The sequence below is a fragment of the Eublepharis macularius genome, chromosome 13, assembly GCF_028583425.1.
Source record: "Eublepharis macularius isolate TG4126 chromosome 13, MPM_Emac_v1.0, whole genome shotgun sequence".
Taxonomy (NCBI): domain Eukaryota; kingdom Metazoa; phylum Chordata; class Lepidosauria; order Squamata; family Eublepharidae; genus Eublepharis; species Eublepharis macularius.
Genome location: NC_072802.1, coordinates 44,787,951 through 44,848,898, shown reverse-complemented (window position 1 = coordinate 44,848,898; position 60,948 = coordinate 44,787,951). Strand labels below are relative to the sequence as shown.

At 46.2% G+C, this 60,948-nt stretch overlaps 2 protein-coding genes across 5 annotated transcripts; one reads left to right on the top strand and one right to left on the bottom strand.

Annotated features, from left to right (window-relative positions):
• Window positions 1–544: 544 nt before the first annotated feature.
• On the top strand, window positions 545–13,139 carry LOC129341088 (tumor necrosis factor ligand superfamily member 10-like). Of its 2 annotated transcripts, none has more exons than XM_054996021.1 (5): window positions 545–832; window positions 6,621–6,767; window positions 7,178–7,214; window positions 7,821–7,931; window positions 8,699–13,139. In XM_054996021.1, the coding sequence occupies exons 1-5, from the start codon at window positions 620–622 to the stop codon at window positions 9,139–9,141; spliced, it is 951 nt and encodes a 316-aa protein (XP_054851996.1). In that variant the 5' UTR covers window positions 545–619; the 3' UTR covers window positions 9,142–13,139. The 2 variants fall into 2 exon arrangements, with proteins under 2 accessions (XP_054851996.1, XP_054851995.1); XM_054996020.1 differs by having other exon boundaries at window positions 7,818–7,931.
• On the bottom strand, window positions 12,182–51,635 carry CLCN5 (chloride voltage-gated channel 5). 3 transcript variants are annotated; one of them, XM_054996018.1, is made up of 13 exons: window positions 51,538–51,635; window positions 28,585–28,738; window positions 22,839–22,990; window positions 22,297–22,396; window positions 21,864–22,054; window positions 21,533–21,655; window positions 20,544–20,750; window positions 20,079–20,159; window positions 18,462–19,004; window positions 17,012–17,198; window positions 14,637–15,035; window positions 13,599–13,815; window positions 12,182–12,582 (listed from the first exon to the last, which is right to left on the bottom strand). In XM_054996018.1, exons 2-13 carry the CDS (start codon window positions 28,718–28,720, stop codon window positions 12,492–12,494), a joined length of 2,427 nt encoding a protein of 808 aa, XP_054851993.1. In that variant the 5' UTR covers window positions 28,721–28,738; window positions 51,538–51,635; the 3' UTR covers window positions 12,182–12,491. The 3 variants fall into 3 exon arrangements, with proteins under 3 accessions (XP_054851993.1, XP_054851991.1, XP_054851994.1); XM_054996016.1 differs by lacking the exon at window positions 51,538–51,635 and adding an exon at window positions 40,446–40,513; XM_054996019.1 differs by lacking the exons at window positions 28,585–28,738; window positions 51,538–51,635 and adding an exon at window positions 23,811–23,881.
• Between the last annotated feature and the right edge of the window lie 9,313 nt (window positions 51,636–60,948).

Below are 60,948 nucleotides of genomic sequence, written 5' to 3'. Positions count from 1 at the left end.
TAATTGCTTCCTGTCTTCTTGTGATATATGTCCCGTTCTTTCCCCTCCCCTCCTCTTCTGTATTTGACCAGTTCGGATCAGGCATCTGATGAAGAGAACTTGATTCTCGAAAGCTTATGCTACAATAAAATAAAATTGGTTAGTCTTAAAGGTGCTACTGGACTCTTTTTGATTTTGCTACTACAGACTAACACGGCTAACTCCTCTGGATCTATTACAGCTGTTTTCACTGAATGTCCTAAATGTTGATCATATCATAGCTTTGCTCTGTGAATGACCTAGCAGTATGTGATCCACCCTGGATTTCAGTGAGAAAGGTGGACTATAAATAAACAACAACAACAACAATAGATGTGCCTGTGCAAAGTGGGGTCTCCACACACAGCTACTATGGGCTTAATTGCCTCACAGAAGCAGCCGGAGCGGCGCCGCCTCCTTCTCCACGTGGCTGGGCTGCCTCCTTTGTTTATCCGGCGGGCTGCTGGGTTTGAACTTCGTCCGCCCAGCCCACGGAGGCGGGTCCGAGCCACTGCCGGAGCCTCCCCCTAGCCCAGGAGAAGAGAGCCTGTGGCCAGAGGAGACGCGGAGCTGCTCTGGATCGCCTCTGGATGCCGCCAGGATGACCCAGGCAACCCCGAGCCAGCCGTACTTCCGATCCGACAGCAGCGACTCCGCTGCCCGCATGTTGGGTGACGGGCCGCCAGCCGAGAAGTACCGTCGGAAGAAGCGCTGCAGCCCGGTCTGGCTGGCCGTGGCCGCCATGGGCATCCTGGCCCTGCAAATCGCCTCTACCACCGGCCTCTTCGTCTACTTCACGATGTCCATCTCCAAGGTGAGAGGGGGCGGCTGGTTGCATCCTCGCAGGCATTTACTGGGCCGCGATCCGCAATGCGCTTAAGCCGTAGGATGCTGTGAGGAAGAAGATGCCTCGGCATCTTGTTGGAAAGTCGTTTCCCCGGGCAAACCGGGGCTCACGCAGACGCTTAATTTGCCCCGGAGTAGTCTGGCGGCCTTTCTCATCCCGTCCAGGGGGTAAGGGAACGGGGCAGCAGGAAGCGATATTCGCTGAGGTCCCTGGCCACCTCCTATGGCCCCTGGCGACCTCGCCTTGACTGGTCACTGGAGAAGGATCGTCTTCGGGTTCCCAGGTCTGGGAATTCCTCTCTGGTAAGAGGCCACGAGAGTCACACACACAACGCTTTTGTCCCATCTGGAGTTCGCTTTGCCCGTTCTAAACATCCCTCTTTTGTCGCGGGAGGAGCGCTTGATTTCTGCAGCGAGGCTCGCTTTCGAGTTAGGATTGCAATACAAGCTGAAGCATGTTTACTCGAAAGTCAGTCCCGCGGCAGTCAGTGGGACTTGCTCCTTAACAAGCGTGTTTGGGCTTCACAACGCGCACAGCCTGGCAACGGAGAGCGCCCGATCCCTGAACATTCTTGCCCGCTGGCCCCCTAATCGGTGGCTCCGAGGAACGCGTGAAGAACCGGCCCCCTGACCAGTTCCTCGGGTTGGCTGCCTAGCGGCGATTCTAGCGCCGACGAGAAGCAGCCAAGGGGGTGGGGTGGCCCGGGCCAGCAGTTGCAAACCTGTGGGGCCAGACCCGCGTCAGACTGAACTTTCAGGCGCCCTGTCGGGGCCCAGTTCGAATGGGGACAGCGGCACCGGAGAGGGGGAGTTCAAGCCTCTCCACTACTTTTTCCCCGCCTGGACTGCGAGGGTTGGAGCGGCAGCGCTGAGGAAGGGAGCGGGGGAATGTTTGGAGGCCGAGCTCCCCTCCCCCCTCCAATCGTACCCGCCAAGTATTTTGACTGGCTGGCCGGCCCAGGAGCGCCGCGCTGACCTGATCAGGAGCGGAGGGATAAACAGCCCTGCGGGAAAGTGAAAGCAAACTGCTGCCGTTCCCATAGCCCCCTCCCTCCCTCCTTCCTTGAAGGAAAAGCAACAATGAAGAGAAATGGGTTGGTTGTCCTGGCCCAGCACCAGGAATGGGTTGCAAGCCTGGCTCTCGGGAAGGTTTGTGGCTGCCCCCGCTGAGGAGCTTTCCGTTTTCAAAACCCGCCTCTTTAATTTGCAAAGATACAGCGAAGGCCGGTCGCTCTACTGCACGTTTAAGGCCTGAGTGAATAGCTAGGAGAATCTTCGGGTTTTCAGATTGCTGGAGACGCTGTGGTGGGTAATTTTCCCAAGGTCTGCAGTAGGCGGCCCTTCTGAAAACGACCAGCCCAGTTTTTGCCTAATTTACTGAGCCAGAAAGTAGGCTCAGGTCTATGCGAGATGCACACAATCTCTGCACGTGTGGAATTGGCTAATCCAACATATAGAACATACAAAAGCCACACTAAGTCAAGTACATGTGTCTGAAAGAAATTCTGTTTAGTTCTGCGTTTGCCTTAAGTTGTGCAACAGTAACTGATTTTAGTTCCACAACTCCCCTCTGGAAAAGGCAGAGGCACAGCCTGGGGTTCTTTAGCTAAGCTGCCCTTCCTAAGTCTTTGGTGGGGCTAGTTTTTTTTTTTTTTTTGCTGCTTGGTGTGAAGGCAAAGGGGATTTGTGCATCCTTCAGAAGAGCCACAAGGCCACTTTATGGCAGGTCCTCACACATCCTTTTCCCCATTCCCCACATCGCCTATTTGAAAGTAAAATCTGTATTCATATGCAACTTCAAATGAGCTGCCTTTCACATTCCATCTGGCATTAACAACATTCACACACACGTGCAAGAAATATATAAGAAACTCAAAAGTAGCTGCAGGCCTCTCCTCTCCCCCTTGGTTTGGCATTTGAGGGGTTAGGAGGAGATTGGGTTCAGCTGAATAGGATCATTTACATTTTCTTTTTGAGCAATCAGGCCTTTGGGATGGGACGGACATCAGATACATAAATACAATTTTGGTTCATATCAGAATTAAGAAGGAACAGATTTTACAGCAGGATGGAGGCATGGAAGGTGGGCTGTGTTCTGAAGCTGATCTCTTTTCCTGGGGGTGGGGAATTCTCAGGAATCTTGAACCCTTCACTGACACCATAGCATATGGGTGGGGAGAGATCAAACCTTCTTTTGGGGTGGGTGATAGGAAGAGAAGAGCTGTTTGCATCAATTGATTGTATTAAGGAGGGTTAGAGCGGGCCAGGAGGAAGCCCCTGTAGGTCAAGTGGATTAGGGATGTCTAGACAGGCTAAGAGCATAAGTAAAGTTCTGCAAACATTGAACAGAACCTTCTGGAGGCAAAGATGGGGACCAGCATCAGAAGGCTGTAATATTAAGCATTATTGATGAATGGGGATGTTACTACCAGGGGCTCCTGGAAAGGCAGTTGGGCTGAGCTGGGGGTCAAACACTACTGAGCATCCGTTTAAGTGACACAAAGCCACAGGCTTCAGTCCTGTTCTCCTTGGAAAGATGATGGCTGTCCAAATGCCTTTGAAGAAAAGGCCTTTGGCAGCACATGGGGGAGATCTGATATGAAGTAGCTACAGCAGGTGAGATGTAGGTGAAGCGAGGAAGGTGCCCAGCACCTTCCCTGGTGGCCTGTCTTGCGTGTGACCCTTTTGTACAATAATTAACCACAATGGGGAAAAGCATTTCCTTGTAGCTTCTTAGAAATGGCCCTTGCAGTTTTCGCACATGTTGGCAACCTGCCACTCCACTTTGGGACACAGAAAGCTCTGGGTTTTCTTCCTGCATGCCTGTGGGGGTGTAGTGTTGCCCTCCTTTTCTAAAGGACGGATGCTTTGTATGTTTACCACACCAGGCCAAAATCCACAGGGAAAGCTTTTGCTTGCATAGAGAAGCAGTGGAAGTAGGGCTTCCCCTGTTGACTTCTACCAGTTGCCCAGCTACTAACATAGAGATTTTCCATAAACCTCTGTTCATAAAAGGTAGCAGCCATGTTGGGCTTTTGGGTCTCAGAAAGCCTGTTGCTGGTGATGGGGAAGCCCTTTAGTGCAGAATCACTATAAACAGTTGGGATTATACTCTCATCCAGTGAAGGCTCAGAGAAGACAGGAGTTAATGAGTGGCAGTTGTTCCCAAGGAAGTCCTTGGAGGTGCTGGGTCTGCTGGCACTGAGCAGTGCACCCAACAAAACATGTGTGACACATTTAGACAAGGTTCAGGGTCCCTGTAAGTAAGCCACTTGGCCCCCCATCCCAGGAGCCTTCACCTTATCCTTATCTGGCAGTGGCATGAGTGGCAACTGCGCAGCAATCAGAGTCTAGCTCTTACAGCTCTCGAGAATATTGGTAAACAGGTGTGTCTTTTGTAGCCAGAGAAAGATGGGAGTGGCCATTCCAGTTCCCCGAACTAAACATCAAGGCTTAAGTTGGGTTTCATTTTCCCCTCAGCTGCAGTCTCAAGTCTCCAAAGTTGCATGCAGGAAAGGGAGGAAGGGAAGTCTCCATGTGGTTCAAGAACAGCCTGTTGCTGGCTGGGATGCTGCTCAGAAATTCCCCTTAAGGAGGAAAGGAGCAATACAATCTTTGCTCCCTTCCCAAAGCTGGATGAGGCTGTGCTCAGACATCTGTCTGGATCATTCCTTAGCTGCTCTTTCAGCTGTTATACCTTGCATGTGGAAATGACTACTACCAATCAGGCACTCAAGACAGAACATTATTAGCACCTCAAACACAGATCCTGCACCTGATAAACACACAAAATCCCTGCTAGGAAAAAAGTGACAACCCCATTTTGTATGTCTCTCTCTGTGGGGGAGAAAGTGCTACACTTTCATCCTTCTACACACACCCCAGTCTGACCTCTGTCCTCTGCCTTCTCTTCCTGGCTCCTTGCCCATGAACTATGAGCATGTGCCTGTCTGTGCGGAGTGCATGGGGCTGAAGGGAAAGGCAAGCAAGAATTCTCTGTAAACATCTTGCCACCTCCCAGGGAATTAGTGAAGATGAGCACTGTTCAGAGAATCTCAGGGGAGAGAACTTAGTGAGTGTGGCTGTGATGTAATGCATATAAGATCAGTAGGAAATGCCATAAAGGTTGAAATTGTGCACATAGTTCCTGATAAGTGATTTTAAAAGTAAGAAAGTGGACTGGGAGGGGGGGAGAGTGAGGGGGGGATGGATGGAGTGGCCATGTGGTAGAATGAGAGTGAGGAAGAACCAATGAGAGAGAGAGACAGGATCAAAATGTACAGATTGGATGAGAGGATGTGATTGCGGGGGTGGGGGGTGGATACAGGGAGGTTAAGAAAGAAACTTCATTTTTAGGTAGAACTAGGTTAGGTAAGTCATGTTTTTATAAAGTAAAGTGGTTAGGAAAGGAAGAAAGTAGCGACAAGATTAGGAAATGTGTATTTTGAACTCTACGTGTTTCTTGAAATAAAGTTTGTTCTTATTTTATAAACACAACATCCTCAGTTCTCCTGAAAACTGAGATTCAGGATTTCAGAGGCAATGCTCACATTCGTCAACCATAGCTAGCAAATGGGTATTTAAGTAAACGTGGAACCACTGTGATCCTGGCTAGAGTCTTAGTTTGGGGGAATTAAAAGAGGCAGCTGAACAGATGGCACTTCAGTGAGGGGAAATATCACGGCATCCTGGTAAGAAGAGTCTCCCGCTATGCCAGCTTCTGAGTTCAGAGACGAGGGAGACCTATCTTAGAAGATGGCGGGCATCTTACTGGGCCTCCTGGGCAGCATCTCGGGTGGTTGGGGAAAGCTTATCCACAGTGAGTGGCAGTCAGTCTCTCACCCTTCGGTGGGTTGTTTTGGCCTTTGTCACAACTCAGCAGTGTCTGCAGGGAAACCGTGTGCTGACTCAGCCTCTCTCATAGCCGGCAGGAATGTCTACGGCCCAGTTTTGGCATGCTCTCTCTCCCCCCCCTCTCGTGCACACTCTTGTTTTTAAACATAAGTGCGCGCACACGCACACACACAGAGTTCATTTCACAATGCCTGACCCAGTTCCTTGAGGATTACTGAAGCATCGGGCTGGATGCCCAGTTTAACCACAGTGAGTCACCACATTTCTGCTCAATGCTCAGCAGATACAGACTTGCTCCCTCTGGGTCTTTATCACCTCTATTTGCTTGGCAAAAACAACTGCCCTCTTACCATCCCCAGCTTCCTGCTGGCATGTGGAGAAAGAAGTTCATGAAAGGGGGACAAGAGAAGCTACAGCTTCATCGCTGGAATATGTTTTCTGATTTTGGAACATTTGACTATGGGCAGTGGGCCTCAATGCTGCTTTATTAAACCCCCTTGGCTGAACTCCTGTTGGTCAGGTCAGATGCTACAGCTGTTGCAGTCTGTGAGGAAGCACACTTGTTTAACTTACAGCCAACTTTAAGAAAGAGATTTGAAATGGGTTTTAGTCAGAAATACAAGAACAGATGTATATACAAATATACCAAGAGGCAGAATTCAAAAGCCTTACCAAACTCTGACAAGGTAATCACCTCCAGGCAGAAAATTGCTCAATGCTTGTCCTTCACCTGTGAGTTGTTGTATATATAAAGATGCTCACCATTTTTACCTAGCAGTGGCTTCCACTGAGGGTACATTGAGAGGCAGCAGCCGCTCCCCCATCAACAGGCAGGCATTTTATCCCCAGAGTCTCCTCTCAAATCTAACAGATCTGTTCCTCTTCCTCCTCTTCTTGCTCAGCTCAAAGCTCAGGCCCATGGCAGCTCTGAGGAGGGCCACTGCCTCCTGCTGCTCAGCCAAATGCAGGAACTCTCGGACCTGGACGAGTTGATTGGCAACCAGTCATGCCTCAAGCTGGCCAGCAATATCAAGGCCTATATCTCAATGGTAAGCCTTGGGCAGGGGAGACTGTGGCTTTATGTCTGGGAGTGTAGGGATACAGGGGTGGGTCCCAGTTAAGCTCTTTAGCCACCTCTCTAAATCCTCTCGCTCTGATAAATTAATACCAGCATTCTCAAAACGGTTGCCAGAGTTCAGAATTAGCATGTTTGGTTGTTGATCAAGGCCTATGAACAGCCCGTAATAAATTGTAAGTGGAAGGCTTCTCTGATTTGACGACTAAAAGCTTATGTTACTGGCTGAAAATAAACCCTGCCCCAGTTCAGTTTCATTTTTGTTTCAAAATCCAATTGAAATTAAGGGAACCTCCTTCTCCACAACAGTCAAATCAGTTGATTTGTGATTACCAGTACGGAAGGAATGGTCATTGTGCCTGTCTTTCCTTCCTTTTCTTCTAGGTGACAGAGAGTATTATTCGTAAGAGCGCTCAGACTGGTGAGTCAAGAGGGAAGGTTGGGCAGGAGGGCTCAGGAGGTGGGAGGAGGGTTAAAATGATCACTGCAGAAGTCAAATAATAGGGGCAGACTGGATTCAAAGGAAAATCTGGCCCAAAATGTCTATTTTCAAAATCAAGGCAGGCCAGGACAAAATTTGCAGAGACAACGCTAAGATTGGTCATGCCACAGATGGGGGAGGGGGGGGAGAAAATTCTTTTGCCATGTTCCCCCCACCCCCCGCAATCTGTACCCCTTTATCCTCTGATCTGAATTTTCAAACCCAAAAGCAGCAGTGATCAGCAAGTCTTCCCGTCCTTCCCCTAATAGAGAAGTGACCTGCCTGCCAGGGTGGTTTGAAATCCCTCCTGAAAGCAACACGTCCATTCTCCTTTAAGGAAAACCAAATTCTGATCCAAAAGCACTAAGTATCCAGTAGCAAGAGGATTACGGAAAACAGGCTTCTCTTAAGAAGGGGGATTTGGTACCAGGGACAAATCTTGATTCCTCCCACAAGACTTGAGATACCCGCCCCCCCCCCCCACACACACGAGTCCTCCTTAACTTGAGACACACACAGGTTATATCTGTCTATCTTTTGCAGCAGAGACCTCAAAAAAGTCCACCAACTCTTCAGGCGGGCAGTTGGTGATCAGGCAGCCAGGCAGCAAACCATCGGCACACCTTACGCTCAGGGGGTGGAAGCCATCCCAGACAGGTGAGTGACAATTTAAAGCAAAATTTAGGTAGTCTGAGGGGTCAAATAAAGACCACAAGCCCATGTAAGCATAGGCCTCTCTCACACAGTTCTGTTATTTTTGGAGATTTCCTCAGCACGAGTTAATTTTCAGGCTCTCACATTGGCCTAGCAACTCCTGCTTTGGTATCATAGAGGCTCCCTGGCTTCCTTTGCTCTGCCCTCTTCCACTGGCCCAAGCTAAGGCTGCCTTTCTGGGGGCATGTCAGAGGTCAGTCAAGACCAGCAACTTATTCTCCTGTAGCAGCTGACTGGATGGTTCTGGGAAGCAAACAAGCAGCACAGGAGGCAGGAAACCTTGTCCTACTGCCCGACTCCAGTATCTGGTTGTCAAAGACTCTTATATACATCCACACTTCTGCAGTGGAGTTTGTCTGCAAGCAGCAGTTACTAAAGTGAAGTGCACTGGAACCCTTGCCAGGACAGGAGGAGAGGCTGGTCCTGGTTCTCATGCAAGGTACTAGAGGACAGCCCCTTCTGTTCATCAGCAGGAGAGTACTGCCTCCCTCATCCATACAGGGAAGCTCTCCAAGCTACTCCCACATAGCTTCACTGCCCCATAAGCCTCCATGTGGGAAGCACACCCCTGCATGTAAAAGCAATGTGGACTCTGAAGCAGCAAGGTCCACCTTAAACAGGTACCGCTCTCATCCATCATGCAAAGGCAGCCCAAACCCTGCAGAGCCACCAGGCTCCCTTTGACACCTCTCCTTGTGTTTTCCTTGCAGGAAGCCGGAGCCTCTTTGGGGAGCTGCCTCAGTCCTGCCAGCTCCCAATTCCCTACTGGGGCAACAAAACCATGCATACACATCTGCAGGACCTCACCTACCGGGATGGCAAGCTGCATGTGAGCCAGGCAGGCAAATACTACATCTATGCCCAGATCTACTTCCGCTACCCCACAGAGGGTATGAATTCCCAGGCGCTGGGCCATCAACTGGTGCAGTGCATCAACCTCCAGAGCACCAGTGGACAGACCATCCCACTGCTGAAAGGCGTGGGCACTAAGTGCTGGGCGCAGGATGCTACCTATGGGCTCCATGCTCTTTACCAAGGGGGCCTCTTTGACCTCAAAGCGGGTGACAAGCTCTTTGTGTCCGTCTCCTCGCTGGACATCAACTATAACGATGCAGAAGGCAGCTACTTTGGAGCCTTCCGTCTTGATGGGTGAAGGAAGTGGAACATTTTGTAGACTGGTCTCCTCCTGCAACGTTGGGCAGGTCATTACTCTGCCAATTAGGAGTGACTATATGGGCATCTGAACCTGATGCACCCGCTTAGCTCAAAAGACAATGCCCTTCATTGGGACTCCTGTCTACTGTCACTGTAGGTGCAACATCTCAAGATTTTCTCTTTTGTTAGTGGTTCTCATCAAGGTTGTTCCCCAGAGGCAAGAGCCAGGAACTGAGGCCTCTTAAGACCCAAAATCTCCATTCCCTTCTATAATGGAAACTTGGTCTGTCTGAGAAGATGAGAGCATCTTGCATCTGTGGCTATAGCAGGAGTTTTGGAGCCCTTGTGGTGAAGAGCTCCCTCTCCCTGTAGTATGTCTTCTCACACATGCCCAAGGGGAAAAAGGGACTGCTGAAGTAGCCTAGTACACGTGTGGGGCACAGAAAGCAGGTACCCTCTGCCAAGTGTCTAGAACTGGTGAAGAGGGAACTCAAGAAGACCCATCCTTCGGACAGACACACGAAGGAATACTATACATAGTCGCATATCACTCTTTAGCTGGCAAGTTTCTAGGAAGGTCGGTGCTTGGATTGGGACACAGATAATTATTCCCCAAGAGGGCACCTACAGGGCTGTTGTGGATCAGGACATCACTGACCATCTCTCAAGTCCTGCCTACATGTGATTTCTTTTCTACTAATCCAGACCTTTCAGGACTGTTTACTAAAAAATATGAAACTCATCTTGCCATTGCACTAGTATCACTTCCTGAAGATCAGCCTGCTTTGGGTTGCTCACATAAGTCACCTTTATATCACTCTCATGGCATTCAGGCAAGCATTGTGCTGTTCTGCTTGCTTCAGTGAAGACAGAAAATTCACAGCGTCACTGCAGTAGCAGAAATGTAGGTCAGTATGTCACCCATTTTGCACAGCCTGCAGGCATCTTGGAGACAAGGATGCACATTTCACTTTCTTTTCCTGAGGCTTATGGACCCAGGTACACACAAAACAAACCCTCTCATGTGCCATCAACTGGGATTCCTAACTTGCTCATCAGGCAGTGCCAGCGACTGAGGCTGAAACTGCCATGGCTGGCTGACTGGGGTGGGAGGAGGAAGCACCAAAGCTGCCTGACACACCCTTTTGTATATGGTGGTTCAAAGCTGAAGTGGTTGCCTTTAACAGTGGAGAGGACAGAGAGACTCGGAAGGGGGCTTATCTTCTAGTGCTTCCAACTAGTCAGGGATCTTCATACCATCCACAAAAAGGGTGGAGACATCAGAGCATTTCAAGACGGCAACTGTAGGTGGGATCCAGACTAATTTCCCATTCGTGGAATGGAACTATCCTGGCTCCCCCCTCCCACTGCAGTTCATTGATCTCCATAAAATGCTGTTCCTGGGGCATAGGGATCCAATGGGAGGGAAGGGGGGACGGATTGAAATTGCCAATTTAGTCTGGATCCAACCCTGTAGTTGTCAACATAACCAGGCATTCTGATTTTATTGGGGAAGGGGAGATCACAGCAGGTAAACTAATACAAAAGAGCTAGGAGGAAGGTTAGGTTACACAAAGAATAAGGAAGGTTTGCAGGACTGTGAGAAATACCAGGTAATATTTCCTTCTTTGGGGAGCTGATCGAGACTGTGAATCATGTTGCAAAAATTGGTTGCCCTGTATCTCTGAGTTCTCTAGAGGCGCACACACGAGTGCCAGTTGTGATAGGAGAAAAATCACTGCTCTAATCCAACAACGGCCACCTCTGCACAGGCATGCTTCTGCTCTCGTGCCATCCCATCACCCCCTTTTGCTGCAGCTCCTGCCACACACAGCCTTGCCTGGCATCAACCCACTTCCCCAGCACCACAATCAGGACTCCTCACCATTCACAGCCAGGCTTCCCTATAGCTTTCCCTGCTTTCTGCTCCCAGCTGTGCTTTATCTACAGGACTCTCCTTCCTCTTTCTACAAAAATACTGGAGAGGGAAGAAACCCTAAATGACATTATCTTCCAGGTAGATTAGACCCCAGAGGTTGACCCAAAGGAAGGTAAGACTGTCCAGCAAGGAAGCAATCCCCTTCCCATCAAGCCTAGAAGCTGGCATCTTGGAGCCTTTTGAACTTGTCCTAGTTTTCAAGGCCCTGCTCCTGTGTTCTTAGCTGCTACAGAAACTAATCTTTCCCTGCTCTAGGAGAAAAAAATGTCCTGCTTGCTACATTCTGTGTTCAGATTGCCATTAAAAAGCAGAGTGGTAGGGCCCTCCCCAAATCTAAACTCATTTTGCCTCAGAACAAACCAGAGCATTTTTTGTTCTCTTAAAGGCAGTTCCCACTGCACCTGAACCCTTACACTGTATTCTCCACACTGTTAGATTTGCTAGGCTCCGGCAACAACTGAAATCTCCTCATATATGTGGCCTATTACAATCCCTGAACCAGATCCTGGGCTAGTCTTGTAAAATTAAACCCAAGATCCATTCTTGTCTCAAGGAAAGGCTCTGTTGTACCTCTGAAGTTTTTCCTTGCAGCTTGCTATAGTGCTGAACTCATTAGGAAACTTTCCAAACAATTTCAGCTTGGGCCTGCCACCTTCCTGTATCTCCAATCTCTGATTCTTTTAATATTTCACAGATGGGTTCACTTTGGTTGGTGCGCAAGCAAATTACAGCCCCTAGAAGATTGTTGATACAGTGTAGCATGGACTCACCTATTAGCCATCTTTGGCAATGAGTTGGAGTCTCTGCCTTCTACTCAGACATTTGGGCAATAGGAGGAAGTTACAATCTTAACAAAATGCGGAAACCAGGCTCCATGTCAGCTGTCTCTACAACCAGGCTATGACTCAAGCAAAGAGGGGGACAGTCAGAGCAAGAGCAGGCAGGAAGCTGCAGAATAGGCAGCCACTGCTAAACCATCCTGCTCTTTCAGTGAGATTCCAAATAGCCAATACCCCTATGGAGAGGTGATTTCTTTAGCACAATGCAAGCTTCATTCAGTCACCCCTCCCCTGAACTTACCGGAGAAGAGAGAGCAGAATTAAAAATAAAGCAACAATTTTATTCTGTTATATCATTTCTTTTACTCCTTCATGGATTTTTTCCAATGCAACTTCAAAGGATTATATAATAAAGTCTTTTTCTTCTAAAGAGAAGATTAATTTCCACAGATTATATAGTGCAATTGGTTATCTTGTAGAAAAAATAAAACATGATTATTGTTAGCTCCATACAGTGAAAATTCTGAAGATAGCTCCGGATTCTCAATAAAAAGAGAAGCAAAAAACATGGGAGTCCGTCTAGAAAGTTCCTTTGGGGAGGGACGCTACAACCCGCCTCCATACCTGGGTTCAATTGAACAATATGGAGTCCGGATCCTGGTTTGCCATTTGTGCAATATGCTTTAATACATCCTTTTTGGTAATGATTCCCAGGAGTTTCCTGAAAGAGGCCATCAACAGAGGTCGTTAGTGTAGAAATCCCTCCTTTGCCCACCCACCGTGTTCAGATGGGAACACTGGGCCATGTCAGCATATCTAAGAACTCGTTTTTTCTTTCAGTTTAGAACCCACAAAATGAGCCAAGTTAACACATCCATATTACTAAATCTCAAAGCCATTTCAAACTGGGTTGACTGGTTGGCTTTCCCCACTGGGCTATGGGAAGCAAAGTTCTATACAAAAGAGGATTCCTCCCACCGCCATACTGCAGTTTTTGATGATCCTATGGGTGTGTGTGTGTGTCACATGAATTAAAAGTGTTTCAAGTTGTTGTGTGCATGAACTCGGTCCACAATAAAGTTAATTTACTGTGAGCTGGGCTTTTGAAAGCCAGAATGGATTTCAGACACTACTTGCCATCACGAGATTTTGCAGATCTTTTCTGCCGAATTAAAAGTAGCACCTGTAGCGGACCTGTAAACTTTGTTTATAGTAGCCTTATTTCCAGCCTTTTTGTATGTATGATTTGTATATACAATATACCTGTGATTACTGCTACTTACCTCATCGTCTCCTTTTCTTGACCTATTTTTGAAATGACAAGAGACTTGGAAACTCCCCCCCCCCCCCAGCCCCATGCACCAGAACCCAGGAGGACACTGATGTGTCCCAAGTGGCTCAGACGCCAGCAAGCCCTCAGCAGAAACGCAAGCAGCACAAATTATGCTACTAACTGGGTCACTCCTACCACGTGCTCTTAGTAACACTGTTGTACCCAGTTTTAATAGGTGCCCCAGAGACTGACAGCCCTTCTTTCAGTAAGTGGCATATCGAAAGAGGGGTTACTTCCGTTTGTTTTAGCACATGCCAAATGCTTAAGACGGTAATGCAAAGCGAACCAACATGAGGACTGTCGCATTGACACCATTTGCCAGGAAGCATCCAAGTACTCAGAAAGAGCTTGAGGTGGCCAATCAGCTTCCTCCGTCTTGAACCCCAACTGCTATCTATCCTCACCCGTTGTGTGTGACCAGGCACTGGCGTAGCCCAAGTTTGCGGAAAATGTCCACCACAATTTCCATGGGTGTTTGGTCTGTCACAGTGAAAGGACTGAGGTCAAGGATGCTCCGGAGTTTGAGCATGGACGGAGAACTGGGAGGCAGCGGTGGGGAGTGGTCAGTGAAATAAATAACGGAGCTGCTCACAATTCCATCTTGCTTCTTCCGGGCATTTTCTGGGGGAAGAAAAAGGAGCTGTTAGGAACCAAACTGAACAAATTGAGTATACATTACCACCCTTCTCTCTACTTTTGGTAACTGTTATGGCTTGCAATACCCACAGATTTGGACTGGGTGGGTTACCCAAGGTTGGTCTTGAGGCACACTTGGCCCTTTAAGCTCCAGGATTCTACATCTGCAGAAGGCTTAGACCACGGCTGAGGGTATTCTACTATTTCAATGCACTAGTGTAGAAATTGGTAATGAATGCAGAATTTAACATAGGCTGTTTGTCCTGAAGGCAAAATTAAATGAAACTTCAGAAGCCAGGAGATCAAGGAAGAGGAGTATGGTGATGCTCTGCTACCCTTACTGCCAGAAGCAGAACTGAGCAAGATAAATACGGACCAGTTTGTGTAAGTCATAACAGGCTGCAGAGATAAACTTCTCTTGCTGCAGCATGTGGCCTGCCTTCACATAGATATTTATATCCTTAGTCCTGGCCTAGCTTTCTCCAAGTTCCCCTAGAGAGGGCAAGAGGGGCATCAGCAGATGGGAGGCCTCTGTGAATACTGTGGCCTCAGGGAACTAATCAAACCACCTCCTTTAGATGTGTAGGCCTTACAGATTGCAGGTGACAGTTGGTGTTCTATCAACTGCAGTGGAAGCATCTCAAAATTACATTGGGTAAAGTGCAAGATGATTTAAGGTGCAGCTTGGGGAAAAAAGAAATCCTCACCAAAGTCTTACATGGGGGAAGAAACTGTTCTGACCTCAGCAGCCCACAGCGGAGACAAGAGCATTCTCCTAATGTTCAATAACCTTTACGCTCACTCACCAATGGAGATGATGAGATCTCGCCTGAGAACAAAACCCACGAGCCGCTGGGACTCTCTTGACACCACCACAGGGTAGCCACTGTAGGTGGTTTCGTTGACAATGGCCTCCACATCCTCCACCATCATGCTATCTTGCGTGAGGACTGTCAGCGCAGGGTCACTGCGCCGTGGCCTCATGACGTCCATTGCTAGAGTCTTATGAGAGAACTCTTCTTTGGCCTCCAAGAAAGGGTAGCCATTGAGACGGATGTGGGCATCATAGATGCCCTCCCGACCGATGGCATCAGCCACCCACTTGCTAGTCATGGCAGCAGCCATCAAAGGCACAATGTACTCCAGACCCCCGGTGAGTTCGAACATTATGACCACAAGGGACACAGTCATGCGCGTCACTCCTCCTGCAATACAAAAAACAACTGTGAACAAGACAAACACTTCCAGGCCTCTGACATGCAGATTCTCCCCTCTTACATGTGATATAAACTACATGCATCATGCAGAGCTTGCTAGAACAGGGTGAGAAAAGCAACAGTAGCTTTAAGTCAATCCTCAGGATGTTAACATTGATTTAAACTAAGCAGAAAGTTGAAAGCTTGGGCGGGGGGGGGGGGAGGCAGTTACTTCTGAAGATTCCTTAGCCCGCAGAGGCTGCCTCCTGTCTGATAACCATAATGATTTGCTGTTAGCTCAAAAAACTCCATATATAAAACCAGTCAAAAGAAAGCAAGCTGATATAATACTGCACTCTTCATATAAGGAGAACAACCTTGCTGGACTAAGACCAAGTGGCTATCTAGATGACTTTACTTCCCAAACAACGGCCAACAAGATGCTTATGAGAAACCTACAAACTGGCCAGGAAGGCTAACAGCCTGTCCATGCTGTATGTCAGCAGCATCTGACACTCAAAAGTAGACTGCCCTTTAACATGGAGGTTTCATTTATTATAGCTAATAGCTACTGCAGATTTGCTCTCTGTGAACCTCTTTAAACCTTTAAAGCAATCACAGTTAAAAAAAAAACATTCCTTTCTCAGATATTTGTCTGACATTTGTAGTTTGCTTCTTTAAATCAGCTTTTATTTTAAACATTTCTGAACTTTGCTTCATGGCTCTCAGAAAGTGACTTTGGGCTATCGTTCACTGTAGTTTTATTTTGTTGTTTTGGTTTTCATTTTCATAATGTGCCTTGCAAGCTTTTTCGGTGAGCGTGCAGGATTTTTTTTAAAAGCTGTTTTAGATAAATAAAAGAACTGTGGCAGTGAATTCTGTATACAAATTGTGGGGTTGTGTGTGAAACAGTACTTACAGATGGACCGGATTCGAAGCCGATCCCAGGACACACAAAAGTGCTGAAGTGCTAGAACTTTTCAAATTGTGACAGCTCTCCAACTTTGATTTCCTCTTGGGGACAAATAGCTATTCTTAGGGCGACGCCGACACGTTACTTAAAGCAACTTCTTCAAAAGCCCTTTAAAAATGGCCACTGCTTCAAAAGAGAAGGTATCCTTATAGTGGTAAATCAAAGCTGGCGTTCTACATGGATTTGTGCTCCAGTTAACAGAGGTGAGTTTTAGCTCTAGTAAACCACCCCACAGTTTTACAGCTCAAAACATGCAATGTTCTTAATTGCACAGAAATACTTAGGAAACTATTTAGAGTGTTTATGTTGTTTCAACAGGGAACTTCATGGTTCAATTTTTAAAAATTCGTTAGAACTTTGTCTCCTCCCCCACCAGTACATAAATAAGCAAAGACAAAGGGCCAACCAATACGCTGATGCTGGCAAACTTGTGACTGGCATCCGAAGCAATTTGCTTTCTGAACAGCAGGTACTAAATTCAGATAGGGGCCATGGACCAGGGGGGATTTAACCCTTTAAGCTTCCACTGTCTTCCCAAACTTAAACACCACTATGAAGCTGCTGTTTGCCACACTAGAGCAAACACACAGAACACCTGTTATATTTACCCCAAAGCTCCAGGGCTGTTTCAGGTCAGAAAACGGCATGGAAAAAAGTTAAAAAGTGCACACACACCATACCCATGCTTCATAATGTCCCAAATTGCTGCTATTCAGGAAGGAAAATACTCGGGACGCTCTGGTCACTGCACTCCCAGCATCACACACAGTTTGGCTGGTTCCTAAATGCAGTAGCATGCAATAAATAACAAACATAATAAGGGTGAAAAAATGACTAGAAGTTTCTTCCTTGGAGCTCTCTACACTGGTAACAGAGGCAAATTCACCGAGGATTTCTTCCTGCTGCAGAACTTGAAAGAGTTTTAGTTCAAATGCAGAAGGTCATCAAATCTGTGCCAAAGCACAGGCCTTTCAGCCTTGGCCCTTCTGCCTGTGCCCTGCTCAGCACTCACCTAGGCAGGCAGCAGCTCCCACCATTGCATAAAGGCCGGGAGTGATGCAGTCAGCCCCTTGGCTACACCAGTTGTGGAAGATACCCCAGTCGTGGTGGTAGTAAGCAAGCTGCTCCATCCCCACTCCCAGCAGCCGTCCTGCAATGGCCCCCACAGCCATGCTAGGGATGAAGAGACCTGAAGGCACCTGCAAGAGAAACAAACCTGCTCATCCTTGCTTGCTCAGGGAGCCCTCAGGACAGAGGAAGGCAGCTTTTTATGCCTGGGGCAGCTGGGCACCAGAGCTATAGGAAAAACTCTGGATCTGTTATACAGTTGAACAGCTCTCTCCCCAGAGACTTTAAATCCACTGCACAAAGCTCCACAAGAAGCACTGCAGACTGCAAAAGCTCTCCAAATATCCCTGCTTTAAGATTTGGGATCCTTTCTGTGTAAGAAACTGCACCACTCTTGCACGCAGATGGTCACGTTTCACAATGTATGCATACATGCTCTCACAACTAAAAAAGGGATGCCTGGATTCATCCTGGCTCTGTCTCTTTGTCCTCCCATTTCCATTTCCCTGTTCTTGCTTCTCTCCTCCACCCACTTAGTGCCTCTGCCATCTCTGTGCACCCTATAAGTCCAATTTTATATCCCCCATTCCATTCCTGTGTTTTTCCCTGTGCTGTTCTCTGTCATTGGAACACTGTCAGCATATTGAACACACCGAATAAAAATGCAGCCCTTCAATGTGATCTCTCACTTTCACTTTTTCTCCCACTTTTGGTATCTCATCTTTGCAAGTATGAGGCAGGCCTTGTGTTTTTAAACTGTATTTCATGAATAGTGCCTGATTTTATTTTTTAGATTTTATTTATTTATGTTATTTATAGTTTGCCTTTTTCATTGAGACTCAAGGCAGATTACACAGAGTAAGACCATACAATCAACCAGATGGGAAATCCAATACACAATGCAATAGGATCTGGATTGCAGAAATCTGGAACAGAGCTGAAGCAAGTGTAAGTATTAACATGATGAGTTAAATGATGCCAAAATTACATAGTTGGATCCTACTTACTAGCATAGCCCTTTGCCCAAGCATCTTTCTGAACCATTCTGCTACAATACAGCTCTGTTACCTGTGTAAAAAGGCCCTCTTGAATAATTTAGTTTTGCAAATTTGTGGAAAGCCAGGAAAGTGGGAGCCTTTCTGATCTCATCAGGCAGACCGCTCCATAAGGTGGGGCCCACAATAAGGTGGAGGCCACAATAGAGGGCACACATGTACGGGCAGCTACTGATTTTGCCCATGTGCGGGGTGGCTCCTGCAGAAGACCCTGCTCAGATGAGTGAAGCTATCAAGATGGAGCATGGGGAAGAGGTAGTCTTGCAGATATACGTGAAAGCCAATAGCTTAAACTGAGCCTGGAAATTGATATAAACCGTTGATGCATTTCCTCCTTACCTTCATGCCGAAAGTGAATATAGTAATGAAGACTTTCAAGATGAGAGCCAAAGCCAGCTGCCACATGGCCATGTGGACTCCTGGCCCTGCAGGCCTATCGGGAAGGTCATCTCCCTTAGTGCTATTGGAATCATTGATGTAGTCACAGAGCTTGGAGGAGTCCAGAAGGCCACAGTCATTGAACAGCTCTGAGATCAGCTCACTCGTGCTCATCCGAGTGTACTCATTGGGGAAGGCCAGGATGGCTGTGATGGCCGTCACCACCATCACCTCTGTCACAGGGTACTTGCCCAGCTTGGTGGTCTTGCGCCTCCGACACCAGGCAATGTTGCTGCGGATGAAGAAGGCCCCCCAGAGGCCCCCAAAGATCCCCAAGAGGATGAAGGGCACCAGCTCCAGTAGGTGCCATGGGGTGTGGAACTCCACGTAGAACAAGACAAGGCGGCTGTTCCCAAAGGGGTTGATGGAGCGCAAGGTGAAGGCTGCCACCAGTGCAGCAAAAAAGGAACGCCACAGTGTCTTGAGAGGGAAGTAGTAGCTGACCTGGGACAAAGAGGGGCAGGTTCAGTTTTGGTGGCCTCACGACAAAGACTCACTTGATTTAATACTGTATTTACTACACAAGAAAGCAACCCAGAATGTAAGATGACACCACCTTAAAAAAGTTATACAGCAAGAACATTTTTACTGGACATAACTAACTTCTATGCAAATGCAAGGACAACACCCTCTTTTTATTACATACTTGGAAAATAAAACCTAGTCATGCAATGGAGTTAATCCTGTATTACTTTGTCCCCCAGTACATTGAGTTTTGTAGCCACAACGTTTTATCTCCACAGCCATAATGGTTAGAAATTCACACTTCTTCATTTGAAAGCCAATGCTCACTGGATGCGTACATTACGTATCCATATGGTACAAAATCACAGGACACACACAGCCTGCAACTGGCTCCAGCCCTCGAGGCCATTTGCAGTTTGGGACATGTGAGGACTTCCCAAGTGAGCATGGTCATTTCCATGGAAGCGCCACAGAGCCAGCAAGCCAGAGCTGCTCCAGACACTGAAGTCAGCATGCAAGGCACTGATCCAACAGAAGCAACAGAGCTTTCACCGGGTAAGGAGCCCCAGGGATGCACAGACTGTGCCTTCCCTTTGAGGTGACCAGGGTCGGATCGAGGGGGGCAGGGGGGGTAGTCTGCCCCTGGCACCGGCAAGGAGGGGAAGCAGGGTACAGCTGCCAGCTTGTCGTGCGCCCCCTGTCCTGCTGGGCAGGCAAAAAGCAGCATGGGGGGCTGAGAGGCTGCCCACACCTTTCGCCTGCCCCACGGGGCAGGCAAATGGCATGGGTGGCTTCTCAGCCCTCCGTGCTGCCTCCACCAACTCCACAGCGCGCTGGGGTACCCGGCTTGCCATGCGGGTGGCATACTCCGCCCTGCGTGATGACATCACAGAAGTGACTTCATCACGCTGTGCCAGGAGTGCATGTGCGCGAGGGACCAGACTTAGGTTGCCCTGGGTGCCGGCAACCCTAGATCTGGCCCTGTAGGTGACTGAGCAACCTTGTCATGCAGTGAGAGAGGAAGTCCAAACCAAACCCCAAATATACACTAACCTCTTCTAGGCTGAAGAGCACGCCACCAATGGGGGCACCAAATGCCACAGATACACCAGCAGCTGCTGCAGCTGATAAGACCTGGGAGAAGAGAGGTCAACATTACACCTTTATATGCTGAAGCAGATTCAAGGTACTACTGTATGATGAAAAATAATACAAACACACACATAACACCTCCTCTTCCTGAAAGAGAACTTGGCAATTAATTCTGCAACTTTGGGGTATTACAGCTGCATGAATCTCACAGAGAATGTTAGAAGTAAAGACCCCAGAAGTGGAAGGTCAAATGCCTCTGTTCTAGTAGGGTAGCTCATCTGGCTCCAGAGCAACAAACACACCTTTTGGAAAGCATTCAGGAAGCCATCTTCTTTTATCTTTTCCAAGAAACTCTTGAGATTTGCAACCCAGCCTGCCCACACTACTTCCAGGACCAGAGAGCACTTCAAGCAGCCCTTGATTTACCTCTCGGCGCTTCGCCTCATTCTTTCTGTACTTAGTGAAGAGATGACAAAGGATGTTCCCACAGCAGCAGGCAACGTGCACCAGGGGCCCTTCCTTCCCCAAGCTTAAACCTGAGGACACGGCCAGCACCAGGGTCATTGTTTTGATGAGCAGAGTCCACTTGCCCAGGTAGCCTCTAATGATGAACCCGCTCAATATAGTTTTGATCTGGAAGACAAACACAAAAGTTCTGTATTACGAACCCAACAGAGGTCTGTGCAAACCTTACTCATCTGGCCAGAAACCCATTCAACAGTTAGGGCTAGGAGGAAGCCTGCTGCATGTATTTTCATTTATATTCCCCCCTTTCTCTCCAATGGGGATCTATAGCAGCTTACATCTTTCTCCTCTATTTTTATCTTCACACCAACCTGTAAGGTAGGTTAGGCTGAGAGGATGTAACTGGCTCAAGGTCACCCAGCGGCTTCCATGGCAGATTAAGGAATTTGAACCTGGGTCTCCCAGATACTATTCTGACTACTACACCCTACTGGCTCATGCTCTACATTTGTTCTGCAAGATAGTTCATGCTCTTCATGAGGTGGACAAGTTGAGGTCAAGACTAATTTGAACCATAGCCCGCCAGGCAATTCACACTACTTCCTGCAACTACACACTTACTAAATTCACTGGGGAAGGGGTTAAAAGCCAGGAGGCAATGAAAAAAGAGACCCACTTCTAAGTCCAATGCCTCCTTCTCTGAACTGGTTTGCTCTTTCCCCCTTTCCCAGAATGCCTCTGTCCATCATGCAGAACATCTACTTCCTGTTCTAGACTCAAAGATAAGCTTTGCAAAACTGAGGATGGGGACATGTTTACAAACATGACAGAAAGAAGGTTCTCTCTCCTGAACAAGCCCTTAAGGAATTCCTAATGCTTCTCTACATTTGCTCAAGCAAATGCAGCCCAAGGAACAAACTCACTGGTGAAAAGTGACAAGCCAGATTTACCTCTGGGATCCCTGAGCCACAAGCATATGGAGCAAATCCTCTGACCAGCAACACAGCAAGCAGGGAGAACAACAGAGCCCAGATGACGTACATGAAGTAGTTGAGGATGTAAGCAAGGGCCCCCTGAAAGGAAGATAAACAGAAGGGTCCCTGTCAAGCTTCTGCTATGACAAGAAAACGACGCTTAGCAGAGTTGTATCGGCATTGCCCCCCCTTTTCCTGCTTTGTTTCAAGCAAACAGGGCACGCACATTTGGGGAGCATTCAGATGTACAGCACCAATGCCCTCCCCCCCAATCCACGATGCCCTCCTTCTGATTACCATTACACACCCCTTCTTGGTTGCCAGTCAGAAGCTGCGCCCAACTTCTCCATTCCGGACATTTGTCCCTGTCCTGAAAGGTGGTTTCCTGAGACGTCCAGCAGCAGTGCTCATGGTTGTACCAGAAGCCCCGCAAGCATACTCCTTCCTTCAGGTCTGTCATCCAGTGGGCAGAGATGTCAATCAAACCTGCTATTGCCCCTGCATTTGAAAACCAGTAGTTTAGTACAGACAAGAAGATGCCATGCAACCTAGAGAGCCAAGCAGGGACAGAACAGGCTCAGCTCTCCCAAGTATCTGCTTCAACCAATAGGAAGACGTGGGGGCCTTTTCAGGATCAAAGTGGAGATTCCTCTACACTTTTAATTTCAAAGGCCTGGGAGTCACTGGCAAAACAGCAAAGTGGAAAAGCAGACTTTGTCCATTAGGTTGTGTCCTCTCACCTGCCAACAGTCCTATAAGCAGCATCAACAGCCATCCTGAGAAAGCATCACTGACACTGTGGATCAGGGCCCAGGTGGACTCTTTGCTTTTATTGGTGATCTGGGAAAGGAGATTTGAGAGGGAGAGAAGCTACATATTTACCAGGCTGCAAGCAGGAAGAGACCAATTAAGACCCACGGCTCCCCCCACACCACCCAACCATTTGTGCAAGGATCTGACAAAATGGATAAGGCCGGCCACTCCCCACTCCACCTCCAGCTAGTAGGCAATTGTATGTGCAAGGAAGATTTAGACCAGTGGAGAGGCTTAGACACACTGTCTCCCTGCACCACTTCCCCAGTCAAATTAGGAGCCCTGTGCAGCTGCTTGGACCCTTTTTCAAAAAAGAGGGGACAGATGTCCTGTGCCACCCCCAGTTTTGCTGCAAGTGGAATTCTCAGAACACTTCCCCGCAAACACACCCATCCTGATGCCTCAAGAAAAAAAATGCTCAGAGACAGAAAAAGAAGCCGCTCCAGCCTCCCAGCAAACCCCCACTGACCTCTCTGTGCCTGTCGCGGTCCCGAGACTTTTCGCGCACCCAGTCTATAGTGTTGAAGTCTTCATAGGTCCCCACGCCAGGGAGTGGCTCTTCCAGAAAATCCATCATCTTGCTTGCGCCATTCATCCCGCCTCCATTATATGAGGAGAAGCCTGCAAAGTGAGAAGAATGAGAAGAGCTCTTGACCAAAGACAACCAGGGCTCCCTTAAGGCTCTGAGGGAAGGAGGAAAAGTGGTGGACAATCAAGTTTGCCTGGAAGGATCAGAGCAAAAAAATTCCAGCACTTCACCTGCAGCTAGCCAGGTGCCCCAAGAAGCACTGAGTGTCCCTGGTAATCATAGATAGCCTGCTTCTGCACATGGAAGTTCCATTTTTAGCAATCACATAAACAACTATTAATAGTCCTATCCTCCATAAGCCATGAGTGGCTGGGGAGACCGAATGGTGTGATGATCGCTTCTTCCCAGCAGCAGCCTTCACCTGTGGAATCTAGCAACTTCTGGCTCTCCCTAAGTGTCTGCAGCATCTCCACTGTAACTGGTTGGCTGCTGCTGGGACTGGAGGTAGGCTTGAACTTTTGCATCTTAATGCTGAATGTGCACCTAGTCAAACAGAGGGATGGTGTCAGGTCAAGGGACTGGAAGGCAGAGTAACATTAAGGGGAGGGAGATATCATTTGAAACAGAGTCAAAATGGAGGAAAGAGGCAGGTAGCTCTCCTAGCAGATGACTTATGTCAAGGCAGCAGCCTCAGCCCATGTGTGGTCCTGATCCTGCTCTGGTGTAAAGGACAGGGCATGTGTGTGGTTGGGGTTGGATGGAGTCTAATCCATAAGTCTGTAGGATGGTGAAGTACACCAGTTATCTGTAGAAAAACCATCCCGCCCTTCCTGCCACCTTGGTGTGATGCACTGCCACTCCAGCCAGGGCAAGCAACACAGTGGGTAGCGCCTCCCCTCCCCTGCCACAGACCTGGGTGGAAGGTTCCATCAGCAGCCACCTGGAGCCAGGGAGAGCTGGGGTGCTGCTCTTCCATTGGGGTCGAAAATGCTACTTCAGCTGCGAACACCCTGATCTGCTGCCATAGGCAGCCCAGAAAAACTCTTTGTAAATCCACAAAAGGGAACGCAGAGTGCAAAGTCGTTTCTCCGAGAAGGTGACGGGGCCAAGTTAATCTTTAAACAGCTTCACCATTAAAGGCAGAGGTGGGCCAAAGAATAAAATGGCTGCTGGGCTCTAAATATCTGAGTGACTTTTCCTGCCTTGGCTCTTAACAAATACCGGGCCAGGTTAACTGAGCCACAGGATTCACAGTTGATGGCGACTGTCAGCTCTACAAGTAGCATTTGGGAGCCATCCCACCCCATACCCCCAAATAGCATGTGTGAGAGACTCTATCTTCTCTCTCAACCTCCTGAATTCAATTCTTCTTACTTCACATTCCTGCCCTAGCCAGGCCTGTCTGCCTTCCTCTTTACAGTTATTTATAACCTGACAGTTTAAAGCAGTATCTCTCTAATTCCATGCTGGAAAGAAAGACTGTGTTACCTAGGAGGACCTGGCAGTCTTCCCTGCCCTTGAATGACTTGGAGACTGGTAGAGGCTGGCTGCCTCCGAAGACGACGCACCAGTTCACAGCAACTGGTTAGCAGCACAGAGAAAGGTGCCTCACCTGTCTTCTGGCCCCAGAGACACAGTCTTCCCAGGCAACACAGCTTCAATAGCTATCCTCTGCAAGGAACAAGGTAAGACAGGTGCTCCCTTGGAGCAGTAAGATGCCTTCCTTTCCTCTCAATGGCACAACTTTGGGGAGGGACAAGGGGGCATGGCAGAGGGTGCAGCTGCCTTCTTCCCCTCACTTGCTGTGCTGCTTTCCCTTCTGCTCAGAACTACTGCCAGACAGACAGTGCTCAGAAACCCCACACTGCCAGCACATCTGCGATCACCCGCTGGCAACTACTTGAGACAAGCTGATCACAAACTGCCCTCTTGTGGAAGAGGGAGGTTTCAGCGATGGGTGGTTGGGGAAGCAGCAACTGAAGCATATTCCCCTTCAGGACATGGGGACTAGGAGACAGCAAGCAGGTCAAAGGGCTCGGCCGCTGAGCCTACTGGGCTCCATATTTCTTCTCGGATTTGTTTCCATTAATATAGTTTCAGGTGGGTAGCCATGACGGTATGTAGTACATAAGCAAAGTTCAAGTCCAGTAACATCTTGAAGACCAACAAGAGTGTTCAGGGTATAGTGCATTGTTTCCATTAACAGACACTCAGCAAAATGCTGAAAGTGAACTTCCAAGTTCCCAGAACAAATCTTCACAGGTCTGTGCTGAAAGCAAACATTCAAAACAGGACCTTGGACATGAGAGAGAGGAAAAGATGTCTTGCAGTGAAGTTCTTTCTATATTCCCTGGCTCGACTCTCTCTCCCTTTTGCTTACTCCAGCTGATATTCTGTGGGTTGAGAGTAAATGTGTACAGCCTGTATGTGGCCCTCTTACTTCTGCTTTGGATGTCTATACCAAAAAGATGACTTCTGTGAAGTTTGGAAGCTCATGTCCATTATTTTTGTACATGATAGGGCCCACTAGAAAATACTGCTCACGCTTCACATTCCCGTAACGTACTGAATCAATAAGGTTCTTAAGAACCCAGATATTTTTTGGATAAGACATCAGAGAAAAGTAAAGACAGTGTTGCATAGCAATTAAGAGCATAAGCTAGAATTTTCCAGATCAAATCTCAGCCACTTTCTCAGCTTCAGTATGCAGTGCAGCTAGTGCAGCCTGATTTACAGGGTTGTTGTTAAGGATTACCAGCACAATACACAGGAAGTGCTCTGGGTCCTTGATTCACAGCGCAGAAGAAAATTTTGATTTTGTTCCATGTAAAAATTCACTATCAGTTACTTGATAGCCGGGATGGTGTAGTGGTTAGAATGCTGGACTACGATCCAGGAGACCTAGGTTTCAATCTCCATTGTGTCATGGAAGCTTGCTAGGTGACCTTGGACCAGTCACAAACTCAGCCTCATCTACCACACAAGGTTGTTGTGAGGGTAAAATGGAGGAGTCAAGGACAGTGTTAGCTGCAACTCAGCCTTACTGCGAAAGCGATGCATGATTTTCATGCCTTTCAGGACACAGTCACCATGCACACTTTTTAAGTCCAAGTCATTACTTTGGCAAAACCACTGAAAGCTCAGGAAAACAGCAGTCTCAATAAATGCAACATCATTTGCTACTTGAGAAGCTAGTTTTGCAAGCTACAATACCCTGCAGGGATAAAGCACCTTGTGCACACAAGGACATTCCGAAGCAGCTCAACCCTCTGAGCCCCGAAATAAAAGCACCCCGCCAACACCCTAGAGAGCAAGAAACACACATTTCAATACTGAAAACTTTCCTGCTTTTTCCACTAGAGGTGATGGACCAAAAATCTGCAATCAGACTTTGTGCCTAACAATATCTGGCAAGATGCAAAAAGACTGAGCATCATATTTTAACACTTGAATGCAGGTTTGCAAAAGAGTGCCATGCCAGCAAGGAGGTCTGAACAGGCATCCAATAGAAATTGCATCCCAGATGCAAGCTGATCCCTTCAAATGACACTGCTGCTAGTTTGCTCCTGTATGCTGAGCCTCAGGCTGGGGCCACCTCCCAGCCAGCCAATGGCAACAGTGGCTGTGGCAAAGGCCAACAGCTGGTTGCTGCTAAACACACATGCTGGCCTGGTGTCAGGAAATACCATCCTCCACCAGCTGCTGAGACTCCCAGATCCCTGATAGGACCAACCACTGGCCCAAACTGATGTGTCCAGGAGCAGGCTCCACCCTCCCCACTGCAGAGCTGCACTATCCCACTACATATCACCAAAGAGTAATCCAACCATAACCTACTAAACTACTAAGGTCTAAGACACAAAATTATACTAGGTACAGTAAATCAAAGTTCTAATGTACACCCAAAGAATGTAAAGCAAGCATCACCATTATATAACATTCACATCATTTACAGAATGATTACATGGAACACAGACATTTCCAATGTAGAAACAGAATACAGATAAAAGTTAATATACAAAAAAGGAGTCCCAAAGTTAAGAGTCGATATCATTAATATACAGCAATATTACTAATCATTCACAATGTTGCTGGAATATATAAATCTCTGATAAGTCCAATAAAGTGTCTAGTGCAATCAATATCTATGGTGCTGTTGATTTTTGTTCTCTTTTTCTCTAGTTTCTTTTTCTTGTAGGAGAAAAGACACTCTCACAGCCCCACCATACGAGGAGATGGCTTGTTACTTCGTTTCAAAGATTCTTTATCAAGAACATGCCGTGTTTATGGCTCACTCTCTAAGAAGTGTATTATTAATTCCATAGACACATATAATTCATACATATACTTCTTTCAATAAAACCACCTTGGTATGAATTATGTGTGCCTATGGAATGAATACTACACATTACCTAGTATAATTTTGTGTCTTAAACTTTAGTAGTTAGTAGGTTATCGTGGGATTTCTCTTTGGTGATTTGGCTAATTATTGTAACTTGCTTTTGTGGGCCGTCCCACTCCATGGCAGGGGCAATCCTGCCAATGGGCAACAAGAGCAATTGCCCCAGAAACAATGCTGAAAGGAATCCCAACCACCCACACACCCCCAGATGGAGGAGGAAAGAAAAAGCAGGTTCTTGCCACTACTCATGCTTTCCCCACCTGGGGCTCAGCTCAGGCAGCTGGCTTCCAGCAGTGTCTCCTGCCCACCTTACACAGCAAGGGCCACGCTTTGCTTAGCCCTGGCACTGGGCGGAGGGGACACTAGGATGGCAGTGATTTTGGAGCCTCATGCTAGACTTTTGTCCAGGGCTTCAGAATCAATTTGACCACCCTGCGCTATGGCACCCCATTCTCCTACTTTGCCATCCCCTCAAGTCATGATGGGGGCTCAGAGCAGCAGTAGCCACTGCTGCTTGGGGAAAAGAGGCAGCAGCTAAAACAACAAAAGGAGGTTTCTCCCATCCATCACTGCCACTGGTGCCCCTCCCAACATCCATGATACTGCACCAGCTGCTGCCTCTTGCCTTCTCCCCATTCAAGTGCTGCTGCCTCTGGTGGAATCTCCTCTTCTTCTCAGCCACCGCTCCCACTCCTACACTTGCCACCACTGTCAGTCACTCACCTGCACAGTAGCAATGGCAGCCCAGAGCATCTGCCACCGCCCTGAGGGAGAAGACAGCAGAGACTAGGAAGAGCAACTATTTGCTCACCTGTCCTCTCCTGATGGGCATCAGCTACCACTGTGCATAGCTGCCATCATCACTTGCTGATATTGATAGGCAGGGGATTGGTGCAGTGACAGCTGCTTGCCTAGAGTCTTAGGAAGAGGAAGGAGTCATCACTGGTGGCAGTGCACCTCATGCGTCTGTAGGAGGACCTCACTGGACTGTAACTTGCCTTGCTGAACTGCATCTTACAAAGTGTCCTAGTGTCAGCTCTACATGAATTTAGGTTTTAGCCTTTGCTGCATGTGGGACAACACTGTAAGTAGTGATCTTCAGAACAAAACTGGACCCAACTCCAGAGTGCCCCAAGACAGCATCTTCACACCACTATGAACGAGCCCCAGTACTTCAGCTGCACTAGAAGGCGGCAGCAGCAGCAGCATTCATGTTAGTCAAAAGGCTTGGCAATTGGGAAGAAGGCGAGGACATAAAGGGCCTGCAGGCAGCCCCAGCATTACCTTCCACCATCTCTCTGTCCAGAGGGGGCACATCATCCACCATGGAGAAGTCCAGTGTTCCCCCTGCAACTTCCACCATATCTTCATCGCTGGTGCTGCTCTGAAAACTTCCACGTCGGTAGCCTTTATTATCCATAGCAAAGAGGTTCAAGACCTGCATTGGGGGAAGAAACATAGATGTGAACCATGCCATGCAGTAAATACAACTTTGCCAAAGCATGTTTCTTAGCTAGGCCTACCATGGCAGTCAGGGCTGATGGAAACCATCAAATTCTTTTTAACAAAGAAGGCAACCCTCTCTCATATGAACCAAACTTAAGACCACTGCACTGCAAACTCAGGAATTTGGCACCTGGAAAACCTCAGGTTTTATATTAAAACAAAATAGTAATCTATGCAGTCATAATGGCAAGGGTCCCCAACCTTGTTGAGCCTGCAGGTGCTTCCACAATTCTGAGAAGGAGTAGAGAGTGCCGCCACTAAATGGCAGCTCAACAAGCCCCTAATGTGAACCTTTCCTCCAAAATTCCTCCAAAATTGTTTCAATTAAATGAAACATCCACAGGGGAAAGTAGATGATTTCAATTTTGGAAGGGGGTCAAGGAAATTCCCAGATAATACGTCAATTGCCAGAGTTTTCTAACATTTGTCCAATTTAAATTGTAGCAAGTGGCCTCGGTTGTCATCTGCAAGTCTTTGTAAGATCAGGAATTCTAACAAGAGAGGTCAGTGGAAATTAATATTGTGGAGTCCATAAGCCTATGAACCCGGGATTCTATTGGGTATATGCATTCATGTACTGACTGAAGGTATTCTGGATGTAACAGATGTCAGGAGGTTGGTGTGGGTTTCTTTAGCAGATTAGGGGAGTTGAAATCCTAAATTCTATTTGTCTTTCCTCCTGGTTCCTGTTAAGCTTCTGGCAGAGAGTCCTCCTTCCTCCTTCCCTTCTGGTGCTGGTGGAGCTGTTGTTGTGGGCAAAGAAGTTTCAAGCATACACATGCTCTTAAAAGAGACAACTGGAGCCAAGCTGTGAGCTCAGGCACATGCTTCTCTTTAAGTTGTGGCTACTCCCCAGACTTTATAGGAGACAGCTGAAGCGAGGTTCTCTTGTGCCCATCACATTCATCTGGAGAAGATTAACTGAGGTCGCTAGGGGACAGTTCATGTCTTTCAAGTTCAAGAATCCTTAACTAAACATAGAAAGCTGTTCTACAGCAACAGCAGAGCACAGAATCAAGACGCAAGAAAAGGAACAGGGAAGGGGAGCAGAACAAAGGTAGGCCGATTCAAACACTGTGCGGTGAGAGTTTCCACAAGTCACTCCCAATCTCTCACCAGGAAGTCAGGATAACCCACAATACACCCCTGGGTTCACGACACTGCACGTGTGCTTCTGAAAGGTGCAAATACGGATTAACAGCAGCTAGCTACTCTAGAGTAGCACAAGGTCTGAGATGCAGGAGGAAGGGGGCTCATGACCACATGTGGCTTTCAGGAGCACAGCTCACTCCTGTTCTATGTCAGCATTATCTCATGAGTGGTTAAGACACAAGAGTTTGTGTCACTGCAGTGAAAACTGGAGGTGAGAAGGGGAATTATCTCAGGTTGCCATAAAACTCTTACCCAGATACAATGCATGAGATGTCCTTTGCCAAAAGAGCTAACAGTGGGAACCAAAGAAGTAGCAGTTGTCTCAGAAACACAAACCTCCTTTTGACTTTATTTCCCCAGTAGGAGAGAAAAAGCGTCAGGGCCAGATAAGTTAAAACATTTAACAGTCAAAAGGAAGCTGACAGCACCAAGGGCAGTCCATGAACCAGGACCCCTGGAGAAGGGGATGGGAAGGGAGGCCCTTAAAGTGAAGAATAAGAAGTGGGGGGGGAGGTCAGGAAGAACAGGGAAAACACCTTCCTGAAACATTACAAGAGCTGCAAAACACATATGAAGAGAACTGGCAGGGGCAATGGGGCAGATTCTGGAGAGCATGGCAGGACCCTGGCTGGGCAAACAGAGTGGAGTGTGCTGAAATCAGAGCAGGAAAGTGAATCAGCTCAAAGCAGCCATAGAAAAGGCACTAACTGTACCAAATACACTCCAGCACAATAGATTATCTTGAATGCTCTGCAAACACTAGTTGGAAGAAAAACCACTCCACTCTGCCGCAATCTGTTCAAACTGCAAACAGTTATTAAAAAAAGGTAACACAGAGCAATTTGGCTGTTGTGTCAACACCTTCAGCGCTTGGCCAAAAGCCAGCACAACACTCGTTGACTAAAGCACAGCTGCACGCTCATGCTGTGGCATCATAAAGTGAGGATTCCTAGCCTATACAGCCTCCTAGCCAGTGAAAAGACAGCTCATCATAATTAAAAAAATACATAGCAGCTTTCGCTTCAGAATGAGCAGGAACTATCTGTAAATTTAAGGGAAGAAACACAACAGGTACAACTCGGGCATTTCTTTAATTACCAAAGTTATTCTGCCTACAAGAGTCATGTTTTCTGGGCTCTCCTGTATTGTCAACATGGGAGCCTTCCCCCTTTCTCAAAGTTTCTAACTAAGCAGCTTATGGTTAAGGCACAGATCAAATGACCAAACCTGGAACTCTACAGGACAGATTAAAATGCTGAGCTTCTGTGGCCAGGGCTCTTATACTGTAACTGAGAGGGCAACAAGACACTGCTCCCACCCAGCCAAAGGAAATGCTTATGAAACCAGGCCAACGCAGCAGGACATCAAATATCCAGAAGGGGCCGTCTCTATCTGGAAATACTGGCCCAACAAGCTCCAACACTTCCTTTCAGCATCCACCAACAGACCCAGATAAGGATTCATGGAAACTGTCTGGCTTTTTGTTCCTATGGCCTGCAAGGGATGCATTTCTTTTCCAGATTGGATATGTCCAGCGCTGCATTCATAGTCTGCTTATAGCTGTTATGACACAGCAAGCTTCTCTGTAAAGCATGATTCATCCACTTGCCAACTCAGCAACTGACGATGCTCACATTCACTACTGAAGACACAATAGGCTTGGGATGAAGTCGACACAAACGTCCTAACTACAGCACTTGACCTGAAACAACTCATTCACACATGCAAATCACCACGATGTTTCAGTCACTGGATGAACATACGTGCACGAACCCACCCGTTTAACATGTAACCAGCATACAAGTCTACAGTTCAGGTTCAAAATACAACAATTGAGAGAAACAGATTTTACAGTTGAGAAACAAGCTGAAAGACAATGACTCTTACAAGGCCACCTTCCCATTCAACTCCTTCAGTTACATCAGTGTAAGAATTTATCTTTTGTGGCATTATGCCCACCACCTGGTTTTCTACAGGTTTGTTTGTATGGTGCAATTAATACTAGAAATATTCAAAGAACAGCCCCTACTCTAGAGTATTATTTTCACCTTGTGTACCAAGAGAGAGAACTTTTCACCACCCAGCTCAGCTCCAAAGGTGGGCTACATAATCTACAAAAAGGCAGTAGGCAACTCCAAACATACCTAAGGTTGCACAAGTCTGCTACATAGTAACAGCCATGCTGGATCAGAGGAGATGCCCAGCCAGCTGAGCGTCCAGTTCCCCACAGTGGCCATCCAGGCACTCTTGAGAGGCCTGTAAGAAGGGCACAGAGGTCACCGTCTCCCAGCTATTCCAAACTTTTTCATCTCTGATCATGGAGCTTTCATGGCTTAGCCGTTGACAGGCCTCATCTTTTAAAGATGTCTTAGAAACAACATGAGACTTGAGTGCCCTGCACACTGCTGGCACTCTGTAAGAATACATTTCATTTTTGACACAGACAGCACTATGAGGTGTAATTTCTGTATGGGCCATAAGTCATTCACATCGGCAAGGTGGAATCTCTGCAAGGACAGCATCAACAGTCAGTTGCAAGCTCAGTGCTGCCTTGATAAAAGCCCTGGCTGGCAGTTTTCCTGGTTCCAGGCACTCAAGAGAGCTGCTTCATAATCCCCAAGAATGAGAACGTTTAAACAAAAAGCAAGAGAGAAGGCTTTTGCCAGCTGCTGGAGTAAACAAGCAAGCGAGCGAGAGAAAGGAATAACATTTGGCTTTTAAAATCAAGGAAGGCAGCAATGGAAGAGGTGAAGCGACTCCGCCCCCCCCCCCAAAAAAACAAATAGTTTTTCTCTTGTCAGAAATGTACTAAAGAGAGCCACCCTCGGCGGATGTATCCATTGCCAACAGGAAGCCCAGCTTCCCCAGCTGTTACTGGCCACTATCCCACCACTAGCAGAAAATGTTCCTACCGTGAGATGCCCAAGACTGGGGACATCAAGATGGGATTACAACATTTAACTCCTGTATCTCAGCCTTTTTGCAAATTGGGGCTGAATATTACATTTTCTTATCAAGTATAAAAAAAGAACCTTGCATGCTGAATTCTCTTTGGCTCACCCGTCTCCTACTCCCAACCTCAGACCTAGCCTACCCTCACTGTGAGAATAAAATGGAGATAACCATGTTTGGCACCTTGAGATCCTTGAGATCCCCCTTGAGGAGGGGGGAAAGTGATTGTTAGATACAATCTTCAGATCTAAGACCCTGGATCTTCAACAAAACCAGGGATCCTCTGGCACACTAGGAACACAGCCTCTTGAGGAGATTCTCCAGCAGGGCCGGCTGGCTGCTGCTCCACGTAAGGATTTCTTGCACTTAGGCCTATTCCAAACATTTATCAATTTAAGTGCAGTGAAGGTGATAGAGGAACAAAAAGAACTTCATCCACATGGTCTGGCAATTTTAAAGAAACATCCAGAAAAACCGGTGCATGTGATCTCGAAGGAACGTGGAGCAAGGAACAGTGCTCAAGTCCATGCACTTAGTGCCATTTTAACAGGGAAAAGCACCCAACATTGCTGCAGGTTTTGATCAGGTTTTACAGCTGATCCAGTGGGGGGTTTGCACATTGGAGCAAGGCAGAAAGAGAGGCCCAAACTGGCCATAGCAATCACTAAATAATCTTTATTTGGGGGGGCCACATACAAGTGATGTTTGAAATTGTATCAATACTTTGAGGATCCCCCTTACACAATAACTTGAATACTAGCAGGCATTCCCCCACATCAGCTTGGCCTTCTGCTGCAAGATCTTCCTTAGAGAACTAAGGTACCCTTTAAAACAATAAATGCCATGGATGTTATCCTGAAACCAGGTGGCCTCCCCTTGCTCCTGAAAACCTCCCTTTTATGTTGATGTTGGCATTAAGAAAGCTGCCAGAACCTCTTGGTAAGTCGGAGTGCATAGCAGCCCCTAGCGACAGCAGCTTCTTCTCCTCTTTATTATAGTTATTTGGGTGTTTGCAAACAGAAACCACACCTCCCATCCCATCCACCCCCTCACATGCTGAATCTCAGTGAGACTGCTTGCCAGGTACCATAAGGACCTCAGTTCTGACCTCCCTCAACTTCAACATTCACAGAATTACAAATAATCCAAACACAAGATGCAAGAATCTTGCATACTTCATCTGACTGGAAAGCACGTTTCCTCTTGAAATAGAAGTGGAAAGATGCCAGAGGACCAGCACAAAATCCTTCAAATGTCATTGCAGAGGTCTGCAATCCTTGCTCTCATACATTTAAATGCTTTCAACTTGGAATATTTTCCAGGTGGATGGAAAAGGTTGCAGGCCTGGACTCTTCCAGGTGACCCTGGCTCCTCCTTCCCCCCAGAAGTGGATGACAGATTTGAATCTAGGCTCAAGTTCCTTATTTTCAAGTTCCTTATACCTCTTTTTCAGCCAGGGGAGGCTCCTAAAACACCTTCATCAATTCACCAGACAGGTACAAATAAAGAAGGTAGTAATTTGTGAAGGTAGATTCAACACTGTATCTTCTGGCCCGTTGCAACTGATGGCACAGGCACGACTGCAGACACAGAGGCAGAAAGAGATCAGGTGGATTCAAGAGCTAGCTGTTGGTAAAGGTGCCACCCCACAGGTGCAGTCCTGCCTCTAAACCTAAGTCTTTTCTTAAGACATATCTCAGATGTTCATTGGTCAGGTCCCAGCAGGCAGCACTCTGCAGCATCTCCCCATCTACTTCTGTTTCCTTCTAAAGTTGCAATGATCTTTCTCACATGGTAGTTGCACGAACAAACAAGATAAGGCTAAAATACTTTCTGCATTATACACGTTGCACACATAATTCAGGCATCAGAGGTATCAAATTTCTAGAAATGTTGAAGTCACAGGAAAAGGTTTCCTCTTGTTTCTGATGCATGCATTTGTGCAGAAAAAAACTTCAATATGCACAGTATCTATAGTGCAATCTGAAACTCCATCTCTAAACGGTTTAGGATTGTGATTAAACTCTACAACAGTGTATCCTGAAGATACACTGGCACTGTGCCAATGTAACCCTGCTGCTGATAGAAAACTGGGCAGAGTGGGTGCAGTCAGCTTCTTAAGCCTGTCCAGTCTCAGGCACACACACTGACCTCGACATCAGAGCAATGTTACACCACTGAAAATCCTAAGTCCCCCAATCCCCTCCCATTGTGCCCCCAAGCGCCAACACAGCTTAGGATATTGACTAAATCTGTAGCCACTCACTGGCCCCCAAAGCACTATACAAACCCCAACCAGGACACTCATAGTTTGGGCAGCAGGCTGTGCAGCATAGGGCTATATCACTGCGGCTACACGTGGTGCACACACATAACACACACAGGACGGACTTGGGTGATGGGAACCTCAGAGACACACAACAAAGGCACACTGGGTACAAACTGCAGAAGGGAGAGCAAGAACAAAACCTTGTCGCATACGCTGAACGTTGCTCTTCTCGGAAGCCTGACAGGCACTCTGTTGCAGGACACACATCTGCAGCAGAGATTCTGCACCCCACACAAGGACAATGTATCCCCACCCAAGGGAAGGGGGAGTAAAAGGAGCCTCAAACTGAGATGGTTGCCACTCTCCCTCCCTGCCCCTCCTATGCATCTATTCAACAACCCTGCCTCCTGCAACAGTTGCTGTGTGAATATCTGTGTGTTATAGCTCAGTTTTCTCATTTTAGCTTCTAGGGAGAATTCAGGCTTGATTTGCTCTATTTCTTTGCCTTTTTGGCCATCCGTGGCATCTGCAAAACTCTCCTTCAGCACCACATTTCAAATGAATCAGTTTTCTTCCTGCCAGCTGTTGTCACTGACCAACTTCCACATCCGTACATAGGAATTGAGAATAATATAGTCTGAATTATCTTGATCTTACTATGTATGGATGTGGAAGTCAGTCTTCAGGGTTGCCCTTTCACATTTCAATCTCATTTTGATTTTTTGGTTGCTAGCAGTACATTTTTTCAGTGCAGAAGGGGAGGAGAGGGACATATACTAGTATTACTTCACTCTGCTGTCAGCATGGTTGTGTAACCCTCTTCCTCTGTAATGGAATAGGTGACTCAGCACGCCTTGGACATTGGGGGGTGCTGCATGTCTTTCTGTGTGTATGTGTTACTCTCTTGATAAGCAAGCTGCTTCTCTAAAACGGAAAGGCCTCCTGACTCCTCCTCTCTCTGTGTTTCCTTTGGCAGATTCTCCCTTCTTGCCTTCCAAAGGGGAAAGATGTATTTTTCAGAGCTCCTGCCATGAAGGCCTCATCCACACACCCACATCCAGCCTCAATGCCACACAATGTGGCTGTGGTAACAGGGAAAGTAATTCTTTGGACGTGGGCTCTATCTTTCTACTCTAAGATAGTGCTGTGAATGGAATCTACCTCAATAAACTGTAAGTTCTATCATTCTACAGTTTGATTGCCTGAGGATTAATTATTGCACATTGGGGAAAGCACTTCTGATTGGGTAACTCTTCTACCAAACAAAATATGACTACTTTTAGTTGAAAATAAAAAACAAATTGTGTAGTAAACAAAAGTTTATAATTAGTACAGAAACTGTCTCAATCACAAAAGAACTAGCAGAATGCTTGTACTTTATAACATAATACCTCTTCAATAATGTATATAACATTGTGGACAAAATTGGCCACACATAAAAAGTAAGTGTATCATATCCTACAAGTCAACAGTATACACAAGAATTATTACCCAATGTTGTAGATCGTCTTGCATAAACCATGCTACACATTCTGATTAAACCTTGTCTTTAAAAGCAAACTCATTCCCACAGAGGAAATATTTCATGAGAGGTTTTTTTTCAGCGTTCCTCCAAATTTGTCTTTTCGTTTCTATTCAAGCTCACACAAGATTTGTTCTAAAACACTATTTCCATTACTGTAGATAGCTTCGTACGCTCTCCTAGGCAGACTCACCCTGGCCATGACTTCAGCTCCAAAAGTCCTCCTACTATAACCAAGTGCTGGAAAATGGTTAATGCCAAAGACCTTATTTCCCAAAGACAAAGGTGATGGTTACAGATCAGTTCAAGTGAAGTCAGATGACACCAGCAGTTCTGTGCCAAATCTCCAAGAAAGATACATGATTTCCTTGAATTGATCGGCTTCTCTGGAAGTCTCCCTAAATTGAATCTGAACTATATCCTAGAATACACACTTGCTGTTTCACCCACTGATGTTGCAATCACCAGAGTCCAATAACTTCCTGAAACAAGTAAACACCACCTTCCTCTTCTGAAAAGTCAAGGCTAGCCCAAAGGAGATTCTGTCATTAACTTTAACAATAGTAAAAAAATATATATATATCTTAGAAGTAACAAGATGTCTTCTCTGGATGCTGAATTTTCAAAGGACATGGTTCTCCAAACATCAAGTTATTTTGGGCTACACCAGAGTTCAAAAGAGTCTGAAGAATTCTCTTTTTTTTCCAAACTAAGCAGCAAGTTAACTCTTTTCTCCTGTTCAGAGAATTCAGCCTTTTAAACTTGTCTCTTAGTTACCATCTCAAAGGACACATGGAAGGAGAAGTGTCACAAGAAGCATGGCAATCTTCACCTTAGTTATGGAAGGCTGACTTTCCCCCTCCTTACAGTTCTTCAGATGTCACTTTTCTAACACTGCCAAAACCCTGTGTGTGTGTTGTGCCCTCAAGTCACCTCCGACCTATGCCAACCCTATGAATAAAAGACCTCCAAAATGTCATGTCATTAACAGACCTGCTCAGATCCTGCAAACTGGAGGACATGGCTTCTTTTACTGAGGCAAGCCATCTCATTTTAGGTCTTCCTTTTTTCCTACTGCCTTCCACTTTTCCTAACTTTATTAACTTTTCCAGGGAATCTTGTCTTCTCATGATGTGACAGAAGTACAACAGACTCAGTTTTGTCATTTTAGCTTCTAGGGTAGTAATGGCAAACCTTTTTGAGCCCGAGTGCCCAAACTGCAAAACAAAACCAACTTATTTATTTCAAAGTGCCAGCACTGCAATTAAACCTGAATACTGAGGTTTTAGTTAAGAAAAAACAACTCATACGGGATATAATAAACTATTTGGATGGCATGCTTATCTATGGTATGACAAAGTAAAAGCAGACTATGTTTTTACATCATTACGTAAGAAGAAGTTTGTTTGCTGTATGGAACAAATATAAGAAATATATGGAAGAGTCTATACCAATGTGGATTATCCCTGCGGAAGTAGTAAATCCAAGAACAGAATATGCAGGGGAAGACTGGTTGACATACAAAGAGATTCTTGAGATAAAGCAGAACAATTATTTGCTTAAAGGCAATGATGAATTGCCATTCCAATATGGATGGTTTCAATATATGCAGATAAAAGACTTATATGAGAAAGACAAAAGGAAAAATGGTTTTAGATTACAAAATTCTGAGATTGAGAACTGTTTGCTTCAGGGAGGGAAGAAAATAATTTCTAAAATATATAAGATATTACTGAAATGGTTTACGGAGGAGGAGGTTGTTAAAGTTCAGATGGTCAAATGGGCAATAAATTGTAATAGGGAAATTTCAATGGAAGCTTGGGAAAAGGTGTGGAAGAATGTAGTTAAAATTTAAGCATGTACCACTGTGCGTGAAAATGTATATAAAATGTTGTATAGATGGTATTTAACACCGAAGAAGTTGGCCAATGGTAATAGCCAGATGTCTGATAAATGTTGGAAATGTAAGCAGCATGAAGGTTCATTCTATCATATGTGGTGGTCTTGTGATAAGGCTAAGCAGTTCTGGGGGGATATAATAAAAGTTATGTCAGATATTTTACAAAGGAATATAAATAAAACCCCGGAATTGCTGTTATTATGTATGAACCTAGAAGATTTTGATAAAATGGACAGAGTTATGGTATTTTATATGATCACGGCGGCCAGAATGTGTTATGCACAGTTGTGGAAGACTCAGGAGATACCATCTATGGAAGATTGGATTTTGAAAGTTTTGAATATGGCAGAAATGGACAAATTAACAAGGAAATTGAAAGAACAAGAAGAATTGGAATATACATTAAGTTGGGAAAAATTCAAGAAATATGTGGAGAAAAAGTGGGACATGAAGGGGAAACTGGTCTTTGGAGAATTAAAGGGGAGATAGAAACTTAACTTAAGGTCAAAAAGGGGTATATTTTATTGTATTTTATTGGATTAGTATGGAGTTATAGTAATAGGTATTTAAGGAATAGTATGTTACACATATATATGTATCTTTTTTAGTTAGTATATTGGTAGTATTTATTATATACTTATAAAATTTTTATATTTTTAATTAAGATAAGTAATATAGCAGGTGTAATAGTTAAGATGAGTAAAGAGATTAGTATGCATAATATAGATATACAGTATAGACTTTAAGAATCTATATGATATACTTTTTAGATTAAGTTGGGTATGGAAAACTGCTGGGAGTCATTAGAAAAGGGGGGGGGAGAATGGGGAAATAGATATGGGGTAGATATGTTAGATATGTTAATGATTTCTGTGAATGTTTTTGAACCCATCCAATAAAAAAAAATTAAAAAGAAAAAACAACTCATACAGTTGTCCCAACTAATTAACATCTCTCTCTCTCTCTCTCTCTCTCTCTCTCTCTCTCTCTCTCTCTCACTCATTCACTCACTCACTCACTCACTCACTCACTCACTCACTCACTCACTCAATAATAATAATATTCGATTTATATACCGTCCTTCAGGACAACTTAATGCCCACTCAGAGCGGTTTACAAAGTGTTATTATTACCCCACAACAATCACCCTGTGAGGTGGGTGGGGCTGAGAGAGCTCCAGAGAACTGTGACTCGCCCAAGGTCACCCAGCTGGATTTGAATTGCATATGAATTTGAATTCATATGCAAATTTGACTCTGTCAAGCTGGGACTGAATAGGGACTATGAATGGTTATCACATTACCACAGGTAACAGATTTCCTTTACAGAGGTGGGGTCTGGGGGAGCTCAGTGGCACCTGGCATGGGCTTTCGGGAACCACAGATCTCTTTGTCAGATGCATCTGGCAGGGAGAGCTGTGGTTATCGAAGGCCCATACTGCATTGGAATTGGATGGTCTAGCTGTTTGGCTGCTACAAACTAACAGGGCAAACTCCTTTGAAGCCAACTGATACACACACTAAAATGAGATGTTTACATATACTAGCAAAGGAATGTTTTGATTGCACCCTCCCCCTTATTGCCTCTTCTCTCTCCTCCTCTTCTGTATTTGACCAGTCTCTGTATCAGGCATCTGATGAAGAGAACTTGATTCTCAAAAGCTTATGCTACAATAAAATTGGTTAGTCTTAAAGGTGCTACTGGACTCTTTTTGATTTTGCTACCACAGACTAACACGGCTAACTCCTCTGCATCTATGACCATGTATCTTGAAATAGCTCTGTGTGTATTCTATCTACTCCAGGTGCTTTGTTTCTCCCAATTGCTTTGAGTGCAGCTTTTACCTCACTTTCTAAGAATTCTAGTTCTTCATCAAAAGATTCTTCTTCAAAGGTATCTGTCATCCTTCCATCTCTTCTGTATAATTCTTCGTATTGTTTCCATCGGTCAGATACTGTTTTTCTGTGTTGATCTTTCAGCATCCTAAGCCGTGGCTTGAATTTCCCTTTAATTTTTCCGATCTTTTGGAACAGATCTCTTGTTCTTCCTTTTTTGTTGTTGTCTTCTATTTCTTTGCACCAGTTAAACTCTACTAGCATCTTTTTTTTTGGAAAGGCCTGTCAGGCCAAGTGTCTTCATCTCCAAGATTCAGGCATTCCCTGGAACAAATCATCCAGAGGCAAACCAGCAGGTTCATCCATCAGAGCCCTGAGTATTTTCAACACCTGCTTTGAATTCCCCAGCTGGAAAGTCTATTGGATGAACCTCATTGCAGCAAACCAATGGCACAGCGTAGGGCAAGAGACCTTGCAAAAGCAATTTCTGAGATGACTAGATTCAGAGCAGATCTCTAAAAGACTCAAAACACACAGCTTCAACTTTCAAATGCAAAAAACATAAAGCGGAAGCCAACAGGAAATACGGCAGTTGTCTTAAATGGTCCCTGGGCACCTGTCACAAGATGTAGGAAAACAATGACACTTTGCATGCCTGGTTAAGCTTGTAGAAAACAGAAGCTTCTACACTGGTCATCTTCCTACAGTACATGATGGGCTCATTAATGTCCGCCTTTTGAAATGTATACTGCTGATCCTTCAAGCTCTGTGGACAAATGTTTCTCTAAGGCCACTTTAAATTTAAGGCCCAAGGAGAGGCTGAGTTACCAGCAGTGAAGCTGAAACCAGAAGCAAAGCCAAAAGGTCCAATATGACCAGAAACAACCTTGGGGATATAGCTAGACTGGATTGCAATAGAGAATCCCAAGGCCCATTTTCCATACTGAGCTGCCCATGTTAGTATGAGGAAGCTGTAGAGGCAGAGGAGAAGGAGGAACAGCCAAGTAAGAAGTCAGCACAAGAGGGAAGACCCCTTTGCATGGCTCAGATGTTCTCCTTGTCTGGTTACCAAGCAGGAGTATACAGCACCTGCACCACAAAGCAGCGTACACAATTTAAAATAGACTTTGTTAAATACACACAAGTTTGGATATTATTTCGTGTTAAAAAGGAAACAAACAACTGAATGGCAGTTTAACAAGAGAAGGAGCACTGAACCCCCCTCCCCCCACATAACCACAAAGGAAAGAAACTGGCTTTGCTTGTTAGTGGAACACACAGGGGTGGAGGAAAAGGGACACCCACTAGTGCATGTTGCAGAGTTCAGGAACTATAACAGAAAAGACTCTGCTCCTTGTGGAAGCTGGTTCAGTTTCCATAAAAGGTGGGAAATGAAACAAGGCCTCACTGGCACCACTTGAATTTCAGGGAGGCTTAATAGTATAAGGGCATCTGAGATAACTGGTACCCAGGATAATTCAGATCTAGAAAACTTGAAAACAACACCTGGACTTGGGCACAGAAACAAAACGAATCATGACCGCCCGCCAACATAGCCAAGAAACAGACAGGTAGGACCTGGGTTCCAAACCTTTCTCTGAGCATCAAGCATTTGGAAAGCCTTGGCAAATCACAAGCCCCTTAACTCCCCATAAAGGGACTGTCTGCACCCCAAGATATATGGCACTCACCAAGATGAATTGACATCACCAGGGCTATATTCTCCCGTCTCCTCACTGGAAAATTCTCCTGGAAAGCCCATCAGACCCAACATTACTTTTTGGCGGGGGAGGGGTCATCCTCACAACTGAAACACACTCCAGGCCAACGCCTGAGATGTTGCTTGCATTAAATAAGCATTATGCAGCAGGCATCCTCAATAGCACTTTGGTACAGGAGGATGGGATTAGCACTGCAAAGGCAAAAGAACTACATCGGTCATGTGTAAACTGTTTGAATAGTAGCCTCAGATGAAGAGGAAAAATTTACCGAGGCCAGGGGTCCTCAGCTATTCTGAGCATGCAGCACATTTAGAATTCTGACACAGGGTGGCATGTGCAACCACAAAATGACTGCCATAGGAGGCAAAGCCAACCACAAAACATCAGAGAATGAGGCTATGCATAACTCTGATAGCAGCTCTTCAGCATTTCAGACAGAAGCTCTGTCTAATGGGATGCCTTTTAAAATTAACATATTGTTTTTTAAAAATTCTTGCGTACACACAAAGTAAACAAACATAGTGAGCTAGCTCAGAAACACTCCCCTGGCAATATCTGTCTTCATTTTGCAGGCATTTAACACTTATGCAAACAGAAGAAGGAAAAATGCTTTTCATGGCTTCTTCTCTGCTTTAGATGAGCCCTTATCTCACGAGCCCAGACATTTTCAATCAACCCTATTTCTTGTAATGACAGTTGGTGCTGAAGGGCTAGTGAAAGCTCACTGCAGACGTGATGTGCACAGTAAGAGATTCTGGCCATATTTTTACAGGAACATATAGGATTTTGGAAAAGTTACCAAAATTTGATGTAGTGATGTTATTATCAACTTCCATCTGCATTATAAAGATATATTCACATTGGAAAGATCTAATAACTTCAACAGAAGTTAAGTGCATTAAGCATTTCAGCCATGCTGACCTATTATGTTCAGTCAGAAGGAAGTCCCACTGTGTTTTTAGAATATCACTCTGCTCAGATAAAGCCCCACTTTGCCTTTCCCACTTTCTAAAAACACTTGGTGGGCATCAAGAAAGGTGTCAGAGGGTACCATGGTGCCCACAGACACCATGTTGGGAGCCCCTGATCTAGGCAAATGCAAAATAAAATATCAATTCCAAACAGGTAGCCATGTTAATCTGTCGTAGCAAAATAGAACAGGTGTCCAGTGGTACCTTCAAGGCTTACCAATATTACTCCCAGTATAAATATGTGAGAGTCAGAGCTCAGACGCATCTGATGAAGAGAGCTCTAACTCACATAAGACACTGGAACAAGCTACTAGAGTGATGGAAGTGCACTGGAAGAGAAACAGCAAATTCTTGCTCACTTCCCCAAACCATAGAATCCAGGCTGTAAGAAGAGTTTAACATGAAATCATTACACATTAAAGATGTGGACCAATTTCCAGGAAGCCCCTGAGAAAGCTGAGCGATTGCCTCACTCCAGAAGCAAACAATTATCTGGCTGCCTTTTCCTTGGAAATGTCTGACTACTTTTTCAAAAAGGCAGGGCTGTGTGCAATCACTCTGAGTTTCTTCCTGTATGCTAAATGACTCCAAGATGTTGATAAAGTACTGATGTGACAATGTGAATCACACATGCCTCAACAGACAGCATCTTCACATGCAGCCAGCAGTGTATTATAAAGTGTTAAGAAAACACTGATGAAACACAGTATCTCTTGATGTCCCCATAAAAGCCCTAGAAAACGGAACATTTGGAAAAACCAGACTCCAGCATGAAGCTACTGAAGTAGAATTCAAGAAGAATTTTGTATGTGTAGTACATGTGGAAAAATATACTAATAAGTCTTGTTATTTTTATTATTATCTTGATATCAACAAAGGTTATGATTTTTATACTCTGTATTTTAATAACTCTTGTAGCACATAGCTTTACATTTGTCTTGTTTCTTCCCCTTCCCCTTCTTTTTTTCTGTACTTCCCTTTTGTTTTAATAAAAATAAATTCTTTAAAAAAGAAGTATGATATCATCTCCTAAGGATTTAGGATCCTCAGTCTTGACAGGTGCTGTCAACTAGATTAGCAAAATGAAGAAAGTCATTCTTCCCAACTGCTGCTATTGTGAATGGTCTCTGGATTTTTCTTCATTGCACTTGAATTTTATCTCTTATCATTTCTGTCCTGTAGTTCATGGCCCTTTGACCCAGCTGATTACCAAATCATTTTCATCAGAACCTCATATGCATCTCCTTAGTGGGGACTCACTGAGCTTATGTAAACAAGGAAGTTCTAGTTCACAACAGCCTTTGCTGGAATTTTAAAAAAACCTGTTGTTCAAGTGTCACAATGCTCTGGGTATATTATTAATAGCATAACAGAAGTAATATGGATGGTTCCTACAAAGGTATAATGGCACTAAGAAAAATCTGAATTCAAGGGATTGTCTAAATTATGCAAATTAGGCACTCCCTATTCTGAGAGAGTCCAGCTTTCCAGATGCAGAAGGCAAACAACAGGTGGCTCTCTTCATCACAGACAGCTGGCTGGCAACTGATGGAAGGAAAGAGCTGGACCTTTGGCAAGGCAATTCCTATGTTCTGACTGCAAAGCAATGTAACCATGTACCAGCCCTGCAGGTGGGAGCTGCTAATTAGATCTGTACACCCAAAGGGGCTTAGGATTCACAATTCATCAAACCCATCGCCAACCACTCTGAGTAAATCTACTTCTGCATCTTATATGCAACAGCAACCAGCCACATGCTTCTAGGAAATCTACAAACAGGACACTACGGTAACATTTGTTTGGTTTGTGGCATCTCACAGCGATATACTGTCTCTGAACATGAAGGTTCCATTTAGATATCATATTTGTTAGCCATTGATAATCCTGTCCTCCTTGAGTCTGATAAACCTTTTTGAAAGCTATCTATGCTATTGGCCGTCACCAAATCTGGCAGCAGTGAGTTCCATACAGGAGTTGTATGAGAAAGGGCACTTCCACTCCTAATTTGCTGGTCATTTCTATTGGATTATCCAAAGACCTAGTATTAGAACAAAGAGAGGAAAAGATCTCTCTTCTCCCCCCTACACAACTTTTTGAGTTTTTCAGCCTCTATCACATCCCCTCCCCATCCTGTCACCTTTATCCTAAACATCCCTTTCCTTGATTCCTGGATAATTTTGGTTGGCGTGGCACAATGGGGTTTGATGTATGAGAATCCCACTGGGCTAGTTGCCAGCATTGGCTGCAAAATTGAACTTACGTCTCTGGATTCCTACCTGAGGTTCCTGACTTGGTATGGAAAATGTTTGTAAACAAGATGCCAACAGCCCAAACAGAAATTTCTTCCTTGGCCTGGAGAGATCCCCCTTGGCCAAGTTTCTCTGGAGAGCTGCACTGAGTTCTTTCATACATCTAAAGATTCTGAGTAATTATGTTCCTCCCACTGTAATTAAATGGAATGCTAAAATACAGGAAATGAGGTGCCGCAGTTTAATAACACAATCTGGCATTTAGCACCAAGCCCGAGGAAGCATGCCTGATGCTCAAATGCCAGGATAAAATACCACAGGTCCAAACCCGAATTTGGGACAAACTTATTCTGAGTCAAGGCTCTGTGCATCTTAAAGCTTTACTTCCGGGCACTTCCATCAGTAGGGCAACATGTTCTGTGGAAGTGAGCTGGAAACTGGAATGTCACAATGGGAGGTTAGGAAATCCTGGACCAATTCTACTGAAATAAGAGCAAGCAAGCATGGGAAAGTGGTTAGTGTCAGAGTAGAATCTGGGAGGCCCATTCTGTCATGGAAAATGTCTCGCGCGAACACGCACGCACGCACACGCACTTTGAGTTTCAAAGCATTTCCACAAGGAACCATCCCCAGGCATGGCTTCCCAAATAGAACAGAAGCTGCACAGACAAAAGTTTTCCAGAAAGCAGAACACATCATGAGGAGGCTCTCCTTGCCCTCTTCCTCTCCAATTATACTCTCTAGTCAGGCAGGTTTTACAGTGCTTCAAAAACCTGCCAGTCCAATGTCGACAATGGCACAGGAGTGGGAAATGGACATGTGCACCCACGGACAACTGGCTCCATCATTCCCTCTTCAGTGGTCTGAAAAACTATCAACTGTATATAGCAAACTTTCCACTCCTAATTCTGAATCTGAGGCTCTTTCTTCAGCTCCTCCGGGTACAGAAAAAGATGCCTGCCTCCAACTTTAAGAGATAAGCGGTTCTAGGCAATGCGGAATTAGCAGAAGGAGACCTGAGCAAGTTTCAAGATTAACCAAGGCAGCAATTTCTGCAGAGATCACACTCTTCTGTCCAAGACCCAAAAACACACTTCCAACTCACAATAGAAATGGCATTACAACTTCACCTGCAGCCCCCAAAGCAGGCATTCACAAGAACATCTGCTAGCCTGGGAAGAATTGTGCCGAGAAATGATCTGATTTATGAGATAGTTTTAATATTTATAGCCTGCCTAGGAGAAAAACCTGTATATAATATTTCCGTTTTGCAGATGGATAAAACAAAGCTGAGTGGAACAGCCCACTTGGGCCAGTATTAAACCACATTTCCCAGGTCCAAAACACAGCAAGCTGCCAAGTACTGCAGCCTAGATTTATGTTGCAGAGTCAACATTTAGTTTGATTTTGTTAGATTATGTGCTCTTATCATCACCTGTGATCAAACTGCAAACTGTCTCCCTCTCCCGGATACAGAAAGGGAAGGCCAACAAATCAAGGTCCTATAGGCAATCCATAAAGCAAAAACACAAAAACCCAATTAGGCAAGCACAGGCATTGAATCTTCACACTTTTCCTGCCCCTTCCCAAGCATTGCTAAAATCACGAGCCAAGGTTTGCTTCAGCTTCATTTTCCAAAAAGAAAATACAACACTTAGCTGAGATGACAAATGTGAAGTATCTAGCTTCTCTACAAATGCAATTATTCTGACACCCTGTCAGGTAGGCCAGCATTCATACTCTCATATTGCAGGCAAGATGCCAAAGCTGAGAGAATGTGGTTTGTCAAAGAACAGCAAAGAAAGAGTTAAGAGGTAGAAACTCTGGATTGTTCTCAAAGGAGAACAGCTTCAGGTGTTCTTCTCCACTGATTTTAACTTGGTCAGCTGCATTCCAGACCTTGGGAGACAAACATCAGAGGACAAAAAACATTTTCCAACCCTGCCCAACTGCCTCAGAGCCAGTCCTGAACAGGGCTGGAAAACAGCACAGTTCAAACAACCAAGATTCATTCTTCAGTTTCTAGGAGCTTGGGAAACCAGTACCCAGGACTCTTCCAGCCCCACTTTAAGCTAAGGCACTACCGAGTCTGTCATACTGGTTTTTTGTTAAAGTCAACCAAAAATGACAAACCTAACCCCTCTTCACTCTTCCTTCCCCCATGTATTTTTAATCAAACCTCATAACTGCAACTGTATTTTAGCAGGCAGCAGAAGCCACTTGCTAATAGGAAAGGGGAGGGCTGAAAGGAGCCACAACTCAAATTGCAGAAGAATATAGCGCAATACAGTGCTTGGTGCTAAAAACCCGCACAGCTGCATGTGCTCCATGCTCCATTGGCCTGCATTTTATGGCAAGCCTTTCCTCCCTTTGGCTGGGTACTACCATCCAGGCAGTGCTGTCAGCCCACAATGAGCAAGCTGCAAACAGACACGTCACCCCACACACCCAGAGTGATAAGCAAGGTGCCTCGGCTGAAACAGACCTATTATCCCTCCTGCATCATTACATACCAAGCATTTTAACTCAATGATATATGCACACAGTCACCCTTGTTTGCAACTTGTTTTGTTGGAGAGCCAGATAGACAGAGATCCAAGAACCAGATTTGCCATTTGGGTATCCTGCCAAGGAATTCTACTGCCACCCTTTCCTCTGGCAGCATCTCCAGATAAAACACTCCACACACACTCCATATATTTGCAACTAGATGCTTCCCACCCAAGTGGGTGAAGGGCAGCACCTGAAAACGGAGAAAGAGGAGAAGTTTAGCCTTAAACTATCACTGAAGCTGGTTCTCATGAGAGAAATCAAGAGAAGCCTGCTGTATATTTATATTAAAAGAGGTGATCTATTCTGATATTCTTTTCCAGCATGGAAGCTAGTATCAGAGGGACAGTTCAACACACTACTCTTCAAAGGACTCGATTCAGCCACCTTAACCAAAATTTATTTATTTTTACTATTTTATTTATTTGATTAGATTTATACCCCGCCCTCCCCACGAATGGGCTCAGGGCGGCTCACAACATGCATACAATATAATAAATTGGTCGCAAAAAATATAAAATCAGTAGTAATTTAAAAAGTCATTACAGTGCAACGAACAGTGTCTTTTCAGAGACTCAAGAATGGATTCTGAAGTCAATTGATCTGGACGAATGAAACCTTGATATACTTGACAGGAGCTGGCAAATAGAAAGATAAAGGCAGCCACCTACCACAAAAGCTCTCTTGTGGCCCTGGGTTCCAAAGTGGTCCCATACACTGTACATTTTCACTTTCCCATAATGTATGAGTGAGCACAATAACTGGGTTGCCATAATGAGTACAGTAAATCATTCTTGCTGTGCAAACAAATCTTCTGACACATCAATACAATGCTGTGAACCAAGCTGTATGGAATCTCTGACCACTTCTTCAAGCCAATGAGGTGCCCCAAAGCCAATGTACTTCCCACCCACCCACCCCCGGTGAGGCACACTGCCAGAACCTTTCCAGTCGGTCAATCAGGGGAACATTATCACCAGGCATTTCCATAGCCTTACTATAATCTGGGAACATGATACCAAACTCTTGAACCCTCTTCCCCACTAGCAGAAATAAGGATCTGGAGACTCTGGGCCACTGTACATGCCCCTAACACCAATACCTCTTTCACATCCTCTTTCATTGGAAACTTGCAAAAGCCCCGACTTTCCTGGAACAGTCTTGCAAGCAAAGAGCTTGTACTTTTAAAGCAGGTTTGAATAAACCATTTATTCATTGTAACTTTACTCCACTTTCAGAATAAAATAAAAATAGGTATTATTTTCAATGTTATGCATTAATTTATGGAAGTGAGGAGGGGATCTTCTCTTTACCTGCACAATGAGAAACTTGTATTAGAAGAAATGAGATATTGTGAGACGGGGGCATCTATCAAAAAGCGAAATCCTCTGTTTTGGGGGAGCTCATGGGTCTTGCTACTGAGCAGAGCTCCAAGTCCTTGCTGCCCACTCCCTAAACATTAACAAGCATCCCAACCATTCCCTAGGAATTCCAGTTGCAGCCTGAGAAAAAGAGCATAAAGGGGAGGAAGCCACTGCACTAGAATAGCTGATGCTGCCTTCGATCACTGACTAAGCAACCCAGCAAGCTCCAATAGGATGCCCCCTCCCCCGCAAGCTTTTATAACATCCCTCCAGCTGGATTCTCTGTCACCTCTTTTTCCTTGTCATCAGTAATTAGTCTTTGTGTCTAGAAGAATCATACACTCCTGAATATGCAAAGGCAGAACTGGAAAGAAGTGCTTTAAGCGTGGGCCAGGAAGCCAACATCACTTCAAAGTTGCAAAACTTCAGGAACAAAACAAAAGGAAAGTAGGGGTGATCTGCAGAAAAGATGGACACCCTTTCATAGATGGTTGTTGTGGATTTTCCAGGCTGTATAGCCGTGGCCTTGGCATTGTAGTTCCTGACGTTTCGCCAGCAGCTGTGACTGGCATCTTCAGAGGTGTAGCACCAAAAGACAGAGATCTCAGTGTCACAGAGAGATCTCTGTCTTTTGGTGCTACACCTCTGAAGATGCCAGTCACAGCTGCTGGCGAAACGTCAGGCACTACAATGCCAAGACCACGGCTATACGCCCGGAAAATGCACAACAACCATCGTTCTCCAGCCGTGAAAGCCTTCGACAATACATCTTTCATAGATGGGTTAAAGCAAAATATGGAACAAGAAATTAAGTATAGGATATGAAGATAGGAGAGAATACTTACAGGAATTAAGCAGGGTAGGCTTATAGGAAAGCTAGGTTTTGGATAAGGAAAACAAGATATAAAGAGGAAGGAACTGTAGAGATGGAAAATGAGTATAATATATAGTTTGTTGTTATTATTGCCTTTATTTCTTATGAAGTTGTGCTTGATATCCCCTGATGTGATGTCTATGTGTATATGTATGTATTCTTTTTGAAACCAATAAAACAACAGCAACAACAACAACAAAAACTCTAGCTTTTACATCCGTTTCTTCCAGGTTCTCTTTCATTATATCTCTTAGCCAAGTCCTTGTGCTGTCAAGAGGCTGTGGGGAAAATGGCACGTAGACAGTTCAATTCCATTTAAATCAAGCAACTGCCTGAGCCGCAGGAGGCAACCAGGCACATCAAGAGCTTGAAAAAGCCAGAACTTTAAGATTGCTGAGAAATCCATATTACTTTCGACACTGTCCCCACGATCTATCTCCACAGTTTCTGCTAACTTGGAAAGTTCAGGGCCAAGCACCCAAAAGAGACATCTTAGAGTGCTGGTGAGCTAACATTTCAAAGATACAAGGGATTACTAAGGGAGATCCAAGGAGATAGGCAGAACATCTGCTCCACATGGGCTGGCAAGGGATCTGGAAACAACTTTTCCCTATAGGGCTGCTATAGTCTACCGTCAGTGGGGATTTGAGGAAATGAGAAACTGTGAGCCCTGCTAGTTCAGATCAAGATGGGTTTAGCATCCTGTTTCCTACTGTGGCCCACCAAGGAAGTTTACCAGCAAGGTACAAAAAGACAACAGCTCTCTCCTCCCTTTAGAACCAGAGTTCTAAGACAGAGTGTCTCTGACTTTGGAGGCTCCACTTGGCTCTGCTAGCTCACAGTTGTTGACGGGCCGTTCTTCCTCCCGGAATTTGCGTCCTTCTTCTTGGTCTGCGGCACTGAACACTGAAGGGCAGGCTGCAGAAATCTTGCTCCACCGGCCTATCATAGAACTCTGGGGAGGGGGACATAGCAGGCCTGGGGGAGTCGGTGGGGATTCACAGCTCCTCTGGCAGCCAGACCGGGATCCAGTGGGGCTGAAGGAGGCCCGTTTCAGTTCCGTGGGCTGCCTTTGTGTCGACGGGAGGCGGCAAGGATGAGGGTCTTGGCTATCAGAGGGCGCTGTGGGGAGCCCTATAATGGGCCGTGCCTTGGGGCGTTCAGAGAGGAAAGCGGGGGCGGGAGTTCTGGGCCACGACAGGTGCAAATCGGGGTTGAAGTGACGAGGCACCACCTCACACTCGGGGCCCCTCCTACAGACCTTGCGGGGCCGTCAGGGTGACGCTGGGAGCCCTCAAGTGGGGCCTGCATACAGCCCCTCCCTACAGCCTGAGCCCCCTTCCTTCTGTGCTCCCCCCGCCCGCAAGCTCACCTCAACTGGCGGGCGAGCAGCCACCTGCGAGTCGAGGGCGGCGCCATTCACACGTCCGCGGAGACCATCATGTGATCCGAGCGGCCCCCTTCGAGACTGTCTTGTTCCGCGCGTGCGCATAAACCGTGCTGAGTTGAGCGCAGCCGCAATACACAATTAGTGTCCGGGCCGCCATCTTTAAGAAGGGCCGCCCGCTGATCCACGTGTTTTTTCTTCCCTCCTTCCTTCGGTTGGCTTCGATAGTCGGGACTAAGGAAAAGTCCTGCTAAAGGCCGGGGAAAGAGGTGCTGGGACAGGATAAGTAAAGTTGTTGCCTCCTCTGAGAGGAGGTTGCTAGCTCCAGGTTGGGAAATTCCTGAAGATTTGGGGGTGGAGCCTGGGGAGGGGAGGAATCCTGCGCAGGGTATAATGCCATAGAATTCACTATACAACGCAGTCATTTCTCCAGGGGAGCTGATCTCTATCAGTTTGATTCCTGCAGATTTCCAGAACCCACCTGGAGGCTGGCAACCCTATCTCCATCGCCGACAGAAGGCATATGTCTTTATCAGCAGTACGACGGGCAGAAGCCCAACAAGTGAAACTTCTTCCACCGTGAAGTTTGGCCTGATGAGCTTCAGCCTGGTTGTCAAAGCCTCCGGAGGGAAAGAAGCGCCCCCGGCCACCGGGGGAGAACTGTTAGTCCTCAGAAAGATCGGCCTCCCCCTCCTGGCCAATTGTAGCATCTTTGTATTGAGATAATTTTAGTTGCTCGTCCTTACATCGTGTTTTAATCATGATAATAAAATAATATATTAATTTATGCTGCTGTATTGCTACTTGGAAAGCTTTAGCAGTTGCGAATGTCAGTCCTGTGAAGGGTCAGCTGAGGAGAGGGGAGCAGGTGCGGCCTTTGCCTCTTCGCTTGCGCTGTCTGTGCTGGTTTCAGTCTGAAAAGCAATACAATCACTGGCATTTATGTGACGCTTTCAGTACTCAAAGCCCTTCGTGCACATGATTATAGTCGTCCTTTACAACAATCTTGCAGGGGAGATTAGCAGTATCCTCACAATGCAGAACGGAAAGGGTGGTGAGGTAAAGGGACTTGCCTGCTAGGGCCACCTAAGGCTTGCGGTTTACAGCTCATTCTCTTGCCACTAGCTGTAGAGATCAGGCTGGCATCAGCAGCTGGGCATCTTTGTTCCTTAAATCAAATCCTACAGACAAGTCCAGCACCTGCTCTAAGAAGCCGGGCATTTTCTGCTGTGGCCAGAGGCAGAGATGCAAATAGAGGGTGTAATGACTTCAGGTAAATGTGTGCATGTGTCTTTAAATGCATGGTGTGATAAGGTGAAGAGTGGGGGTGAAAGAGAGGGATGAGTGAGTGATACCATTGGTTGATGACTGAGAGTGTGGGCGGAGTGAATGCAGTCTCAGACTGAGAGTTGTAAAAGAACATTCAGTCAGGGAAAGAGAGGCTAGCTGTGTGCTGCCTGAGCAGGTTGAAGCATTTCTGTGAAAAATAGTCAGAAGAAACCAGGCAAGCTGTGTGCTGCCTGAGTAACTTTAAGCACGTCTGTGAGAAATATTGAGTCAGAGAAAAAGGCTAACTGTGTGTGAAGTCTTAGAAGAGATCTGTGTGAAGAAGTTTAAATGAAGTAACTTTAAGAACCAACAACTACTTTTATGAAACTGATACGCTTCTTGAAAAAATAAAAGTTTATTTTGGTTTTGTTACATCCCAGAGTAGTTGTCATTGCTATATCCCATTCCTATCCTCAGGGCCACATAGAACCACGAAGGAGCCTGACGCTTAGGCACGTTACCAAAGGGAAAATTTAAATAAAATATCTTGGAACATAATATTCCTGGTGGCAGCAATCACCCAGAGGGTGTAAGGGAAAGATTAAAGGTAAAATCTACCCTAGAGAAAGTAAGGGTAATAACAGAGGGATTATTCCTTACTGTACAACCCCTCTCTTTAGATGAATGAGGGGAGGAGAGTTGGCTAACTGTTCCTGAAACTAGCCTTAAATTGTTTTGAAAACAAACAGGAGTTGTGTGGCATTTTGAAGACTAAGAGTCTCTCTATGCAAGCCATCTTACACAGGATGCTCAAGTGTAGGGAGAGGCAATATTAGCCAGGAAGCATAGTTTAAAAAGATAGAGCCAGTGAAGATCCCTCCTCAGAGGACTTGCTAATGAAATTAACAAACCTTCTGAAGAGTGATCTTTGCAGGCTCTGTCTTTTTAAACTACGCTTCTCCGCTAACATTGCAACTCCATACACTTGAGCTTCCGTGTAAGATGTCTTATGTAGAGAGACTAACATTTTATTCCAGAACCAGCTTTTCTGGACTACAGCCCATTTCTTCAGTTGCAGTAACTAGATCCTGTCTTTTCTAGAGACTTCCCAACAAAGGTGATGTATTCCCTTAAAAAAAAACCTTTTGCAGGGCCGGCTGCTGGACCAGAGGCCTGGGGAAAGCAGGACATTTATACTGCATGACTACCGGAATTTCACTGCATTGATAACCAGAATGGTGTAGTGGTTAGAGTGTCAGACTAGGATGGGGAGACCCAGGTTGCAATCCCTGCTCTTACTTACTAGGTGACCTTGGGCCAGTCACACCCTCTCAGCCTAACCTACCTCACAGAGTTGTTGTGAAGATAAAAACGGAGGAAAGAACAATGTAAACCGCTTTGCGTTGGCATTGGGGAGAAAGGGGGAGTATAAACGAAGTAATTTAAATATATAAACGAAATAAATTTAATAAATAAATACATTTCACGACCCCTTTGCTTTTAATTCTGTTTCCCCTGCATAAAATGTGTCTTCATAGTAAGGATCGCCCATTGCATCTAAAGAAGCGGCCTCTAGCCCTGGAAGGCTGATGCTGGAATACGATCTCGTTAGTCCTTCAGTTGCCACAATTTTTGCCGCAAAAGACTAAAAGGGCTGGATTGTTGTTGTCCTTCCCTTCTCTTGTTGCGTGAAACGCCTGCTGGCAGAGTGACCGGTAAACGCTTAAACGAATTGCAGGAGCGTCCATGCAGCTGGCTCTTGGCTGAAGAAGGAAAGGGCGTCCTGTGCACGCGCAAAAGAAGGGGCGGAGGGGGGGCTAGGCGGTTGCCCGCGATCCCTCGCAGTGCCGCGTCTGCCTCGGGCTCTTCAGTTCAAAAGGCTGCAATCCCCTTTCACTGGGTTCTGCACACACCCCAAGGGACCTCGGGAGGGCTCGCTCGCTCGCTGCTGCAGCTTGCCTTTAACTGCCAGGTTCGGGTTCTACGTTTCCGTCGGCAAGCTCCGAGCAGCTCCCCGACCAGGGCTGCTCGCTGACCAGCCCCACACCGGTTAGCCTCCAGCGCTCCCTGCTGCTCGGTGCCCAGCGCTTTCTGGCTCGCCGAAGTCTCCGCGGCGCGGTGCGCTGCTTCCTCCAGTGGCCAAAGAGAGGAGCCGAACGCGCCGAGAGACTTGTAACGCGCCCTGAAACGCTCGGGAGACTCGGGCCCCGTCCTGTGCTAAGCGCTTTCCCGCTGCCCGACAAGAAGTAAGGGCGGGCCCTTGGCCATGTGCGGGCCACTCCCGCTGCGAGCCGGGTCCCCGACTTCAAGCGGCGCGCCGGTGCCTAATTTTCTTTCTTTCGGCTTAACCCTTATGTTGTAAATATCCAAATAAATAAAGGAACCTACTGAATTATATACAACTGTTATTTGTCCGCAGCAGCCAACCCGGGGGGACGTTCTCTTGTTCACCCGAAGAGTTTTTGAGAATCTGAAATGTTTCAAGCCGGCAGCTTCGCCTACCGCCTGCGGGTTCGGCCACGACCACCTCCTTGGAGGGGTGTGGCGAGATTGGGGGGGGGTTCTTAAGTCAGGTGCCACCGTAGTGGCAGCAGCTGGGTGGTCTCCCACTGGGAAGGGGGCTTTTGCAGTCGAGTTGCCAGTGCCCTAGAAGGCCCTGCGGGTGGTCTGCGACAGGCCCGAAGACAGGCCGCTTCTCAAAACGGATCTTTTCCGCGGCCGCCCAGCCTCTTCTGGCTAAGCAGTGGCCGTTTTGCCTGGTGCTGCGGTTGCCGCCTTTGTTTCTACACGTAGTCAAATTATACCCAGACGCTGACTTTCCCTAGCCTATGGTTAATGCTATACCCTGTCAGCTGTGTCTGTATACTGCCACCAGAATGTTTGGGTTAAGAGAGCGGACAAATGCATTTAAAACAGAGACGCAATAAAGTTTGACGTTAGTGCTTCTGTATTTCTGCGTTATTATTGTGAACAGTTTACCCAAAAGGCAGAGTGAAAAAAAAAAACACGTCCCTGGCCGCCCATTGCAGCTAATTGAATGGAGGACAATGTCTATGCCTTGCCCAGGAGAGAAAAGAGTCCAGTAGCACCTTTAAGGCTAACCAACTTTACTGTCGCATAAGCTTTCGAGAATCACAGTTCTCTTCGTCAGATGCATGGCGGTTAGTCTTAAAGGTGCTACTGGACTCTTTTCTATTTTGCTACTACAGACTAACACGGCTAACTCCTCTGGATCTTTGCCCAAGAGAATAAGCACTTGGCTGTCGGTCCTGTGGATGTAGCTGACATCAAGCCTGTTCCAATGGGAAAGTCTGATTGACCTGACGTTAAATACTCCTTCTCATTCATTAAGTGTTAATCTGCAAAATACTTTGCCGTTTTCACCTTCACAACAACGCTGCGAGATAGGTCACTACTGTTTCCATTTTACAGAAAAGGGACTGAGGACAGGTTGACGAGACTGAGGCCACACGATGGAATCCATATGAATGGTAACACAGACCCATTGTGGGTCTCCGATCACCTCTTTTGCTTTAACACATGTAGCAAACAGTAGCCGCTAGATGGCGCCAGACTGATTCCTTTCTTCAGCTGAGACTCCGGCAGAGTTTTCGCATCACGTCATTGAGTTGGGTTTGGCAAGCAGAGGCCTCTCCGCATCGCCAGCAGCCAGCTGTGCCACGTGGCGATCTTTGGTGGTAGTAGCCCTATTGCTCTCGTCGATCGCTGTCCATCTTGCAAGTGCTCCCTGCGACGTGCTCATTCTCGGCCATTCTTCTGTTCTGTTGCCTGTTGCTCCCGAGCAATGAAGCAATCCTGTTCTGGGAGTGTCACTGAATAAAAAGGGGCTTACTTGGAAGTAAGGGTGGTACAGTGCCCGACAAGGTTTCAAATATCGAGCATTATTAAACAACTTGGTCAACAAGAGACTGGTTGATGGTCCAGAAGAAAGAAAAAGAGGACGAAATTTGCTTTGGTCCCTTGCCAATCATTCACCACCAGCCACTAGAGAGCCAGTGTGACTAAAGTTCGAACTAGAATTTGGAAGATCCGGGTTCGAATCCCTATTCTGCCATGGAATCTTGCAGGAAGACCTTAGATCACTCTCGAGGTTGTTGTGAGGATAAAATAGAAGAGAGGAGAACAATGTAAGCCACTTTGGGTAAATAAACAGATCTTCTTAGGATTGCTCCCCAAATCTTGCACACAAACTATGTGAGCTGCTCGAGTGCCCTGTGAGGAGCTGAAAGAGCACAAAAAGCTCAAAAGTAACCCTATCCCATTCTCACTATCCTCAGCAGAAGATAAACATGGCCACCGTCACGACCCTCTTTCAGTTAGATTTTGCCTTTATATGGTAATAACAGATACTCTGGGATTTAAGAAAAAATAAACTTATTTTTACAAGAAGCATATTGGTTTTATACTATTAATTAAGCTTGATGATTTCAAAGATAGTTATCAGTTTTCAACATTTCCTTATAGAGGCTCAGCCACACAGATATATATATCTGCTATAGCCACCAGAGCTGGACTTTGGGTTCCCGGCACTCGGGACAACCCAAGTCCGGCTGCCCTCACGCACGTGTGCACTCCCGGTGCTGTATAGTGATGTCACTTTGTGATGTCATCATGCAGGCCGGCATGCCACCAGCAGAGCGGCGGTGGCACCGGCAGCTGAGAGGCCGCCCACGCCACTTGCCTGTCCGGCTGAGGGGGTGGCCGGCTTGCCGCTCGTTCTCTGTCCTGCGGGGGAGGCGAATGGCGCAGGCGGCCTCACAGCCCTCCGTGCCACTTGCTTGCCCAGCAGGACAGGGAGTGCTCGGCAAGCTGCCCGCTCCCTCAGCTAGGCAGGCAAATGGCGCAGGCGGCCTCCCAGCTCTCTATGCCATTCACCTGCCTGGCTGAGGGGGTGGCCAGCTTGCCGCATGCTCCCTGTCCTACTGGGCAGGCAAATGGTGCAGGCGGCCACTCAGTCATCTGCATTGCCACCGGTACGCTCCCGGCGGCTGGCAGCTGCACCCGGCGCCCCCGCTTTGGCGGTGCCAGGGGCAGACTACCCCCCCCTGCCCCCCCTCGATCCAGCCCAGATAGATAGATAGATAGGTAGGTAGGTAGGTAGGTAGGTAGGTAGAAACTGATAACTATCTGATAACTATATATATATATATATATATAGTTGTCTGAATATATATATATTTGGACTACAGTTTGGAAGATCTGGGTTCGAATCCCTATTCTGCCATATATGAACTTTCTCTCTCAGGCGCACACACAGTTTGCCTGCTTCAGATAGCTCAATCACTCACTCAAATGTACAGACACTTCCTCTCAGATCAGTTTGCCTGCTTTAGACAGATTAATCTCTCACAGACACACACAGTTCCATACAGGTTTCCTGCTTTGCCCAGACTGAATCTTTTCTCTCCACTCAATAACTAAAACTACAGTTCACTCCGCCCACACTCCCAGCCATCAACCAATCATTTCACTCACTCATCCCTCTCTTTCACCCCCATTCTTCATCTGTACCACACCAAGCATTTAAAGATGCACACACACTTAAAATCATTACAGCCTCCTTTGAAAATAGTGTGCCATGTGCCATGTAAACACCTAAAGAAACAAAGCTGAGCTGTGGGACAAAGAGTCAGGTAAGAAACCATCTTTGTGTGTCTACACACTTCAGGTGATGGCAACATATTGGGAAGCCACACACAACACACCAGACTTAACTGATGCTTGTAAACCCCTTCTTGGTAAGTTGGCTGGATTTTTCTAGTTGGGGAAGTTCCAAGATGCATTCTATTAAGGCCAGTCCTGCTTAGCTTCAAGAAGGTGGCTGCGTGTCACATGCGGGACCATACCTTCCTATTTCTATAACTGAGAACTGGGGAAAACACAATATGCCCCAACTCCAGAAGGTGACCATGAGCCACACGTGGTAGCTGGGGAATGTGTGGGTGCACTGCTATCGTACAGAAGTTGTCAGTAAAGTATTTTCTGTTCTGTGGAGGTCACAGACGCCTGTCTTGCTCATCAGTTTTGTAACTTCCTGGCAGCATGCAGACTAGTGATGACTTAGAATCAAGGGGCCGAAACCAGAACCTCCTGGCTGCTAACACATTACATCATTCAGATCCAGCCTGGCTGAATAATCACTGAGGCTCCCAGAAGTTACGAGTTCAAACCAGGGCTCAATCTTTAGAAGATCCTCTGCCATGGGATCAGGCGAATCAATCCTTTGCTCACTAAGGGGGCTGGGTTAGTTCTCCCTTGTCCATTTTTTCCTCAGGTTGGGGGGCACTTTCAAATATGTAGTCCCCCTCCACCCGCATTCTGTGGTGGGGCTGGCCCAGGCTGCATCACGGGCTTCCCCCATGTTTGCATTGGCTCTTTTCAGTCCCTTAACTACTCTCAGAATGGGAACATTTCCCCACACTGTTTAACTTTAGCCCACTTTTCTGCGGTGGCTTATCTTTGGAAGATAAACAATTGTTTACTCTCTTTTCTGACTGCTGTTTGAAAGTCAGAAAGCTGCCAACATATTTCACTTTTCTTTTAATTTTATTTTCTCCAAGATAAATATTCCCCTGTCCCTCCATCCTTTTCTTATACATGTCAATCACCCTGACAGTTTGCATCTGCCTCCTATTCAGCCAGGGTCGGCTTCTCACTCAAACTCAGCACAGGATGCCCAAGGAGGCCTGACTGGCATACTCTGGCTACATGTCATTTACCGAGCGTTGGCATTGGTTCCCTACATTGCTTTGGGTACTGTGCCACCACCACAGAGATGATTGGTGTATAATTCTAGAAGGATAGACTATTGCAGCAGAACCAAGCAAGACTGCAGTGGCACCTCAATGAAATTTCTTCCAGCATAAGCTTTCATAAGTCAGAGCTTACTTCATCAGATGCAATGGAGCATACATCCATAGGAGATATATTGACAGGTAAAGTGGCAAGTAACAGAAAAGTGACTGACTAGGTTTCTCCATTGTCTAACAGAATCTCAGGCTGTACCTCCTGCAGCCTCACTGAAATGGGGGCTGGGGAGAAGAGGAGAAAGGTTGTGAGCCCTTTGCTTTCATTTCTCGGCCAATCTTGTTTTCTAGGAAACACTGATGTTCCTGCCCAGATTAAAAATTCCCTATGGCTGTAGACTGAACTGAATCACGTGACTCCAAGCCGCGTGGTCCAGCATCACTCATCTGTTTACATGTTGCTGAGAAGCTACTTTGCAAAGGGGAAATGCCAAAATAGAAGCAGTGTGGTGGTGTAGCACACAGGGAAGTTGAAACATCACACACAAACATGCCCTTGGGGAATTGCCAATCTAGAGCAACACAGAGGTCACCATTAGCCCAAGCCACTCCGAGGAATAATTGATGGTACATTGTGCATGGAGTGGGTAATGTGTCGGATGGATCAGTTCTAGGAGACCCAGGTTCGAATCCCGACTCTGCCATGGAAGCTCACTGAGTGCGCTTGAGCCAGTCACTCTCCGTCTGATCTTCCTCATGGGTGGGGATGAGTGGATTGCGAGGATAAAATGGAATAGGGGAAAGTTATGTATTTATTTACTTCATTTATATCCCACCTTTCTCCCCAGCGTGGACCCAAAAAGGCTAACATTATTCTCTTCTCCTTCATTGTATCCTCACAACAACCCTATAAGGAAGTCTAGGCCGAGAGTGTGTGACTGGCCCAAAGTCACCCTGTGAGCTTCCATGACAGAGTCGGGATTTGAACCTGGGACTCCCAGATCCTAGTGTGACACTGTAACCAGTATATCACATTGGCTTCCATTTCAGCTGCTTTGGGTACCTACTGAGGAGAAAAGTTGAGTATAAATACAGAAAAAGAAAGTCAAATCTTAACAGGTAGAATTCACTGTCATATGGTATGGTGATGGCCACTAGCACAGCTGGCTTTTAAAAAACATTTGTTCAGACAAATTTCTGGAGGAGGAGACAATGGCCATGGTGGTTATGCTGCTGCTGCATGTATCAAGGCAGTCTGCCTCTCAGTATCAGAGACCACAACAAACAGGAGGCTGCTGCCTTTGAGGCCTGCTTAGAGGCTTCTGGCAGAGCTTCCGGGCAGCTGTTTGATGCAGGATGC

Excerpts from the sequence above, each read along its gene's own strand:
- LOC129341088 (XM_054996020.1), top strand. The coding sequence starts at position 620 with ATGACCCAGGCAACCCCGAGCCAGCCGTACTTCCGATCCGACAGCAGC. Across the intron at positions 833-6,620 it reads TCACGATGTCCATCTCCAAG|CTCAAAGCTCAGGCCCATGG; the intron begins GTGAGAGGGGGC and ends CTTCTTGCTCAG. Across the intron at positions 6,768-7,177 it reads TCAAGGCCTATATCTCAATG|GTGACAGAGAGTATTATTCG; the intron begins GTAAGCCTTGGG and ends CTTTTCTTCTAG.
- CLCN5 (XM_054996016.1), bottom strand. The coding sequence starts at position 40,505 with ATGACAGATACCTTTGAAGAAGAATCTTTTGATGAAGAACTAGAATTC. Across the intron at positions 22,055-22,296 it reads GCTTATAGGACTGTTGGCAG|GGGCAATAGCAGGTTTGATT; the intron begins GTGAGAGGACAC and ends TTTCAAATGCAG. Across the intron at positions 19,005-20,078 it reads TGCTCTTCAGCCTAGAAGAG|GTCAGCTACTACTTCCCTCT; the intron begins GTTAGTGTATAT and ends TCTTTGTCCCAG.